Source organism: Balaenoptera ricei, chromosome 1, assembly GCF_028023285.1.
Source record: "Balaenoptera ricei isolate mBalRic1 chromosome 1, mBalRic1.hap2, whole genome shotgun sequence".
Taxonomy (NCBI): Eukaryota; Metazoa; Chordata; class Mammalia; order Artiodactyla; family Balaenopteridae; genus Balaenoptera; species Balaenoptera ricei.
The window spans coordinates 46069611-46139916 of record NC_082639.1 but is presented as its reverse complement, the minus strand read 5'-3'; the positions used below and the strand labels follow the sequence as shown (position 1 = coordinate 46139916).

The 70306-nt window shown below is 49.6% G+C and overlaps 3 protein-coding genes across 5 annotated transcripts in view; 2 read left to right on the top strand and 1 right to left on the bottom strand.

The window, feature by feature from the left end:
• The window catches only part of CIMAP2 (ciliary microtubule associated protein 2), a 21434-nt gene extending 60 nt beyond the window's left edge, over positions 1 to 21374 (bottom strand). The window contains exons 1-4 of the mRNA XM_059912854.1: positions 21325 to 21374; positions 20356 to 20443; positions 19709 to 19900; positions 19436 to 19540 (exon numbers count right to left, since the gene is read on the bottom strand). Of these exons, the coding sequence (XP_059768837.1) occupies positions 19436 to 19540; positions 19709 to 19900; positions 20356 to 20443; positions 21325 to 21374 (435 nt within the window). The remainder of the gene's footprint in view (positions 1 to 19435; positions 19541 to 19708; positions 19901 to 20355; positions 20444 to 21324) is intronic.
• A 4921-nt stretch (positions 21375 to 26295) lies between these two features.
• Positions 26296 to 47913, top strand: TTC22 (tetratricopeptide repeat domain 22). Of its 2 annotated transcripts, XM_059898714.1 has the most exons (7): positions 26296 to 27159; positions 40625 to 40680; positions 40894 to 41009; positions 41639 to 41757; positions 43000 to 43161; positions 46069 to 46221; positions 46764 to 47913. In XM_059898714.1, exons 1-7 carry the CDS (start codon positions 26593 to 26595, stop codon positions 47307 to 47309), a joined length of 1719 nt encoding a protein of 572 aa, XP_059754697.1. In that variant the 5' UTR covers positions 26296 to 26592; the 3' UTR covers positions 47310 to 47913. The 2 variants fall into 2 exon arrangements, with proteins under 2 accessions (XP_059754697.1, XP_059754702.1); XM_059898719.1 differs by lacking the exons at positions 40625 to 40680; positions 40894 to 41009; positions 41639 to 41757.
• Positions 47914 to 61496: 13583 nt separating this feature from the next.
• On the top strand, positions 61497 to 69855 carry PARS2 (prolyl-tRNA synthetase 2, mitochondrial). 2 transcript variants are annotated; one of them, XM_059923328.1, is made up of 3 exons: positions 61513 to 61584; positions 63998 to 64130; positions 64821 to 69855. In XM_059923328.1, exons 2-3 carry the CDS (start codon positions 63998 to 64000, stop codon positions 66275 to 66277), a joined length of 1590 nt encoding a protein of 529 aa, XP_059779311.1. In that variant the 5' UTR covers positions 61513 to 61584; the 3' UTR covers positions 66278 to 69855. The 2 variants fall into 2 exon arrangements, with proteins under 2 accessions (XP_059779319.1, XP_059779311.1); XM_059923336.1 differs by lacking the exon at positions 63998 to 64130 and having other exon boundaries at positions 61497 to 61584.
• The last annotated feature ends 451 nt before the right edge of the window (positions 69856 to 70306 follow it).

Sequence of the window (70306 nt, the reverse complement as noted above, 5' to 3'; positions counted from 1 at the left end):
TTAATATAAGGGTTAAAATGCAAATAACTTCAGAAAGGAAAACATTAAGTTGTTTTTAATCAATTATGCCTCCTTGTTAATAAAATACTTAGGAGTAAGTTTTTAGGAAGACAGGATGAGAGCAAGAAGGAGTGTAGGAAAGAGGCATTGGCAAGTGGGTAAAAAGTTGAACTGAATGTTGAGAAAATGAGTGATTCCACAGGGCTGACTCAAATAAGTTATGAATTATTGTTTTGGATGAGCAAAATTAAGGTAGATTGTTACATAAGAATAGAAAAATAGAGAAGCAAGAAAAACTACAATCCTGCAGCCTGTGGAACAAAAACCACATTCACAGAAAGATAGACAAGATGAAAAGGCAGAGGGCTATATACCAGCTGAAGGAACAAGGAAAAAACCCCAGAAAAACAACTAAATGAAGTGGAGATAGGCAACCTTCCAGAAAAAGAATTCAGAATAATGATAGTGAAGACGATCCAGGACCTCGGAATACGAATGGAGGCAAAGATTGAGAAGATGCAAGAAATGATTAACAAAGACCTAGAAGAATTAAAGAACAAACAAACAGAGATGACCAATACAATAACTGAAATGAAAACTACACTAGAAGGAATCAATAGCAGAATAACTGAGGCAGAAGAACGGATAAGTGACCTGGAAGACAGAATGGTGGAATTCACTGCTGCAGAACAGACTAAAGAAAAAAGAATGAAAAGAAATGAAGACAGCCTAAGAGACCTCTGGGACAAAATTAAACGCAACAACATTCGCATTATAGGGGTTCCAGGAGGAGAAGAGAGAGAGAAAGGACCAGAGAAAATATTTGAAGAGATTATAGTTGAAAACTTCCCTAACATGGGAAAGGAAATAGCCACCCAAGTCCAGGGAGCTCAGAGAGTCCCATACAGGATTAACCCAAGGAGAAACACGCCAAGACACATAGTAATCAAACTGGCAAAAATTAAAGACAAAAAATAAATAAATAAATAAAGACAAAGAAAAATTATTGAAAGCAGCAAGGGAAAAACGACAAATAACATACATGGGAACTCCCATAAGGTTAACAGCTGATTTCTCAGCAGAAACTCTACAAGCCAGAAGGGAGTGGCATGATATTTTTAAAGTGATGAAAGGGAAGAACCTACAACCAAGATTACTCTACCCGGCAAGGATCTCATTTAGATTTGATGGAGAAATCAAAAGCTTTACAGACAAGCAAAAGCTGAGAGAATTCAGCACCACCAAACCAGCTCTACAACAAATGCTGAAGGAACTTCTCTAAATGGGAAACACAAGAGAAGAAAAGGACCTACAAAAACAAACCCAAAACAATTAAGAAAATGGTCATAGGAACATACATATCGATAATTACCTTAAACGTGAATGGATTAAATGTTCCAACCAAAAGACACAGGCTTGCTGAATGGATACAAAAACAAGACCCATATATATGCTGTCTACAAGAGACCCACTTTAGACCTAGGGACACATACAGACTGAAAGTGAGGGGATGGAAAAAGATATTCCATGCAAATGGAAATCAAAAGAAAGCTGGAGTAGCAATACTCATATCAGATAAAATAGATTTTAAAATAAAGAATGTTACAAGAGACAAGGAAGGACACTACATAATGATCAAGGGATCAATCCAAGAAGAAGATATAACAATTATATATGCACCCAACATAGGAGCACCTCAATACATAAGGCAACTGCTAGCAGCTATAAAAGAGGAAATTGACAGTAACACAGTAATAGTGGGGGACTTTAACACCTCACTTACACCAATGGACAGATTATCCAAAATGAAAATAAATAAGGAAACAGAAGCTTTAAATGACACAATAGACCAGATAGATTTACTTGATATTTATAGGACATTCCATCCAAAAACAGCAGATTACACATTCTTCTCAAGTGCGCATGGAACATTCTCCAGGATGGATCACATCTTGGGTCACAAATCAAGCCTCAGTAAATTTAAGAAAATTGAAATCATATCAAGCATCTTTTCTGACCACAACGCTATGAGATTAGAAATGAATTACAGGGAAAAAAACGTAAAAAGGACAAACACATGGAGGCTAAACAATACGTTACTAAATAACCAAGAGATCACTGAAGAAATCAAAGAGGAAATCAAAAAATACCTAGAGACAAATGACAATGAAAACACAACGACCCAAAACCTATGGGATGCAGCAAAAGCAGTTCTAAGAGGGAAGTTTATAGCTATACAAGCCTACCTAAAGAAACAAGAAAAAGCTCAAGTAAACAATCTAACCTTACACTTAAAGAAACTAGAGAAAGAAGAACAAACAAAACCCAAAGTTAGCAGAAGGAAAGAAATCATAAAGATCAGAGCAGAAATAAATGAAATAGAAACAAAGAAAACAATAGCAAAGATCAATAAAACTAAAAGTTGGTTCTTTGAGAAGATAAACAAAATTGATAAGCCATTAGCCAGACTCATCAAGAAAAAGAGGGAGAGGACTCAATAAAATCAGAAATGAAAAAGGAGAAGTTACAACAGACACTGCAGAAATACAAAGCATCCTAAGAGACTACTACAAGCAACTTTATGCCAATAAAATGGACAACCTGGAAGAAATGGACAAATTCTTAGAAAGGTATAACCTTCCAAGACTGAACCAGGAAGAAATAGAAAATATGAACAGACCAATCACAAGTAATGAAATTGAAACTGTGATTAAAAATCTTCCAACAAACAAAAGTCCAGGACCAGACGGCTTCACAGGTGAATTCTATCAAACATTTAGAGAAGAGCTAACACCCATCCTTCTCAAACTCTTCCAAAAAATTGCAGAGGAAGGAACACTCCCAAACTCATTCTATGAGGCCACCATCACCCTGATACCAAAACCAGACAAAGACACTACAAAAAAAGAAAATTACAGACCAATATCACTGATGAATATAGATGCAAAAATCCTCAACAAAATACTAGCAAAGAGAATCCAACAACACATTAAAAGGATCATACACCACGATCAAGTGGGATTTATCCCAGGGATGCAAGGATTCTTCAATATACGCAAATCAATCAATGTGATACACCATATTAACAAATTGAAGAATAAAAACCATATGATCATCTCAATAGATGCAGAAAAAGCTTTTGACAAAATTCAACACCCATTTCTGATAAAAACTCTCCAGAAAGTGGGCATAGAGGGAACCTACCTCAACATAATAAAGGCCATATATGACAAACCCACGGCAAACATCATTCTCAATGGTGAAAAACTGAAAGCATTTCCTCTAAGATCAGGAACGAGACAAGGATGTCCACTCTCACCACTATTATTCAACATAGTTTTGGAAGTCCTAGCCACGGCAATCAGAGAAGAAAAAGAAATAAAAGGAATACAAATTGGAAAAGAAGAAGTAAAACTGTCACTGTTTGCGGATGACATGATACTATACATAGAGAATCCTAAAACTGCCACCAGAAAACTGCTAGAGCTAATTAATGAATATGGTAAAGTTGCAGGATACAAAATTAATGCACAGAAATCTCTTGCATTCCTATACACTAATGATGAAAAATCTGAAAGAGAAATTATGGAAACACTCCCATTTACCATTGCAACAAAAAGAATAAAATACCTAGGAATAAACCTACCTAGGGAGACAAAAGACCTGTATGCAGAAAACTATAAGACACTGATGAAAGAAATTAAAGATGATACCAACAGATGGAGAGATATACCATATTCTTGGATTGGAAGAATCAACATTGTGAAAATGAGTATACTACCCAAAGCAATCTACAGATTCAATGCAATCCCTATCAAATTACCAATGGCATTTTTTACTGAGCTAGAACAAATCATCTTAAAATTTGTATGGAGACACAAAAGACCCCGAATAGGCAAAGCAGTCTTGAGGCAAAAAAATGGAGCTGGAGGAATCAGACTCCCTGACTTCAGACTATACTACAAAGCTACAGTAATCAAGACAATATGGTACTGGCACAAAAACAGAAACATAGATCAATGGAACAAGATAGAAAGCCCAGACATTAACCCACGCACCTATGGTCAACTAATCTATGACAAAGGAGGCAAAGATATACAATGGAGAAAAGACAGTCTCTTCAATAAGTGGTGCTGGGAAAACTGGACAGCTACATGTAAAAGAATGAAATTAGAATACTCCCTAACACCATACACAAAAATAAACTCAAAATGGATTAGAGACCTAAATATAAGACTGGACACTATAAAACTCTTAGAGGAAAACATAGGAAGAACACTCTTTGACATAAATCACAGCAAGATCTTTTTTGATCCACCTCCTAGAGTAATGGAAATAAAAACAAAAATAAACAAGTGGGACCTAATGAAACTTCAAAGCTTTTGCACAGCAAAGGAAACCATAAACAAGACGAAAAGACAACGCTCAGAATGGGAGAAAATATTTGCAAATGAATCAACGGACAAAGGATTAATCTCCAAAATATATAAACAGCTCATTCAGCTCAATATCAAAGAAACAAACACCCCAATCCAAAAATGGGCAGAAGACCTAAATAGACATTTCTCCAAAGAAGACATACAGATGGCCACGAAGCACATGAAAAGATGCTCAACATCACTAATTATTAGAGAAATGCAAATCAAAACTACAATGAGGTATCACCTCACTCCTGTTAGAATGGGCATCATCAGAAAATCTACAAACAACAAATGCTGGAGAGGGTGTGGTGAAAAGGGAACCCTCTTGCACTGTTGGTGGGAATGTAAATTGATACAGCCACTATGGAGAACAATATGGAGGTTCCTTAAAAAACTAAAAATAGAATTACCATATGACCCAGCAATCCCACTACTGGGCATATACCCAGAGAAAACCGTAATTCAAAAAGACACATGCACCCGAATGTTCATTGCAGCACTATTTACAATAGCCAGGTCATGGAAGCAACCTAAATGCCCATCAACAGACGAATGGATAAAGAAGATGTGGTACATATATACAATGGAATATTACTCAGCCATAAAAAGGAACGAAATTGAGTCATTTGTTGAGACGTGGATGGATCTAGAGACTGTCATACAGAGTGAAGTAAGTCAGAAAGAGAAAAACAAATATCGTATATTAATGCATGTATGCGGAACCTAGAAAAATGGTACAGATGAGCCAGTTTGCAGGGCAGAAGTTGAGACACAGATGTAGAGAATGGACATATGGACACCAAGGGGGGAAAACTGCGGTGGGGTGGGGATGGTGGTGTGCTGAATTGGGCGATTGGGATTGACATGTATACACTGATGTGTATAAAACTGATGCCTAATAAGAACCTGCAGTATAAAAAAACAAACAAAACAACTAATACTAAATTTTCATTGGGTTATTTGTATGGAAATATGTTAATATAAATGTTTCAGACATTACATGAAAAAAAAAAAAAAAAAAAGAAAGCCCAGAGATAAACCCACGCACCTATGGTCAACTAATCTATGACAAAGGAGGCAAAGATATACAATGGAGAAGAGACAGTCTCTTAAATAAATGGTGCTGGGAAAACTGGACAGCTACATGTAAAAGAATGAAATTAGAACACTCCCTAACACCATACACAAAAATAAACTCAAAATGGATCAAAGACCTAAATGTAAGACCGGACACTATAAAACTCTTAGAGGAAAACATAGGAAGAACACTCTTTGACATAAATCACAGCAAGATCTTTTTTGATCCACCTCCTAGAGTAATGGAAATAAAAACAAAAATAAACAAATGGGACCTAATGAAACTTCAAAGCTTTTGCACAGCAAAGGAAACCATAAACAAGACGAAAAGACAACCCTCAGAATGGGAGAAAATATCTGCAAATGAATCAATTGACAAAGGATTAATCTGCAAAATATATAAACAGCAAGTGCAGCTCAATGTTAAAGAAACAAACAACCCAATCCAAAAATGGGCAGAAGACGTAAATAGACATTTCTCCAAAGAAGACATACAGATGGCCAAGAAGCACATGAAAAGATGCTCAACATCACTAATTATTAGAGAAATGCAAATCAAAACTACAATGAGGTATCACCTCACACCAGTTAGAATGGGCATCATCAGAAAATCTACAAACAACAAATGCTGGAGAGGGTTTGGAGAAAAGGGAACCCTCCTGCTCTGTTGGTGGGAATGTAAATTGATACAGCCACTATGGAGAACAGTATGGAGGTTCTTTAAAAAACTAAAAATAGAATTACCATATGATCCAGCAATCCCACTACTGGGTATATACCCAGAGAAAACTATAATTCAAAGAGACACATGCACCCCAATGTTCATTGCAGCACTATTTACAATAACCAGGTCATGGAAGCAACCTAAATGCCCATCGACAGATGAATGGATAAAGAAGATGTGGTACATATATACAATGGAATATTACTCAGCCATAAAAAGGAATGAAATTGAGTCATTTGTTGAGACGTGGATGGATCTAGAGACTGTCATACAGAGTGAAGTAAGTCGGAAAGAGAAAAACAAATATCGTATCTTAATGCATGTATGTGGAACCTAGAAAAATGGTACAGATGAACCGGTTTGCAGGGCAGAAGTTGAGACACAGATGTAGAGAACAGATGTATGGACACCAAGGGGGATAACCCCAGGAGGGTGGGGATGGTGGTGTGCTGAATTGGGTGATTGGGATTGACATGTATACAATGATGTGTATAAAATTGATGACTAATAAGAACTTGCTGTATAAAAAAAGTAATAATAAAAAAAAATTACTAGGATTTTGATTGGTGTTGAATCTATAGATGAATTTGAGGGAACTGACATCTCAAAAACATTGAGTCTTTTGATCCATGATTGTGGTATATCTCTCCCTTTATTTAGGTCTTCTTTAATTTCTCTCAGCAGAGAGAAATTTTATAGTTTTCACTGTACAAATCTTATACCTCTTTTGTCAAATTTATACCTAAGTATTTGATAGTTTTGATGCTATTATATATGGCATTTTCAATTTTCAATTTTTGGTTGTTCATTGCTAGTGTATAGCAATAGTTGATTTGGGTATATTGATCTTATTTCCTGAAACCTTGCAGACTTATTAGACCTACTTGCACCTAGTTTGGCTTATCAGCCTTTTTGAGGATTCAGTAGTATTTTTTTTTCAATAGACAACATGCCTGTGAATAAAGTCAGTTTTACTTCTCCCAAAACAGTCATTTTGACATGAGTGAAGAAGTAATTTCTGTAAGGCACTCATGCTCTTAAGATTGTTTGAAGTATTTTTTATCATTATGTGAGTTTTGTGGCTGAGGCTGTGAGTCTGTCTCCTCTTTTCTAAAGACAACACACTCCTGCCATCCCACCCAATCTCTCACTGTCCAAAAACAGTGAGGGCAGAAGCTCAGGACATTGTGACCAACCTGCACAGACCCACCTCTGGGCTAGACTGGCGTGCCCACGAGGTCTGACTTTGGGAGTGGAACTGTTTGTTCCCAATGGCTGCATGATTCATGGAGGTCAGCAGCCTTCTCATGGCATTTGGCCATGCTGAGCTTCCAGGAGCATCCTGGGATGGAGATGGAATATTCCCAGAGAGGGCCTACAGCCACCTTAGGATATATGCTCCACTCTCCCAACTCTCTTTGGGTTTTACTGATCAGGAATCCAAGGACTTTGGCTTTAGAATAAAAGGGGTTCCAAGAGTGTCAACCACATTCCACCCCTTTAGTCCATCTGGTGTCTGGCTCCCATGTTCATATCACTAGCTGATTCTCAGGATAATTGATCTCTCGTATCAAAAGATATCTGGCCCAGCAGACATCATGACCTCCTGGTAGACATCTCCAGCAAAAGTGATCCCACCACACCTCTCCCCTCTCCCAGGCATTCCCATGTGTCCTTTCTCCAAGACCCCCCATTCCCACTCCTACCCTCCCATCCCCAGATTTGTCTTCAGGCCTTTGGGTCCTCCGGTCACTGCAGGCTGTCCTTCATGTGCAGCTTTAAGAAATAGGATCTGAATTGTAATCCACAGTTGGAGGGCACTTCCCCTTAGTAAAAGGTGTGATTCTTTCCCTTTAAAAAGACAGAGAAAGAGAAAATGGAACTGGTCCCTTGGAAGAGAGTGAGCCCCCCATCCCTGGAGGGGCCCCCACAGGGGATGAACAGGGTGCTTCCTAGGGGATCCTACGTTGGTTGAGAGGCCAAAATTGATGACCTCTAGAGCTTTTCCAACAAAACAGCCTGGTTCTAAGGAGGAAATTCCTCTGCTATGCACCTACTTTGGCTCATCAGAGCCCCCAAATCGGTCTGTAAGAACTTCAAATACAAAATCCTAGCACGTAAAAGATCATCCCAAGAGGGAGACTGAGGGTCACAAAAAGGAGGGAACTTGCCTGAGGTCACCCTGATGGCCAGAATTCCAGCCCAGAGCCCCTGACCACAGTCTAGCGTCCCTCCCATTGCTCGGATTCTTTCCTAAGAGTGGAACCCATGAGGACTCTCTCTGGTTTCATCTCAGAAGCCATTTGGAAGGTGGCATTTCATAAGAACCCCTTGCTTTGTGTGTCCAACAGCATATACCAGCCATTATGGTGCACACATGTATGTGTTTGTTCATTGTCTGTCTTTCCCACCAAGACGTAAACTTGATGAAGGCAGGACTTTGATGTCTTTATTGATATTTCCCCTATGCCTAGACTGTTTCAGGTGCTTGAAAGGTGGTGTCCACAAATATCTGTCAAAGGAAGGAAGGCAGGAGGGAGGGCTCACAGGGTCAAAGAGGCCTTTATGATCATCTGGTGGGTCTCCGTGCTTTCTGCTCTTCAGTCCTCCCCAGCCCACTGCCCCTGGCCTGGCTCAGAGCCTCAGCTCTCACCTGACACTAAGTCGGCCTCCTTGTCTCCATCCGGCCCCATCCCACTCCCCCACCCAACAATGCCACAGAGTACGTCTTTAAAACACAAGAGTGGGGCTTCCCTGGTGGCGCAGTGGTTGAGAGTCTGCCTGCCAATGCAGGGGACACGGGTTCGAGCCCTGGTCTGGGAGGATCTCACATGCCGCGGAGCAACTGGGCCCGTGAGCCACAACTACTGAGCCTGCGCGTCTGGAGCTTGTGCTCCGCAACAAGAGAGGCCGCGACACTGAGAGGCCCGCGCACCGCGATGAAGAGTGGCCCCCCACTTGCCACAACTGGAGAAAGCCCTCGCACAGAGACGAAGACCCAATGCAGCCAAAAATAAATAAAATTAATTAATTAAAAAAAAACAAAAAAAACCCACAAGAGTTACTTCCCATTAAAACCCTTTTGAGGGTCTGGAAGAAAATATTTGCACAATACATGTCTGATTAAGGATGTGTGCCTGGAATATATAAAGGACTCTCAACACTTAATAGAAGAAAACAAGTAACCACATTTTAAAATGTGCAAAAGAAGAGATATGGAGGAGATACATGAAAAAATGCCCAACATCTTGTCATTAGAGAAATGCAAATTCAAACCACAAGGAAATACCCCTATTAGGACGGCTAAATTTGGAAGGAAAAAAAGCCTTATAATACCAAATGTTGACAAGGATGTAAAGCAATTAGATCCCACATACATTGTTGGTGGGAATAAAACCTTTTCAGAAAATAGTTTGGCAGTTTCTTATAAAGTTATACATACATTTATCAAGTGACCTAGAAATCCTACTCTAGATATTTACCAAAGAAGAACGAAAGCATATGTCTACATGAAGACCTATATGGGACTGCTTATAGCAGATTTATTCAAAATTTCCCAGACTGGAAACAACCCAAATGTCCCTCTCCTTGAAAGTGGATAAACTGTGGTATATCCATTCAAGAGAACACAAGTCAGCATTAGAAAGGAAGAAACTGCTAATATAAGCAACAGTATGGATGAATCTCAAGAACACCATGCAAAATGAAAGAAACAAAATTCTACATATGGCATGATTCCATTTATATGACATTCTGGAAAAGGCAAAACTATAGGGCTGGTAATCACATCAGTAGTCGCCAGGGGCTGGGGCCTACAAATGGCACAAGGAAACTTTCAAGGGTGATGGTAATATCTTTTATCTTGCTTGTTTGGGTGATTAATTACATGACTATATACATTTGTCAAAACTCACAGAACTGGAAAAAAAATCTCATAGAGCTATATACCTAAGAAGGGTGAATTTTCCTGGCTGTAAGTTTTACTATTATAAATGTAACTTTTACAAAAATCTTTCTGTGGCTTCTCACAGGTCAGATAAAGTCTGAGCAGCTTAGCTTCACAATCAAGGCCTCTAAGGACTGACCTAGCCAATCCCACCTGCCTTATTCTCTGCGATTCCCCTTTACACACTCCATGCATCATCCAAATCGAACCATCTAGGGTTTTCCGGACAGGTCCTGAGCTTTTTTGCTTCCTTTCCTTTGTTCACGTGCTTTCCTTTGTCCTAATTTTTCTCCTCCCTGAAAGAAGTGAACACTTGTGGAAAGAACGCAGCTTGGAACCCTGGGGAAGGGGGACTCTGTGCTGAACTTCCTAAGAGTCCCCCTTTCCTGTTCAAGCTTCCAAATCTCCCACCAAAGCAGCATGCACAGAGGCCCAGGAGGTAAAAGGGGAGTGACCGGGTGTGAGCAGGTGGGGCAAGGACAGGAAGACTGGTCATGGTAAAGGCTATCTGGGTTCAAAGGGCCTTCTCTCCTGGTCTCATCCTCCAGAACGCTGTGGGGAAAAGAGTGGGGAGAGCGTTCTGGACATAGAAAAGTACCAGGCCCCTCCTGCCCTCATCCTTCTCACACTGCCCTGTAACTGTAGAACGGGGATTGAATGCCTTCCCCAGAAAGGTGGGAGCCACTCTGGGACAGAACTGCTGTCTGTCTGGTTCTCTTCTGCAATGTCCCAAGATGTGCCTGCCACATAGCAAGTTCTCAATTAATTTTTGAAGATTACATGCATGAATGCAGTTGCCTAGCAGCAGCTTTAGGAAATCCCTTTCTCTCTCCAAATTTCAGTTGTCTCAACTGAAAAACATTGAGAGTAATTCCTACCTTTTAACGTTATTGTATACAGTAAATACATATAAAATCATTTTGAATATTATAAATATACTCTAGTGATATAAGAATTTATTATTATTGTTATTATAAAAATGGATACTTATGATTTCAATTTCAGATTTCTGGACAAGGAATGTGACTTTAGTTTAAAATGCTAAAAAGTTAGTATGCCTACTGAAGTATTTAGGAGGAAGTATTGATGTCTGCCATTTACTTTGAAATTTATCAGATTGTAAGGTAATTAATAGATGGGTAGAAGGATGGTAATAGATAGGTGATTAATAGATTAACAGACAGAAAGATATGTCATAAAACAAGAAGAATAAAACATTAATGGTAGAATCTAAGTGATGCATATACACTGTAAAATCCTTTCTATTTTGGTGTATGTTTAAATTTTTCATTAAAAAATGTCAAGTGAAAAAACTTAGGAAAAATAAGCTTCTGCCAGATCGAACTGGAAGTTTCCTTGCATGGAGTTATCCAGACTCTGGACCATTTCATCAATTAGTGCACTGACTCATCCTTTAACAAATATGCATTGAGCTCCTTCTACACGTGCCAGCTAGACACTGGAGTTTGAGAATAGAGAAGTTCTGTCTAGTAGCGACCACAGGCATGTGAATAAATAATTGCAATATAAAGGGAAAGTGCTCCAAACTGGGAATGCACAAGAGGCATTATCTGTAAAAATCAGGGAAGGCTTCATATTTAAGCAGAGTTGTGGAGGATAAATAGGAATTTTCCAGACAGAAACTAGGAGAAGAGTGTTTCAAGAATAGATCACAGTGTGGCCAAAGCGTGGCCTGGCTGGAGTGCAAAGTGAGCATGTCCACACGGCCAGAGGGTGGCCAGATGGAGTAAAGAGACCAGGCTGTTAGCGCCAGAAAGGTGACCAGGTGGAAAACTTGCTCCATTGGTCCATCAGCCACATTTATGAAGCACCTCCTATGTGCATAGCTCTAAATAATGGAAAGCAAAAGGCTGCCTTTCCACACAGGAGTCAAATCCCAGGCTGCCTAGCTGGAAGCCCAGAACCAGTGGTTTGGCAGGAAGAAGCAGGTGAGGCTTGAGAGCGACAGGTGAGAAAGATTAGCTGCCACTACACATTGCAGAAGGAGACTTTACAACTCTCCCACACACGCCCTCCCTTGTCTGGACTGACAACAGCAAATTGTTCAAGGCCAAGTTGTGTTCCACACCCATGGCCTCTGCAAACCTGGCCAAGGAGGAGAGGCTGAAGTACAGGATCTGAGTCAGAGCCCTGGTCCCCGCCCTGCCTGTTTGGCTGCGGGCCTCTGAGCCATTTCCATCACCCCTACCTCTGCAGGCACTCTCGTATAAGATGGGAAGACAGCCCTGACAATCGCTCTTTGCCTTTCTACAGCAGCCTCGCAGTCTGTGGACCCTACACTTTTCCATCCACACCCACACTGGGTTGTGGCCCCCCCTCTACAGCCGTAGCAGGGATTGACAATAGCACATCAACATGGAGGAGCTGTGAGGCCCCAGTGAGAGCACCTCCATCCTTCCAGACTCGATTTGTTCTTATTAATTCTTTACTCCTGCCTTAGTTTTAAATTTATTTTGATTTTTTTAAACTTCTAGAATCGAATGATTGCTTCTGTTGGTTTCAATCTTTCATATTTAATATTAAAAGCTATTAAAGCTATGAATTTTCTTCTAATGGGTGCTTTGACAATATTACATAGCTTTTGATATAGAGTTTTTATTGTAATTAATTTCTAAATGGACTGTAATTTCAAACTAGATTTTCTCTTAGACCCAAGAGCTTTTAAGAAGACTACTTACTAGTTTCCAAGTACTTGGTTTTGAGGGTTATCCTTTTATTGTTAATGTCTTGTTTTATTGTACTCTGTTTAGAAAAAGTAACCTAAAATTTTCTATGTAGGGTGTTTTTAATTTAGATATTTTAAATGAAATTTTCTTAGAAGAGTAACTTTTATAAATGTTCCATGAATATCTGAAAATAATGTGGAGTAAAACACACCTATTCAAATCCTCCAAATAATTATTTACATGTCCTTATCTGTCAAATTCTCTCTTATTAAGAATTCCCATTATGATTGTGGGAGTTTGTCACTGTTATTTTGAGTGTGTGAAGGTTCATGGTTTGTATAACTTCTTCATGGATTTCCTTGTTTACCATGATTAAATACTCATCTTTGTCCCATTTAATATTTTTGCCTTGAATTCTATTTTGCTTGGTATTTGTATTACCACTTTTTGCTGTTGTTCACATTTATCTGGTAAATCATAGCTAGATATATTCTTACATTTTATGTCTTCCCCTTTGTTGAGCTCCTATGCTAATTCATTTTTCACTTGGAGTATATCCCCCAGTAATATTTTCAGAAAAGATACATTTGGTATACATCCCAAATTCTTGTGCATCTCTATTTGCACATGAATGATAGTTTGGCTATAGAGAATTCTAGTCTCAAGTCTTTTTCTTGTTGTATAAACAGTGTTTTCTATCATTCATGTTTCAGAAGAGAGGTCCAAAACATGTCTGATTGTCTTTTATCTAGATTGTAGGTTATTTGTCTTCTTAGATCTGACATCTCCAAGATTTTTATTTTACTTTTGAAACTCAGAAATTTCACCACACTTTTAGTGGATTGAATGCATATATTAACCTCCATCCCTCCTGAAATCTAACTAAAACAGGAGTAAAGGGATACAAATTTAAAATCATACACCCACAAGAACAGAAAGAATAGAAGCAGCAGCAGTAAGAGGGAATATTTAGGAAGTTGAAAAGCAGATGGAAGAATGGTAACTATGTTAGCATACCCAAGAAAGCTAAATCCTAAGACAGAAGAAGTTAAAGCTAAGAATTCCCTCACTCCAAAAGACCGAGGAATTGGCAGCACTAGGTACCTCTGGAATTGGGAGTGCACCAAAACAAGGATATGGATTGAATGTCTGTGTAATAACAACTTCCCTCTCCACTCTCTGCAGCCAGATGAATACCCTTCATGAATGAAGATTGCAGAATTTATTCTCTGGAGACAGAGAGGTTCTCTGTACAGGATGATACCAGACAGACTTGATGTCACGAGTATCCTATTTAAAACAGGGAATCAAATGGGAGTTTGATCACTAAATATTGAGACCTCTAAGTTCTTCTCCCCCATGTAAAGTTCTGGCAGCCAGGTTTACATCTCTCAGAAGAGCTTTCTCCAGCCAAGGCCAAGAGAAAAAGATCTAACAGCACTGACACTGAAATTCCCCCAGTGAAAACACTCAGCTTGGTCATGCTATGGTGAACCAATGATCAACAAGTGCCCCAGAGTCTCTAGTAGGATTTTCAATTGGACATGAGTGCACTGTCAAGGATCACCAGATATTTGAGGAAAATCTCTGATATGGAAGATTGAGACCAAAACAAACACATGAAAAAAAAAATTGAAACAGAAGGAGACTACGTCAGGCAAACTTGTCTTAATAATATCTTCAAAGGATAAGAAAGCATTGTATCCATGAAATATGAGCATGTTGTTACTAAAAGGAACATTCAGAAAACAAAAATAACTCTTAGAAATTAAAATATGAACTCAGAAATACAAAACTCAGTGAACAAATGAGAGAACATTTCTCGTCACCTGAAAATGGTCAGCAGCGCAGCAATACTCAGGGTAGAACCAAGCACAGAACAGGTCTTTCAAATGAATCAATCAATGAAAGAGCATATAAGGAAATCCTTCTTCCCAACTTATGACCTACCTTCTGTGCCTCGTGGCAAAGTCCTCCTGACCCAAGAGCCCAATTGAGTTGGGCCTTCATGATCAATGAACCTGAGCCCCAGCGAGAATCATGCACCAGCCTGACCATCAGACACCCCCAGGCACCTGATGGTTGGCTTCCATTCAGTAGCATTCATAAGCCTTAATTATGCCCGGCCATGTCCTGTAGGGTATAAAGTATTTCCCTTTTACAGATGGGAAAACTGAGGTCTGGAATACAAAGGGTGACTCTTGGCTAGAGATGGGTCCACTCGGCCTCTCTGAGCAGCACATAGTAGGTGATTCTGAAATGATTTTAAATAACTTAACTCCGTCTTAGCCTCATGGTCCACATTTCAAGCACAGGGATAGTAGAACTTTCTTCCAAGGTAATGAGGATGATATGAAATAACGTCTATAAAGCCTCCTGCACACGCCCAGCCCATAGTGGGTGCCAACACCTAATAAGTCAGGGTGGGGTGGCTGCCTTGGTGGGGCGGGGTAGGAGAGGTTGAGAACTGTGGCTGGAATGAGCATCTGGAGCCTCGACTGCCAGGGTCGGAAATATGGCCTCTGTAGGTGGAATGAGAAGAGCCACCCGGCAGTATAGGTGGGTGGGTGGGTAGCCATCGTTGGGTCAAGACCTGGCAGGATGTTTTCTGCTGCTTTGCACCTTTTAGCCACACGGGATCGCTGCCACTCCACAGATGGCTCAGCCCTGCCTACCTCCAGTCCCTGGAACCTCCCTGGAAGCAGCCCAGAACCAGGCCTGGCAGAGAGGGTGGGTAGTCAGGCCGTGGCAGGCATCAGATTCGTTCGCCCTCAGAGGAACCAGAATGCACATTGCCTCCTTCCAGGGCCCAAGGTTTCCAGGTACGTTCAGGAGAAAAGCCCCAAAGTAGGAAGGTGGGTCTCAACATCATGTGCTGGCTGCTTTACTAGCCTTAATATCTTGGTCCTAGAGACATCCTGATGAGATCAAATCAGTGCCACCTGCAATCAATAGATGGGGAAACTGAGTCTCAGAGAGGCGAACCTTGTGTCCAAGGTCCCACCTCCAGAAAGGGGCAGCACAAGGGTTCTAACTTCAAAATCCATGCATGATCTTTCTGAGCTTCTACTGTTTCCCAGGCACTGTGCAGGCACCAGAGGCGGGAGAGAAATAAGCCCCACGGTGTCTAGGGAGACCTCAGAAGTGAGGGTTATAACAAAGGGGTGGGAGCTGCTCATCCCGGAGCTCACAGACCAGGAGGAGCCCAGTGCTGGCACTCTGTCGGCAAAGCCTCATCTCTCCCTTCAAACCTTCAGGTTCAGAGGTGCAGTAACACACCTGGGCTGATGTGAACACCCCTGACTTTAGCTAGAATGTTATGTTTCAGGGCTTCTGGTACCCAGGCAGGAGTGATTAATTCTGGGGGAAGTGGGAATTGTCACTTACAAGATTTTTTTTTAGGTGGACCTTGAAGAAAGAGTCATCTTCCCAGAAGATGAAGGGGAGGGACAGGTGTCCCAGGTAGAGGGAGCCGTAAGAGCACCTTTGAGACCGTTGGGAAAGGTATACTGGGAAGAGAATGGGAAGGCCCTGAAGGCCAAGAGGGGCATCCAGACTTGATTCTGAGGCATGAGGACACTTAGGAAGGCGACTGGTGCAATAGTAGGTGACCAGGAAATCAGTCATGGGGGCGCCCCTGGGCAGGGGGAGTGTGGCTTGGGCTTGGGCGGAGGTCAAGGGGATGGAAGGAGGAGGATGGGAGACAGAAGCACAGACCCCCGTGACTACAGGGGAACAAGGTGCCCATGGGTTTCTGGCTCTGGCCGCTGGGCGGTGCCATTGCCCAGGAAGAGCAGGCCTGGGGGAGATGCTGACATGGCAGGAGGGGGGCATGCAGAGTTTGAGGGGCCTGGAGGACCCCGGGGTGGGGATCTGAAGCCACGTGCATGGAGCCTGGCTGCGCAAGAGAGAACACCCCACAGAGGGTGGTGGGGAGGGCAGGGCCTGGGAAAGAGAAGCCATGGAGGGAGGCTGGCGGAGGAGCTCCAAGGACACAGAGCCCAGTGTCCCCAAAGCCAAGGGAGGGCAGAGTGTACTAGGAGGAGGATGGAGGCAGAGCCCAGTGCCAGCAGAGAAGGCACTGGCTTTGCAGGGGTGTGCTTCAACAGCCCATCCGCTCTGGGGAAGGATTCACAGGACCCAAAGCAGGCACCCACAGCTTTGGCACTGGCACTGGGGAGGCCCCCATGGAGAAGTCAGCACCCTGCACAGGTGGCATTTGTAGGCCTGTCCCACCCGCACTGGGGGGACAACTGGAGGGACCAGAGGCCAGAGGAGGCCATCAGGTCCCCAGCCCAGAGCAAGATGACAGCTGAGAAAGTCAGGCCTTGGATGTGAGCTCTCCCGGGGCTGCCTTCTGCCCACTGGGGCAGTGCCACCTCCTTGAACTTTCTGTCCAGGCCCTGAGCCCAGGAGAGTGGCTCGGGGAAATCCCACAGGGCCCAGCGAGGTTACTGCAGGAGCAGATGTGGGGACCAGAGAGGAGAAGAGACAGCTGGAACAGAGGGACAGGCCGTGGGACCTTCACCCTGCTCAGCCAACCCTCGCAGATGCTCCAGCGCTGGGGACCGGGCACAGGAGGAAACAGGCAGCATCTGATTTGTTCCCCCAACTCCTCTGCCTTCAGCGGGGCTGGGCTCTGCCATTAGATCCTGTCCTCCACAGATGGTCAAGGAACAATCCAAGTGAGCCCAGCCTACGGGTCAAGTGCAGTGGTTACGTGTGGACACCTTGGACTCAATCCTGCCTCTGCCGCTTAGTAGCTCTGTGACCTTGGGCAGTCACTTGACCTCTCTGTGCTCGTTTTCTGTCTGTAAAGTGGCGATGATAGTGCCTGCTTCACAGGGTTGTGGTGAGGATTACATTAATTAGTACACTCAAGTGCTTAGAACAGTGCCTGGCACATGGCAAGTGCTGCATTAAGTGTCGGCTATTATTACTTTAGACTTGAAGGTAATCACTCATTTTTCAGTGCCTCCAGGCAGCCCCTCTCCCCACAGTGCAGTGACAGCTTCTGCACCTGAGGATGCCTGTGCACGTCCCCTGAACGTGGCAAGGAGTAATTCCCAGGCTCCATAGAAAGTTTCACAGTGGTGAGGTGTGGAGGAAAGGCCCTGGCTTGGGGTTTGCCCATTTGGCCCACTGGGGCAAGATGTTTATCCTCTCTGAGCCTCCAGGGCCTTGTCTGGAGTGGTTATAAAAAATTAGAGTGTTTTGGAGAACCAGTACTTAGTAGGCAGGCATGGGCTTAGTCCACAAAGACTTATCACGTGCCTACTATGTGCCAGGCACTGCTAGGACCTGGGGATTCTGCAGCGAACCAACCGGGCAGATGTGGTCCACCCTCGGGGGCTGCTGTGCACTGGGGGAGAGACACTGAACCCACAGCCACAATCGGGGCTCCTGGGAAAGGGAGATGGCACCTCATGGGGTCAGGTCAGACCTCGGAGCTGAGAGCTGAGGGATGAGCAGGGGGTCCTTAGGTGAAGGGGCCGCTGGGGGCAGAATGGCACTTCTGGTAGAGGGAAGAGAAGGAGCAAAGCACAGGGCGAGTGCTTTGCCTCACTCTGAGGAGTGAGGAGGGCAAGGGTGTCCAGCCCAGAGAGCGTGGGGGGCAGGGGAGGAGGGGCAGCACTGGCAGTGCGGGCATGACTCCTGCCTTTGCCCACACGACCCTATGCAGCCTGAACCCCACTCATCCAGACCCACGCCGATGCCACGGCAGCCCTCCTGCCACCCCCACCTCTCACCACAGTCACCTCCCATCTGGATGCCTCCGACCCCCTCCCCCACAAGCATGTCACTCAGTACCCCTCCCCCCATCAAAACCCTCCTCCGCTGTCCTCCCACAGCACCTGGAATCAAACCCGAGGAATCAAATCAAGTCCCTCTCACCTTGCCAGAAGGGCCTCATGTCCTGGTCCTCACCCCTCTGCTCTTGCCTCCTCCACCCTCACTCACAGATTCCGTGAGTCTCCATTGCTCACCTACCACAGGTTTTGCTCGAATGCCACCTCCTCCCAGAGGTCTTCCCTGACTACCCTATAAATGGCACCTCATCATTCGCCATCTCTCCCTGTCTCATTTTTCCTCATGGCCCTCATTATATGTGATTTGCTTCTTTGTACCGTTGTTTCTACCACTAGGACCACAGCTCCACGAGGGCAGGGACCTTGTCTTCATCACTGCGGGATCCCCAGGGCCTGGAACAGTACGTGGCACTAGAGGGCGCTCAACCATTATTTGCTGGCTGGCTGGACGGCTATAGATATGGAGGAGTTTGTTGAGCACCTAATGTATGCCTGGCTCTGTGCCAGGGACTCAAAGATGAACCAGACCCATCCCTGCCGACAGGGAGCTCCTGGTCTGGTGGGGGATACACAGAAGCCTACGACAGCCAGTGGGCTGAAAGCTGTGGCACTGGAAAGCAGAGGGGCTGTGGGGTCCCAGAGGAGAGCTTGGCCAAGCCTGGGAAGAAGAACGGTAGGAGAAAGAGCGCTTCCAGCCCCACCCAGGCTGCATGCTCTTCGGACAGAGCAGAGGGTAGGAGGGATCCCACTCCGTGTATGAGAACACCTACCCCAATGAGTCCTCGGAAGCGAACCTCCCCAGAGCTTCCCGGTTTCTCCTGCAACTCTTCTAAGAAGTCTTTGGAGTTGTAGGAGCCAGGCCCCAGCTCTTCCTTCTGCCCCAAGAGAAGAGAGCAGAGGCGAAAACTTTACACTTGGGAGTGTCCACGTGGGCAGGAGCCCAGGCGAGGATGTGTTCCTTAAAGGATGAGCTCTACCTGGGCCTGGGAGGACACTGCAGGCCACCCTGAGGGCAGGCAGGACCGGGCAGGAGGACGTGGCACCAGCGGTAGGGCAGGGTGGGGCCCCAGGGGCTGCCGCTTCTCTTTCATGATGGCCCAGTACTGGAAGTAGGGCAGCTGTGTCAGCCGGGGGGCTTCCTGGGCCTTGGCCCAGCCTGTGCCCACCTCCTTCTTCAACTTCTTGATGCTGAAGCAGGTCTCCTTGCAGCCATAGGTCCCAGGTCCTGTGTGGGACTGAGTCAGAGCGCAGTCAGAGCAAGGCCAGCTGCACCACCAGTCCACCCACAGAGCAAGTCCTCACCAAGCTGTCACCCTGACCTGGGAGTGGACAGGCAATACCCCTCTGGGGGCCCCTCCCCCAGCCCCGAGCCTGGCCCTCAAGGTGCAACCATGACATCCTCTGTCACTGGCCCCCTTACACTTCAGAGAGGGCCCGCAGCCAGTCTGTGCAAGAGCTGCAAGTGGAACCCAGGTCTCTGTGGATCCGACCCATGCTGTTTTCACTACAGTCCTGCGTTTATCAAACACATTGAGGCCCCAGCTCTGAGTCAAGCTCTGAGCTGTGGGCTGAGGGCACGGAGGGGTGTGAGGCATGCCCCTTACACAGATCAGCTCATCTGTCACGGTGGGGGACTCGGAGGGGCAGTGGCCAGACCACGTGGGAGACTCAGGAAGCTATGCAAACTCACCACGTCCACAGAGTAAACCCTGGAGTACGTGGCCTCCGTGAAGGTGCTGAACTTCTTCTGGTTGGGATAGACAGCGGAGACGTCAAACCTGGGAGGGACAGATGCCCAGTGAGAGGCACCCAGCCCTGCGGAGGGCAGTTCTGGGCGGTGGGAGAGTTGGCATCTCACGGGAGGTGACTTTGGAGCTGGCCCATGAAGGATGAGCAGGGCTGCTGCCTCCTCAGGGTCTTCGTCCTTCCAGGTTCCCTCTCCCTGGATTCCACCCTTGTCTGGTTCCCTAACCCCCTGCTGGGAACCTTTACTCAAAATCACCTTCTCAGTGCAACCACCAGCCGCCCCACCCCCTGCACTCACCAGCTCCTCCTCCCCACATCCTTTTTCTCCATAGCCCTTATCACTAGCCAACATTTTATATCTTTTTCTTTTTTTATTTATTATCCACTCCCACCACCCCTCCCATATGAAGGCAAGCTCATGAGCAAGGGCTTTGCTGTTTTGTTCACTATTTTATCCCCAGATGCTAGAACTGTGCCTGGCACATAGTAGGTGATATATATATCACCTATCACATATATATATATACACCACCTATGATATGATACATATATCACAGGTGGTATATATATATGATATACACATGATATATGCCATACGTATGAATGAAGAAAGACACCTGGGCTGAAATCCTACCCATGACTTTTGGGCTGAGTGACCTACTATGGGCCAGGCCACTCGGCCTCTCTGAGCAGCACATAGTAGGTGATTCTGAAATGATTTTAAATAACTTAATAACGGTGGTAAAAGACTCTGGGCAGGGAAGTGCGGCAGGCAGGAGGGTTATCGAAAGTCCCGCCCCCACCCCTCACTGCCAGCCCTACCCCCGCCCCGCACATAATCCCCCTCTCGCTCCCCCTCCACCAGGCTCCAGCCTCCCGTCGGTGGGCCCTCTCTCCCACCGCCCCGCCCCACCTGTGGCTCTGCACCCCGAAGGGAGCGCCCGCGAACCAGTTGGTGGCCATGGCGCTGGCCCGCCCGCCGCGGCGAGGTCCTCGCGGGACTCGGACTGCGGGACTGTTTCGCGCCCGCCGGCAGGCCAGACCGGCTTCTGCCACCGCCGCCACCGCTGCCACGGCAACCCAGGCCTTGCGATTTGTGATCCGCCACAGACCTGTGCGCTGCGTCTTTGCCCGCGCTGCGCCCCTGCAGGTGCGCCCGCAGGGTCCCCGACTTTTCCATTCGGCTATGCACATTTTCACTGCTGCCTTGCCAGACATCCTTCCCTGAGACCGGCAGATTTAATGGCCCCTCACGGTAGTTAATATGGATGCCATTTGGTCGGGTTTTAGAGTCACCTGTTGAGGAAACGTTTCCGATTTCTTGATTTATGGCAGAGCCCCGCGCAGGGCCTGGTGGAGCGCAAAGGCTTCTTGATGTTCACCTTATGCTGGTGGGACCAGAGAGACACACAGAAAGGGCTCGACTTAGGCAAAGGGCATCCCATTCCTTCTCCACTCTGGGGAGGGGAGGAGGAGAAAGAGGGAACAGGCAAGGGGAGCCAGAGAGTGGAGGGCAGGAATAAGGTGGTCAGGAGAGAGGTAGGGTTGCAGGGATGGTGTCAGGACTCATTCCTCCCCCAGTTACCTGGACACCCACTCTGGGCAGACATTGTGCAGGGTGCCTGGGACCCAGATATGGTCCCTTCCCGGAGAGTCTAGTGGGGGAAACAATGACTACACAGTGTGACCAGGTCAGTGTGGTAGGGAGGCCTCTGACCCAGACTGTGGGTAAGTCAGGGAAGGCTTCCTGGAGGAGGAGAATTCCAAACTCAACATTGAAGAGTGTGTGTGGCTTGCTAGGTAAAGAAACGGGTTAAGGGTATGTGCCCCCAACAGGGCATGGTCAGCTCTCTCCTCTCATCCTCCCTTATCTCCCACCAATGCCCCACAGTCATGCTACAGACTGTCTAATATCATCTCCCACGATTGCCTTTGATCACTCCAAGTGTTTTAGGCTAAGGTAGGGTAAAGGGCCATACGCCATTTGATGATGACAAGACTGAAACCAGAGAGAAACAGGACCTTCCCGGGGGGTCCTGCATCCAGCCTGTGGTGGAAATGGATTACCAGGACAGTGGGTCTCCTTCCAGGCCCCACCCAATATCCTTTTGACATCCCAATATAGCATTTAAGCCATGAGCTGGACTCACGGGCCCCAGGCTGGCAGGCACATGGTCACGGTCGGCAGAGCATCCACCCTGCACTGCTGAGCTGAAGTTCAGAGGCATCAGGCCTCGGGAACACACACAGAACAGCCACCCCAGGTCATCCAAGCATGGACTTTGCCCCTTCCCAACCATGCGACCTTGGGCAAGTCACTTCCTTCTCTGATTCTCAACTTTCTTACCTATAAAATAAACCAGTAATCTCTGTGTATCTCCAGACTGCTGTGAAGATTAAATGAGCTAATTTAGGTATGCTCCTGGAACATAGCAGAAGCACAACAAGAGGTCATTCCCAGCCCTTGGAAAGGGACCTTACAGAAGGTCCAGGGGCAGAGATTGTGTGTCATTCACTCCTGGTGCAGTACGTGGCACATAGTATATGCTCAGCAAATATTTGTTGAATGGCAAGTGAACGAATAAATGAATCTAACCCAACTTCCCAGTAATGCATAAATCTTCAAAGAGAATCATGTTCGAATCCTAGCCCTGCTGCTTCCTAGCTGGTGGCCTTGGGCAAGTTAGCCTCACTAAGCTTCAATTTCCTTGTCTGTGACATATGACTGCAGTCTCCTGGAGGAGCTGTTTTGAGGAGTGAGTGACATGTGACTGTGTCCACTACCACATCCTATGTGCTGGGGAGGCCCTGCAACCAGCCCCAGGGCTGCTCAGGTGTTCTCAGGCCCAGCTCTGCCTGGGGCTGCTTTGCTTCTCTCCCAGCATGAGAGCCTTGGCTCTGGGACTTATGGAGGAATAACCACAGGATATAGGCCAAGGTTCATTGGGCTGGGAGTTCTGGCTGCCAGGCAGCTCAGAGCAGGCCAGAGTGAGTCAGCTCTGCAGCAAGGCAGCCTGCTTTAATCAGCCGAAAGCCTTCCCATCACAGCAACTTACTGATCACAGCAATTAACTCTCTCTTGTAGGAACTATTGCAATCCTCTCCAACCCGTATTATACAGAAGAGGAAACTAAGGATCAGATAGGGAGAGTAACTTGCCCTGGTCACATCTAGTAAGCATCACACAGCAGATACGAAGCTCATAACTAAGTTTGCAAGAGTTTCTAACCCATCCTCTAGAGCCATCTATTACGTCAATAAAGTCAAGTCAAGTTTCTTAGCCAGGATTCAGGCCTCTGTGATGGGGCTATGGCTGCTGCCTTACGTCCTCATCTGCTGCCATCTCTTCCCCATGCTCTGTAAGTTTCAGCCATATGGGGCTACTCTGTCCCTAGGCACACCCTGCCCTGGCAAAGCTCTAGCCTTTTCACGTGCCTTTCCTGCTGCTGAAATGCACCAGCAACCTAACCTCCCCATTCAACTCCTACTCATCTTCTCAGAGTCAGATCAAAAGCCAAAGCCACCCATTAGGATGGCCATTATAAAAACAAACAAACAAACAAACAAACAAAAACAGAAACAAATTACAAGTGTTGGTAAGGATATAGAGAAATTGGAACACTTGTGTATTGTTGGTGGGAATATAAAATGGTGCAGCTCCTGTGGAAAAAAAAGTATAGCAGTTTTTCAAAAAAATAAACATAGAATTACCATATGACCCAGCAATTCCACCTCTGGGCATATAGCTAAAAGAAGTGAAAGCAGGGACTCAAACAGATATTTGTACACCCATGTTCATAGCAGCATTGTTCCCAACAGCTAAAATGTGGAAACAACCCAAATGTCCACTGATGAATGAATGGATAAACAAAATGTGGTATATACATACAACGGAATATTACCTAACCTTAAAAAGGAAGGAAATTTTGACACAAGTTACTACATGGATGAACCTTGACATTATGCTAAGTGAAATAAGCCAGACACAAAAGAACAAATATTGTATTATTATTCCACTCATATGAGGTACATAAAGTAGTCAAATTCACAGAGACAGAAACCAGAACGATGGTTGCCAGGGCTAGGGGAAGGAGGGCATGGAGAGTTGTTTAATGGGTACAAAGTTTCAGTTTGGGAAGATGAAAAAGTTCTGGAGATGGATGGTGGTGATGGTTGCACAATGTGAATATACTTAATGCTACTGAACTGTAAAGTTAAAATGGTAAATTTTATGTAAATATATGTTATGACAATAAAAAGGGGGGAAAAAAGCCGAACTCCCTGGGAATCTGTCTCTCATCCTCCCAAGCAAGTCAAGAGCCCAAGTTTCATCTCATGATCACCAGCAATTTATAGTAACAATTTTTAATTAAAAGTTATTAAATTTTACATTTAAAATTACAGGTGAGGGATTTCCCTGGTGGCACAGTGGTTAAGAATCCGCCTGCCAATGCAGGGGACACGGGTTCAATTCCTGGTCCAGGAAGATCCCACATGCCCTGGAGCAACTAAGCCTGTGCACCACAACTCCTGAGCCTGCACTCTAGAGCCCACAAGCCACAACTACTGAAGCCCGCGCACCTAGAGCCCGTGCTCCGCAACAAGAGAAGCCCGCGCACTGCAACGAAGAGTAACCCCTGCTCCCCGCAACTAGAGAAAGCCCGCGCACAGCAACGAAGACCCAATGCAGCCATAAATAAATAAATAAATAAATAAATAAATAAATAAAATAAAATTACAAGTGAAAAATATCTCCAGAATGTTGTTTTAATTTACCTTTTTATTGCTCAAGTCAAATATTTTTTCCAAATTTACAAATTGGCTCTATTTCCTCTTCTGAAAATGCTGGTCTGTTTTTCAAGAAGATAAAGCACAGGGTCTCAGGAGCCCAGCCCCAGATGGAATGCGGGGTGGGAGGGACTCAGAAGTTCAGACCTGGGACTTCCTTGGTGGTCCAATGGGTAAGACTCTGTGCTTCCAATTCAGGGGGCCAGGGTTCCATCCCTGGTGGGGGAACTAGATCCCGCCTGCATGCTGCAACTAAGAAGTCCACATGCCACAACTAAAAAAAAAAAAAAAAAAAAAATCCCACATGCTGCAACTAACACCGGCACAGCCTAAATAAATAAATAAATAAATAAAGTAAATAAATATTTTAAAAAAGAAGAAGTTCAGACCTGCTACAAAATCCAAGTCCTGGAGGACTAGGAGCTTTGCGTCAGGGAGCACAGCCCAATCTTCTGGAGGATAGGGGACTGATGCCAGGCCTGGGGGAAGGCTGGCAAGAGCAAGACAACTGGGCCAGAGGTGGAACGCAGACTGAGTGGGAGCTGATAGTTATCCAGAGTGACGTTTACAAGGTTTACCCACCACACCTACTCTAGCCCTGGGGAGGGAATATCACCCTCATGTCACAGATGAGGAAAGAATAAAGTGTGAAATGATGCAGCGACTCATTCAAGGTCACAGATTATTAGTGATTAGAGCCAGCACCTGGAGCCCCGTCTTTCCACTGGGGCCGACTGCAGGGCAGAGAGGAGGCAGAGAAATCCCAAGTGGGGAAGCCTGATAAATAATGGCCAAAGGAAGAGCTGCAGGAGGGGGCAGGCCCCATTCAGAGGAAGGAGAACACTGAGGGACTGTGGCGGGGATGGGACAGCAGCAGGAGTGAGGGTGGCTTGGGTGCCGGGTTGGAAGGGCCGGGCCCGAGTCTCCTGTTCAGTGAGCTCACGCAGGGTGGAGCAGTGCTCAAGGAGGAAGGGCCTGGCTTTTTGGGGTTCAGCAAACTGGGTTCCAGGCCTGCTGGGGCACACCCAGTTCTGTGACCTGGGCAAGTCCTTTCCCTCGTCTGAGCTTCAGTTTCCTCATCTCCTGAGCGGAGAGAGTAAAAGCACGCCTTTTGCCATGCACCGGGGGTTACACGCCCCGCGTTTGGCACTGCACCTAACAGGCACACCTGGTTGTGCAATGCGGGCGTCTAAAAGCCGCTGAGCAGCGAAACCGTAAACACCCACAGGGCGCTCCCGAGCCGACGCTCTGACCCACCCACCGGCGGGCGGCGCCCCGGGATGGGAGGTGGCTGCGCCCCGGGCCTCTGCGCGCTGACCCTTGCCTCCCGCGCGACACTCGCTTGAGGGGCGCCCCCATCCACGGCAAGGCTCAGGGGAGCCGCGGGGCAGCCATGGCGGAGCCCGAGGCCGCGGCCGAGGAGCTGGACGCCCTCATCGACCACCTGGGCTACCTACCCGGCCACTTCCACCTGGAGATGCAGCTGAACTTCGAGCCGCGCTCGCCGGCCTCGCTCCACGCCCGGGACCTGAAGCTGCAGCGGGACGGCCTGCGGCAGGAGCTGGTGCTGGCGGCTGCCACGCAGCGCCCCGCCGTGCGCCACCTCCTGGGCGCCTTCGCCTTCTACCTGGAGGAGCTGGACGAGGCCCGCGAGAGCTTCCTCCAGGTGGCCCGCGAGGACCCGGGCAACCTCAACGCCTGGGCCAATCTGGCGCACGTGTACGGGCGGCTGGGGCAGGAGGAAGAGGCGGAGGCGTGCGTCGGGCGGCTGGCCGGCCTCATGGGCCTGGCGGGGGACCGCGGGGCCGCCGGGGACACCCCGCTCCGCGCCGCGCGCTGCCTGGCCGAGCAGGGCTACGCGCACGGCTTCGACGTGGGCTGCGCCAGCCCAGAGGAGCGGGCTCGGGTGCTGGAGGCCGGCATCGAGCTCTACGACAAGGCGCTGGGCCACGGGCAGCAGGTGGGTGACCCCTCCCCAGGCTGGGAGGGCTGGGGTCGCGGCCCCTAATGTCTGCAGGGATGCCCCCGGCCTCCAGATTCTCACCGAACCCTGGCTCTTTGGCTTCCGGAATACCGTTCCAGCGTGCCCCTCCCACCTTGAGTCCTAGACCAGGCTTGTAGCTTTTCTCTGCTGGACTAGGGCGTGGACCCACCTCCCAGCGGGTTAGCTTGTGTAAGTTTCTTTGCTGGCAGTACTGCAAACTCAACACACCAACTCATCCCTCTCATCTTGCTCCTCCCAGCAAGTACCTGTCCCTGCACCTGTCCACACCCACCTAAGTATAAGGCACAACTCCACATCCCGCCAGAAACAGGCAGCATTCTTGCCTCCTCTCTCCCCCTCACACACCATAGCCATCCACTCAGACCCCAGATCCTGTCCGCTCCGCCTCCTCATATCTCCAGGGTCTATCCACTCCTCTCCTGCCTCCCCCTGCCAGCCCAGCCTCCATCATTCCCTGCCTGGGTTCCTGCCCTCTGGCCTGACCCTTCTGCCTCCTCCTCCACCCTTGTTGCCACTGTCATGTTACTCAATCTTGCTGGCCATATCCGTCAGCTGTTTACAACCCCCAGTGACTCCCCACTGCCTGGCAGATAAGTCCCAGGCTCTCCGGTGGGCACTGGAGACCCTCCATGACCTTGCTCTCTGCCGTGTTCCCCCTTCCAGCCAGGCTTTTGCCACCGTCTACTTCCCCTTGTTCCCCGTGGGCCAGGTCTCCTTACAGCCCACCTTGCCTCTCTTTCAGCCTCTTTCGGAGGTGCCCTTTGCTCTACCCTTGCCTGGAGGTTCTCCTCGCTCTCAGGCATCCGCTCCACTGACTTTTCCAGGCTGGGTCAGGCATCTCCCCTGGGCTTCCACAGCACTGCTCACACTGTCCATTTACAAGTCTGTCTCCCCACCTCAACCTTGAGATCTTCAAGAGTGGGGACAACACCTGTCTGGTTTACCACTGTAAAGCCAACACCTGGCCAGCGCCTGGACACAGTGGCACTCAGTAAATGCATCTTGAGTGAATGTATGTGTAGCATAGGGTCCGGAGCTAAATAGACAAATGCTAGGTATATTAGTTACCCATTGTTGTATGACAAATATCTTCTGAGACTTAGCAGCTTGAAACAATAAGCACTGATTGTCTCAGAGTTTGTGTGCTCAAGAACCCAGGCATGGTTTAGCTGGGTGCCTCTAGGCTGTGGTCTCATCTGAAGGCTTGCTCAGCTGGGGGCGGTGGGGTGGGAGTCTGCTTCCAAGCTCACACTCATGGCTATTGGGAGAATCAGTTCCTCACTGGCTGTTGGCCAGAGGCCTCCCTCAGGTCCTTGCCACAAGGACATCCTATGACTTTTGCTATATTCTCTTCATTAGAAGCAAGTCACTAGGTCTAGCCTACAGGCAGAGAGAGGGGGTTACACAAGAGCACGATTACCAGGCAGTGGGGATCACTGGGGGCTATCCCAAAGGTTGCCTGCATTGGATGACAGACAAATGATGTAGAGTCATTATCCTCTTGTTACAGAAGAGGAAATCACAGTTCAGAGAGGTACCATGACTTTTCCTTGAAGGCACAGCATAGGCAGGGTTGAGCTGATAATGATGACTATTTGTGATAGTTAAATGACAACAAGCCTTCACACATGGGTAGGATGGCTCCATTCACAAAGCCTCTGCACACCCCCTTGGAGCCTTTTCCACCAAAGCTTATGGCTCCCCCATAAGAGGAAATGTGGAGTCAAGACCTCAGGGAGTGCTGGGTGGGAGGCACAGACTTGACTTAAGGGGAGCAGGGCCGGGTGGAGGTTAAGACGGTAGACTCTGTGTCAGACAGTCCAAGTCCAAATCCCAATTCCCCATGCTCTCACCTCCGACTAGTCTGTAGCATGACTGAGCCTCCCTTTCTATGAAATGGGGATAATAATGGTGCTTGTATCCTAGGATTCCTCATCCGTAAAATGAGGAACAGAGCCTGCACAGAAACAGCAAGATCACAGACGACCCCTGCCTCTCCTGACCTGGGAGAGCCTCCTCCCCGCAAGACTGTGTGCAGCTGTGGCTATCCCCTGGGGCCGAAAGGAACCCAGGTCTCCTGTTTTAGAGCCTGAGCACAAGGCCCTGAATGCCAGCCACCCTCAGTGGAAGGCGTGGCCAGCTTGGTGTATGTTGAGTGTGGTCACAGTCTCAGAGCAGGGCCTGAAAAGCCCTGGGCTGGGAGCCAGGAGTCCTGGGTTCTCATCTCAGCTGCAACCACCCACGGTGGGGCCTTCTCCTGTCTGGGTGGTGGTTTCCCCATCTGTGAAAGGGAGGGAGGGGGGACTGGATGGTCTCTGAGGTCCCTTCCTGCTCTCAGGAGAAGCCTTCCTGGAGGAGGTGAGCAGGGAGGCAAAGTTTTGGGCGTAGGGAAGGAATGGGGGCCGATTCCTCCCTCCCTGCTGCTGGTCTGCCCAGCCACAGTGGGGACCGCACCGTCCCCTTCAGTGACCGCCCAGAGGAGAGAGTGTCAAGCAGGACACTGCCCTGTGCTCCAGGGTGGGAGCTGACTGTCTCAGGTGGGAGGTGGCCTGTGCTGAGTCCTTGGGCCTGGCCCAGCGGCTGCTCCCCAGGTCTGCACAGAGTGTCTGTGGTCAGAACCTCCCCCCAAGTCCCAGGAGAAAGTGGGGGTTTGGAGTTCCCCCATTTCATCATCTGAGGATTAGGAGAGATCATGCTTATAAAGTACCTGGCACAGAGTAGATGCTCAAGAAATAGTCGCAATCAGGATGACAATGATGATTTTGTATAGTTAGAGCAAGAGGCTTGTGTTCAAGCACCCAGGTCGCTTATTATTTTGCTGTGTGACTTTGTACAAGTCACTTTTCATCTCTGGCCTCAGTGTCTGCTTTATAAACATTAAACAGTGATTTCTGCCTCAGTTTACTATGATTATCCAATCAAATCATGGGGTAAAAGTGCCCATAAACTGGTAAATTCTGGGCATGTCTGAGACACACATGCTCAGCATCTTAACATTTATTGAGCACCTACTGTGTGCCAGGCCCTATCGTTAAGAAGTCCTGCCTTTTAGAAGCTCATGGACAAAGGGAAGAGCAAACATTAGTTCCTTCAGTAACTAGTCTTCCCTGAGCCCCCTCTCTGGGAGTGGGGACTAAAGGGGCGTGTCAGAGGTGTGCCTATGACTGGCTGAGGTCACAGGCGTTCATTACATGGCCTGTGCCAGGTGACAATCATCTCTGAGTGCTGTACACCAGAGACCATAGTTTCTGAACCAAAAACAGCACTCCCCCAGAGGCTGACAAGGGAAGTGCACTTCGAGGACATCAGGACCCGTGTTGGAGTCAGCAGGGACCTGGCAAGTCCAGGTCCTGGGGATAGAGTGACAGTAACTGAACTTCAGAGAGGACACACTTCCTTTCAGCACAAGTGACTGAGGGAGGCTTCTGGAAGAGGCAGTAGTGTACTGGCAGGAATGAGAGGAGGGCAATCCCGGCTGGGGCGTGGTATGTGCAAAGGTCCTGTGGTGGGGACTTTAGTGACAACTGAACTGGAGCAGGGGATGAGACCTGGAAAGAGGGCAGCCAGAAGCTTCATGGGGAAAAGCACGTGGTGGCCCTGAGGAACTGCTGATGTGATCTCTGAGGTCTGGTTCCTGCCCTCCTCTCAGCTGCATTTCCTCTAACTTCCCTTGAACCTTACTTCCCAGGGACTCTAAACTTCTCATACTTCTCCAGACATGCTGTGCTGTTTCACAGATGCCTGTGCAGGAACTGTTCCCTCTGCCTAGAAAGCAAACTCCATCCATCAAAACCCAGCTCAAATGTCACCTCCCCCTTGAAAACCTTCCTTCATACAATGCCCACCTTCACACAGTAATACTCATGAACGCTCTTCTCCGGGTGCCTTGCGGACTTCATCTTAGTCCTCACAAGAACCCCCTGATCCCATTTTACAGATGTGGGAACTGAGGCAGAGCAAGGCTAAGTAACCTGTCCAAGACCACAGAGCTAGTAAGTGGCAGTTGAGTTTATGCCACTCTGACTCCAAAGCCTTTGCTCTTTCTGGAGAGGTGGGAGAATTGGGGTGCAATAAGTGTGATACAGATGGCTGGCAGGATGGGGAGGGGAGCCCCCCACACTGGCCATCTCCTGGAAATCTAGGGTGGAAGTGTGGAGAAGTAGAGAGAGGGTTGCCGTGTATCGGGGGTGGTGGGGGGATAGGAAGGATGAGGGCAGAGGTGAAGTCAGCATGGGGTCAGAGAAGGAGGAGTGGGGAGAGTGGAGCAGCCGCTGAGGGACCTCGCGTTGAGAGGGTCACCACCCACAGGAGCACAGCTGGGGGCGGGCGGCCAGGAGTCTGACCCACCCGGTGCTGCAGCTCCAGGAGATTTTCCATCCTGAGGGGGCTGGGACTGTCCCAGGCAGGGAGGAGCCCCCGGAGCTCAAAGAATGAAGAGCAGCCAAAGAACCAATGACGGCTGCTCCTCTGCTAACTAAAATTACAAGAGAAAACATTACAAAAGTTAGTAATTCAGCCCATAATCCAAAAATAAGCAGCGTGTCTGTGTCCGAGTGGATGAGTGTCTGTGCCTTCCCTCTCAGCCCTTCGTTCCCTCCCTTTCCTCATCCTCAAGTTGCAAAAATATGATGAGGCAGATTGCTTTATCCGTCATTCCTCCCCACCCCCATCACCTCTCCACACACGCTCACAGATGGATTCTTGGTGGAGTCTCCAGGCTGAGTGGGTATTAGGAGCAAACACTTTGCAGTTGGACACACTCGGTTAGAATTGTGCCTCCATCACCAGGTGGCTACGGACAAGTCACTTCACATCTCTCTGAGCCTCAGTTTCCTCATCTGCAAGGTGAGATTCTAACATCACCTCGCAGGGTTGCTGTGAGGATTAAGCGAGAGACCGTGAAGGGCTCCAGGCAGAGTGTAGATCATGTTGGGGCCCAGCCCCTCACCTTGCGCACCCTCTGGCCGCCACAGCCCTCAGCTTTGCTCTATAACAGTGGTTTCTGTCTTGCCCCCTAGAGGGTGAGCCCTCTGTCTTGGGCGACCCTCTATCTCTACCTACCACCCCGTGTCTGGAACGGGGTTGGACACCCAAGAGGGGTTTGTGACTGTTGCTAAATTTAATTTGGTTTTTTAGTCTTAAAATCCCCATTATTTTTCTAAAATAAAGTAACTCGAACTTATATTTCTCTAAAAAAGTAATATCTCTGTCCCAAGCTAACTCAATCATTTGAGTTTCTTCCCCTTTTCCTGGAATATTGTGTGGCTTCACACACACACACACACGTACCTTCACACACAGGCACAGGTACACACACATGCAGATCCTTCACCCCTGCTCCTGGCCCAGAGCAGGCTCAGGGTGGTAACAGGTAACAACGGGTGCCATTGATCCAGCCTGTACGCCAGGCACGGAGCTCAGAATGTTACGTTCATTAGCACATTTGATTTTTATTCAAACCTAACAGACACACTGCCACTGGTATTGTGATTTCCTGTTGCACAGAGGACAGAACAGGCCCAGGGAGGGGACTCACCCCAGGTGACTGGGTGCACACGGGCCATCCAGGTTTCACCTGGCCTGCTGGGGTGGGTGGGGATGGACCCAGTGCTGGTAGGCCCAGCAGCCAGCCTCACAGACAAACAAAGGTGCAGGCATTCCACACAGTCGCCTGGCAGGAAGGGCCGACACACACACACACACACACACACACACACACACACACACACACCTGTGCCACCAGCGGGGAGGCCAGCCCCAGGACCTGGGAATTCCTCAAGGAGCTGCCCTCCCAACAGCTCGCCGCCTCCCACATGCCCCCCTCTCTCCTTCAGCCTCCGTTTCTCCCTCTCCCCTTCGTCCCCCAACACCAGACCCTGACAACTCGGGCGCATGGTGCAGGCAGATGCGCTGCTGGGACCGAGGTCAGAGCGTTGGTGTGGGAATCTGCAGGCTGCAGGGACGCCCTGGGTGACCTGGGCTGGCTGTGTAACCTCTCTGAGGGTCCATGTCTCCCTCTGTGAAATGCGGACAGTGGTACCAGCCTGGCAGGGGTGTGGGAGGAGGAACTGGGGTCACGGAGGGAAGACCCAGCCCCAGCGAGGTTTGATGGACGCGTCCTTCTCATCCTCATCCCCTGATGGGGCTGCCAGGACTCCTAAGTGAGCCCCCGCCCTCCTTCTGCTTCCTCCCGCTTCCGCCTGCCCCTTCCTGAGCTCGCCCTCAGCCCAGCTCAGCCCAGAACCAACTTTGGGAAAAGAACAATGACATCGGGGAAGACCCCACTCGGAGCCAGGGGTCAGGATTTGGGTTCCTGCCTCAGCCCTGCCCCGACTGGCTGTGGGACAGTGGGCAAGTCCTCTGTGGACGGTGGTCATTTCCTCCTCTGTCACTGGACTAAGGTGGTGGCCAGGGTGATTTCAGGGACAAGAAGGACTTTGATAGTAGAGAAGTGGGGGAAGGAATGAACCTCCTGGCAGAAGAAAACACATAAACACACAGAGGGAGGTAGGAAACCACAGCTTGGGGAATGTCAGGCATGGTGTTTTGAGGACTTTAGAGTTGATCTCCAACTTTTGAGATCATGGGCAGGGTTTCTCCTCCCATGGTGCTTGCAAACACACACACACACACACAACTCCACAAATCTGAGTGGTTTGATTTGGATGACGCTGGACGATGAGTCAGGGACTGTGCACTTGTGTGCTTTTCACAGATTATCTCACTTGCTCCTCCTAGAAATGCTGGTGAATCAGAACTGTTATTAACCCCATTCTACAGATGAGCAAACTGAGGCTCAGAGAGCTGTAGCAACTTGCTCAAGGGCACACAGCCATGAGTGGCTGGCTGGAACTGAACTCGGTTCTCTCCGACATAAAGCCCAGGCTGAGGGACAGCTTTCCTGATACTCTAGCCCCAGCCTTCTGATGGCCTCGGTGCTGCTCACATTTGCATAACAGCACCTTCTGAATTTGCTGCTGGCTTCTTTCCCTCCACACCTGGCAATTTTGGGAACTGGGTCTCCCCTCCTTATTGATACAGGACCCCAGAGCCAAAGTTGCCTGTAGCATCATCTGACCCAACTGCCTTCTTTACAGGAGGAAAGATAGAGTGTGTTAAGGGTGCACACAGCCCGGACCCACGGGAGGGGCTGAAAAAATGCAGGACTTCTTCAGACCTACCCGGTGCCAGAGCTGGATTTGTACCCAGGACTGGACAGGGTCCCTTTTCTCTAGGGACCATGGAATAGAGAAGTGGCTCTACTCAGTCCTGCGAGTCTGTGGAACCAGTGCAAAGCAAAGCAGGCTCACAGAGTCTGCGTCTGCGTGACAGATCTAGGACCAGAAAGGGGGCGACAATGGGGAGCTGCAGTCGATCTGCTCCACTCTTAAAATCCACAAAGACCATGCAGGGAACCCAGCCAGGGCTGAATAGGTGACTCACCTCCATGGCACAGCACCCATCCCCCCAATCCCCTCTGCGCAGTCGCACTGATCACTCCCACCCATGTGCCTGTGACACAGGCAAACCCAGTGGATCATCCCTGCTTATAGATGCGGAAGCTGAGGCCCAGGCTGGGCCAGCGGACTTTCACGGAATCCTGGGGGAGGTAGAGGCAGGGGTGGGACTCCAATCTCAACCCTCTGTTTACTCCCCACCCCCACCGAGGCAGGAGCTGGATGAGGAGAAGCCCCTGCCCAGCCTCTCTGGGGCAGACCCCCAGGGGTGCCAGGCCAGCCAGGTGGGCTGGGGCTGGGTCTCCGCGTGCAGAGCCCGAGGCTGCTCTGTGTCATCACAGAGGACATTCCAGTTGAGCAGGAAGAGCATAGTCCTGAGGCCTGCCACCTGGTGACTTTTATTTCTGCAGCGTCAGCCTTCACAGACAGGGTCAGCCTGATGAGGTGGAAAGAACAGGGGCCCTGGAGGGAGGCAGATCTGAACTTGAATCCTGGCACCTCCCCCTGGGCTGTGGGGCTGGCCGGGTGGCTTTTCTCTTAGCCTCTGTTTCCTCGCCTGTAAAAGAAGGAGGATGCATTACACCTTCTCGGGCTGCTGTGTGGGTGGATTCAGTGCCACGATGCACGAAAGTGCCCAGTGGGCAGTTGATGGTTGAGAAATGTTCATTCTCTTTCCTCCTTCTCATCCCCCCTCCCCTGAAAGGGAATCAGTCAGCTCTCAGGAACTGACTCAAACACAGAATACAACGTCCACAGGGGCAATGTTTAAACTGCAAGGCAAACATTTTCCTTAAGAACCAATAAGGTCTCTGTATAGCCTATGCAGACACATATAGATTCATAAACCATTAGCATATTGAGATCTTCCGTTGAAATCCTCTAAAATAGCTAAGCCCTGCAACATTTCCTTCTGTGGGGACCACCTATTGAAGTAAATGGAGTAGCCAGCTGAGACCCATCCTTACATCTGCCAAGTTAACACAAACCTGCTCTGTAATGTCTAATCCTAATCCTCATATTCTCTGCAGGTACTGCCAGATCACCCACCTTTGTCAATTACCCACCCAGCTGTAGCAGCTTGGATCTTCAGGCTTCCAGAGGATCACAGCTGCTGATCCTTTTGCTCATTTAAAAAGAGATGCACTGGCCTGCCATTTTCACCTGGTTCTCTGCAGTGCTAGACTCTAGTGCAGTGGTTCCATCAAATTCCCAGGTGCTGCTGATGCTGCTGGTCGGGGGACCCCACTTCGAGGACCACTCGTCTGGGGTAGTCAGGTGCAGGAACTCTGGAGCTAAGCTGCTGGGTTGCCAGCTCTGCTACCTTCTAGCTATGCCACTCTGGGCCACAGGTGCCTCTTCTGTAAAACTGGGATAATCGTAGTCCCTACCTCCTAGGTAACCCCGGAGTTAACACATGTAAATTATGTGCCTGGTGCATAGTAAGTGCTCAATAAAATGCACTATTATTAGTATAGCTAAAAAAGCAGCATTTCCAGGTTTCAGTCCAGGCTTTCACAGTGGCTGTGTGTCTTTGAGGATGTCTTCTCACCTCAGTGTTCCCATCTGTACTAGGGGGGTGATGATAACCCACTCTACATTCCACAAAGGGCTTTCTGAGGATCATGTGGCATCGGTGTGAGTGCACTTTGTAAATGGTAAGCACTGTACAAACACTTGCAGCAAGGTGTTGTGGGAGTAACATGCACTTGAAGTCAGAGACCTGGCCTGAAATACCAGGTGAAGTAGGCACATCTCTGCCTCTTTGAGCCTCGGTTTCCCCATCTCTATAATGAGGGAAATACCGGTGAGGGCCTCGGAGGAGCTGGGAGATGTCCTGAGAACCCCTTGCCTGAAGTCTATGCCTCACTCCCACACTCAGCTAGTATCAGGATCTCTGGGGCTAAGCTGCTGGGTTCCCAGCTACTTAAGGGCAGTGCTGGTGCCTGGGCCTTGCCAGCTTGAAGCCTCGGCGGGCTCACGCTCTGGCCAGTGCCCCCTCATAGACCCCAGAACCCCCAGCTCATGGGGTCCTGATGAGGATGAACAAGAGAAAAGGTGGGGTGTCCTGCCAAAGCCCACACAGGGAGGCCCTCAGTCAATATTCCTCTCCTGGCAGAGGTCCTGTCAGCCCCTCCCAGGCTGCCTCCAAATATATTGCCTCTGGGAGCCATCAACTCTGGAAGTGAATTCCTTGCAGCCATAAAAGGTTTCACAGCAACTTCATTCTCCAGGAGAGAGGAGGGGAGGGGGCAGTCAGAGGCCTGTTTAATTTAATTTAACATACCGTGGCTTGCCAGGTTGCCCCTGGTAACAGCTTCAGCTGCTGCTTCAGTTACAACTAGAAGGATTTTTAAAGAGACAGCCCATTTTAGGACCAGAATTGCACAGCAAAATGAATGGTCTCTCTCTACTAGCTCCATCACAGGGATGGAGGATTGGAACACAAGCACAGTGAGGCTTCAAACTAGGTCTGTTTATACCATTAACTCCATTCCTGATTTGCAACCCCATAAGCCCTCCTGCAAATGTTACTCTTAAGTGGGATCTGAGGAGGGGCTACATTTGGGATTTGTCATAGAGATGTCACTCAGCTAGCTACTTCTCTGAAAATCAGTTTTAGTCTTCAAGTAGAAGGGAAGGAGGAGAGTTAACCTTTAGGAGTTGCCCCTGCAATTTAGGCACTCTGCCACCAGGTGGTAGTATTGCTTACTTAGTGCAAACCATAACCAGACTTGACTTACTCAATACTATCAGAATGGTGGTGAAACCACTGGGTTTTAAGTCCTGATACTAACCAGTGTGTGACCCTGAGCAAGCTGCTTCACCTCTGTGGTCTCTGTTCTCAGAGACATAATAAGGGGATTGATTGATCAAGATAACTGAGTGCTGTGGACAAGGCTTCGGGCTAGGACTAGGAAGGCATGAGTTTATGTCCCAGCTCTGTCATGTACTAACTGTGTGATTTGGACACATAACTTAATTTCTTGCATCTTGAGTACCAAACAAGAAAGTGGCTACGAACCAGGGAGAGCCCTGAGGACAACACACTGCTCTTCAACACTGGGGACCTGTGGACCTCACAGGGCATGTGAGGCCCTAGGAGCACAGTGGGGGGTGGAGAGGTGGAGAGTGGGGTGAGGCAGGATAGCCCCGGACTCCAGAGCCTGAGACCTCGATGCCCCACCTAAAACTGAAATAGGGCAAAGCAGCCTCCCAGACACACCTAACCCTGCACGTTTCTAACCCAAACCAGGAGAAAGGGGGCAAACGTTTATGGAGATTTATGGGCACGGTCTCCAGGCTGGTCACTGCCTCACAGTGCCCCTTTGCAGATAAGGACACAGCCTCTGAGGGGTAACACATCCACCCAGGGTCACCCCCCTCTTGTGGCCAGACCTGTTGGCCACCCGAGCCTCTGCTCTCCGCACTGCAGCCCTCCCCTAGTCTAGGATACCTGCTGTCACTTGTGGTCACATCTCCTTGTCAGGAGCCTGAAAGGGGGAGCAAGTTCTGTGTCTCCGCACCATGACTCAGTCTGGCCAACCTCAAAGCAGGCATGGGGACAGAGGTCACGAGATCACAGCCACAGGCAACCAGGGAGACTGAGGCAACCAGGGAGACGTGCCTTTGGTCCTTCACACAGACAGGTGCTGACATTATGTCAAGGTCCTGGACCAGCTTGGCCCACAGTAGGTGCCCCATGAATCTGAGTCCCCTTCCCATGTCCCAGGTCCCGTGCAGGTGCAGCAGGTAAGGTCATCTGGCAGCCCATCCAGCTTTTTGCTTTGGCCAATGTTCTCCATTGTGCTCTCAAGGATGCCCTTTAATCCTTGGGTCCCGCCACTGTCCCCTCCAGACAGCCCTGTTCCCAGCCAAGCCCCCATACACGTATTTCAACCTAAGTAACAGGATAATTCTTCAAGGTGATATGGATGCAAAAACACACCGGATCCTGGCACTCCCCACCTCTAACCCCTTCTGTGCCTCCCCATTGCCTTGCAGATGACTTCCAGGTCCTGAGCCTGACACTCAAGGGCCCCTCCTGATGTCCCCCTGCTGGCTCATCCCCTCGCCCCTTACAACTGGGGTTCTAGCTGCTCCGGGCTGCATGCAGCCCCCAACACACCTGCTCGCTCATCACTGAGGTTTTGCACGTGATGTGCCCTCCATCTGATGCCCTCTCTCACCGTATCCACCTGGTTGGTTCCTACTTGTCCCTGAGAACCCTGCTCCAGCACGTCCTCCTCTAGGAGTCTTGGGGGTCCCCCTGGATCATGTAGGAAACCTCTGCCCATAGCCCCTGGTGTTCCTTTTGCTCTAATTTTGTCTTTGGTCTGGCTTTCCTGCCAGACCTGGCTTGGGTCAGGGTTCAAGACACTCCCCTACAGGCAATCACACTGCTCACTGAGATCTACTCACAGGTCCCCCTTCCTCTCTTCCTCCGAACCATCCAAGGCCACCCCAGAGCAGCCGCAGCCTAACTTGGCAACGTTAGCTCCCGCCACACCCCAGTCATACTCACCGTGCCCCATGCTCCCCAGCTGCCCACTCGTGTCTGTGCTGAGCCTCCCATCTGGAATGCCCTTGTCCCCCACCTCACCCTCTCAAATACCACTGCTATTCAAGGCCCACCTTACAGCCCATCCTCTATGAGACCTTCTCAGAGTCTTCTGGCTGGAAGTGGCCTCTTCATCCTGCTGCATTTGTCTGCATCCCCCTCTCAGCCTTGATCAAACCCTGCTTCATATTATAGTTATTGGTAAGCCAGTGTAATGAGGGGAGCAAGGGCTTTGGAGACTAACGAATGGGGTTCAAATCCCAGCTCTGACACTTGCATGCTGTGTGACCTTGGGCAAGTCATTTTGCCTCTCTGAACTTCAATATGTGCCTCTGTAAAATGGGGATGACGCCTACCTCATAGGTTGTTGTGAGATTGAGATGATGAGTGTCAGGATCCTGGCACATGGCAGGCGCTCCTTCAAACCCCATTATTTATGGTCTCCCCAACCGGGTTGTGAGCCCATTTGGGCCAGGGTGCAGGTCCCATTCAGTGCCACAGCTCCATAGCACCCAACACATCATAGCTGGGCCTCACACCATAGATGCCTCACACCATAGAAATGCTGGCTGGACTGAATGCTTCATCCTAGCTGCTGAGGGTGGGGTGGAGGGATAATAGGGGCCCGGAGCTGAGACGGCCCCTGCGGATGGCGGGTGGTGAGTGCAGAATGGAGCCTGGAGATCAACCACAGGAGATGAATGTGGAGGGAGGGGCTGGAGCCTGAGGCAGAGCTGCTGATATGCACTGGGGGTTTTATTGGTTTTCATTAAAATTCCTTCCCAAGGCAGGAGCAGCTACTCCCATAAATAACGTCATAAATATTTTATCTGGTGCCCAAGTCAGTCTAAATGCACAGCAAAGTTGGCAAGAAAAACAATGGGAAAACAGTTCAGGGTGGGGTCCTGGGCTTGAGCTGAACTCACTCACATGCCCAAAGGGGCTTTCTCAGGAAGGTGGAAGCTGAGGGATGGCGCCAAAGGGGAGAAGCGGGGTGGGGGGGGGGGGAAGGTGACTGGTGGAGTATGGGCCCTGCGGCAAGGGTGGATCCAGGGCACAGGTCGGGGAGCCAAGGGGGAGGGGAGCTTAGCCTGGAAGGCAAGACGCCAAGGGGGAGGGGAGCTTAGCCTGGAAGGCAAGATGGGAGGGAAGGAAATGGATGCCACACCTGCTCTGTGATGGACACCTTGCTCGGGGCATTCACACAGGTCATCTTGTCAAATCCTCTGTGGTCACAGAAGTGAAGTGACTCACCCAAGGTCACCCAGCCAGCCAGTGGCAGAGCCAGGACTATGACCAAGAGTGTACTTGCTGCTTCTCAGGGTTCAGGGAAAGCATGGGAGTCTATGAACAATGTCCCAAATGCTTCAACAGCAGCAGCACAAGCCATTCTCTGCTTCCCTAGATCCCGAAGGAGGAAAAAAGGGGCTGGTACTTCACCATGGCAACGCTCTTCATCAGGTCAGGCTATGGATTGGGGATGGGATGGTGGGGAGGGACGGGGAGACATGGGGCCTGGAAGCCAGGGGAGAAATGGCTGAGCCCATCTGCATGGCAAGGGCTCCCCGAGTTCCCCTCCCTGCCCACCATCCCATCCCCGCGAGGGGAGGACTCGCGGCACCCTGGGGACGGCTGGGAGGGTGCTGACCAGCCGCGTCCCCTTCTCTGCCACAGGTTAGATGGCATCTTCCTGGAGCTGGGCAGCGAGGAGCAGAAGAGGTTGCCGGCCTTCAACCGCACGCTGGCCCTGCTCCGGCAAGTCCTCAAGTCCTCGGAGCCCCACCACCAAGGCAGGACCCGTGGGCACGGGTGGGAGAGGAGCCTCTGCCCCATCCTCCCTGCACCCGCCACCAGCCCTGCCGGTCTTGTCACTGTCCCCACCTCTAGCACTGTTTCACTGTCCCTCACCCTCTGTCTCATCCACTCCCTTATTCACCTCAGGGAGCTCGCACACCTCGCACAGGTGAACGGGCGCCTGCAGATCACTCCAGGTGCACGTGTCCAGGCCTGTCTGTGACCGAAAGTGTAAGAGACAGAGTTCTCGCCATTGCAGCCTCTTATCCCCATTTTGTGGTGGGGGGAAGGAAGGCTGTTCTGCAGGGGAGTTGAGTCATTTTTCCACAGGGACCAGAACTCCAGAGCTGGGGAGAGCTGGAGTCAGAGAGCGGGGTGTCCCGCGTGACACAGTAAACACAGAACAAGCACTGAAACTGTTCTTCCCTCCACTCACACGTCCCTCTCCCCACCGTTGTTTCTCTCGGTCCCTGGGTGGCCCACAGTGATTTCATGCCACTTCCCCTCCCTTTGTCTTCCTGGGGGCTAACACCTGGGGTGGCACTGGCCCCCTGCCTCCTTGTGGCTCCCCTCCCTCTCTCCACCCCGCTGCTGCCTGAGACCCCTCTCCCGGCCTCACCCCCAGCTCTGGCCTGGTGCTACCTCGGGATGCTGCTGGAGAGGAAGGACACCTTCTCCATCACCCCCATGGGCGTCCATGACTGCGGGTTTTCAGGGACCGACCCCCTGGACTGCTTTGGCAAGGTATGTGCCCCCGGCCACAGAAGCTCTCCGAACCCGGACTGAGCCTGACACCTCAGCCTCCTCTCCCGGAACCCACTGCTTCTCTGGGTGTCATCCCTACCTCCCTGCCTTACTCAGGAAGTGCCCTTACTCCAGACCTTTCTCTCCATCCCAAACAAAGCCAAAGTGCTCCCTTGTCCTCTTGGCCTATGAGTCAGACCCTCTCCATTTCTCCAGGCCTGTCTTCTAAGCTAGTCATGATTTCCCAGATATACCCTCAGGCTTTTCCCCTTCACACCCCCGGGGAAAAGTGGAAAGAAGATGAGGTTAGCTGGGGTCTGGATGCCAGCTCTGCCCATAGGCCCTGTGACCCCAAAACAAGTCACTTCCATCTCCGAACCTCCTTATCTGTTAATTATGTGATCTGTCCACCATCTAGGATATTGAGAGACTGAAAGGAGGTAGTGGATGAAACTTCACTGTAAACTGTAAAGTGCTGTTCAAGCCTTATTCTTGGCACCTCGTTTCTGTGGCAGTTTCCACACTTAGCTCAGTTTTTGAAGACATTCCTGGAGGCCAGGCACCCTGTGATTTTCGTTCCCCTTGCGGTCAGCACGACGCTCTGCCCGGGGCACGTTCCTAGCATTTGCTGGTCAGTAATGAGCAATTTCTTGGTGAGAGATCTTAGTGAGAGCAGAGCATAAACACTGGTTCACGTATGTTCCGAGAGTTGTGTCCAATTTAACGCATTGCCTTTGCCCCTCCTTGGGAACCTACTCTGTGCCGGGCACAGAGGTGGACAGATGGGGCCCCTGCCCTGTAGGAGTTCACCGTCTCAGGGGCAGCAACAAACACAAGGCAGGCAGCTGTCAGTAACAATATTGGGGTGGTGGTGGGAGAAGTGCTGTGCCCAGCTAGAAACACTGTGTGAGTCTGGGGCAGGTAGAGGCTGATTCTGGCCCCTCCCCCTACCTGCCCCAGGAAAATGGGGGAGCACACAGCGACGTGTCTGAGGAAGAGGGGTTTGCCTGGGGTCTGGAGGGATTCACTGGACATGTCTCGTGAACATGGCAGAGAGCATGGCAGCGAGTCAGGCTCTCAGGAGTTGAGTGCCAGTGAGCTGTGCCCAAAGTGTTGGGTCCCACGATGTGGTGGCTATGAGGAATAAGATCTTTGGGGTGATATGGCTCTACTGAGAGAAGGGGTTCCAGTTCTGGCAAACAGCCAGACAAATGGTTTGTTCTTACCTCCTCCCTTACCCAGGCCATTGAGATTGCCAAGGACAAACCCCCCATCCTGAATCACCTGGCCAAAATCTTCCACTTCCTCGGAAAGCAGGATATGGCCATTGGTACCTGCAACATGGCCCTGGACATCCTACGAGATCCGGAGCTCAACTGGCAGGCGTATTGCACAAGGGCCAAGGTGAGTCTACCTGCAGCTCCACCCCATCCTGCCATCCAGAATCAGAGAACAAGGGCCAAGACCCTGTGGCCAGAGCCCAGGGGTCAGGGAGCCTTCATGGTGGAAGGGAGCTTAGGTGTCACCAAGGCTCACAGTTTGTGTTCTCTAAGATTGTTGAGTGAGAGAATGAAGGAGCTTCCCACCCACTGCTCATCCCTTCTGCAATGACCTGGCCAACAACCTGCCAGCCTCCTCTTTGATTAGAACCTTAGGCAGTCATACTGACCTGGGTGGAATTCTGGCCTCTCCACTCATCACTGTGGGACTTGGGGCAAGCCACTTACCCCTCCAAACCTCCATTCCCAAATCTGGAAGATACGGATAATAACATCTATCTTAAAAAAGGTTGTCAGAAGACTAAGTGAAGTAACATCTAAAGCAGGTGCCTGGAGCATGGGAGGTGCTTGTGAAAGGCAGAGGGTATATTGGAGGAAGTCTGATGTCATAGATCAGAGCTCTGGCTCTCAACACCGCTGGCCTTGGTTCAAATCCCACAGCACCGCTTACACGCTACAGGACTGTAGACAGAATACTCTTGCCCAAAGTCCGAGCCCCAGTTTCTTCTTCTATAGACTGGAGGTGATTGTACCTGCCTCACAGAGTTGTTATGAGAATTAAATTAGACTCTTGTGTAAAACTCAGTACTGACCACATAGTAAGAGTTCATAAGTGGTTGAGCAGTATTATTAGGTATATTTTTAACTGGCTCACTGTCGCTTGAGGCAGTCCACTATGGTCACTGAGCTCTGCAGATTACTCATTTAACTGAGAGCTGCCTGCCTCTGGCTTCCCCCTACTGGTCCCAGATCTGCCCTTTGGAGCCCCTACAGAACCCATCTGCTTGGGGGCAAAGAGCTGGAGCTCTGAGTTCACTTTGCTCCAGGCTGGACAGCCTTCTCCACTACCTTTCATGGGACATGATGGCGAATCTGCTCCCTTGGTCTTGGTCTGTATGACATAATCATTTTGCCAGCAGGTACTAGACAGTCAGTTCCTTCATGGCAGTTGATGTGGTCATTATCAATAGTAGTGATATTACTCATGATTGATAGTAAATAATAACACCTTTCTATAACACTCTGCATTTCACCCAGCACTTTCATATTCATGGCCTGATTGAATTCTCGCACGATCCTGTGAGAGGCCAAACGTGTGTCATTTTACTAATGAGGCAACAGAGAGGCAGTGACCTTCCCAGGGTCCTGCATTCCATTAGTGGGAATCCAAACCTCACTCTCCTCACTCCATCACAGGTTGGCCTGTAGCGTATGCTCGCTGTCTCCCTGTAGCTCCAAAGATCACACTTACTACTCAGGTGACCAGACTGGCACCAGGATGGAGGCAGGGGACAGTGAGGAGGAAGGAACAGAAGGGACGGGAACTCATCTGTGTAAAAGCCTTAGTCCCTGCTGTGACCCTAAGGCCCTACCTGGCCCATGACCTTGACCCACCCTGGCTCAGCTCCCTCCCTCCCTCCCAGCCACCCTGGGGTCCTTGCAGTTCCTGAGGCACGATCTTGCCTCAGGGCCTCTGCCTAGAATGCTCTTCTCCCAAATATCCAGTTGGCTTCCTCCCTCACTTCCTGGAGGGCTTGAAGAAAAGGCAGCTGCTAGCGGCTATCTTCTTGAAAATGTCAGCTTCTCACCAACACTTTGTGTCCTCCTGTCTTGGTTTGTTTTTCTTTTTTAGCATTTATCACTCCCTAACATACTATTTGCTGATTTATCATGTTTATTGTCTCTCCCCCCAGTTGAAATACATTCTCCACGAGGGCAGGGAATTTTGTCATTTTGCTCTCTGCTATATATCCTCAGTGCCCGGAACGTAGCAGGCTCTTGATGAATATTTGTTGAAGGAATGAATGAATGAACTGAGCACCTACCATGTGCTAGGTCCTGGCTAGAACATATTCTCTCTATTGTCATGGTAACTCTCCAAGGAAGATCTTAGTGTACTGATTTTTCAGATGTGGAAAATGAGGCTCACAGAGGTCAAGCTAATAAAGAGGGGGAGGGGCTGGAATTCAGCCAAGTTCAACTGGCTTGAAAGCCAGAGCTTCCCACTCCCACCCCACCCCCACCTCATGAAGCTGTCTTAGAACCAGAGCCCGCCAATGGCTATAAAGCATTAATACCTTCAACGACAATGACCCCCTTTTTCCTACTTCCTCCTTCTCCACCCCTTCCATACCCCTCCTGAACCTCTAGATTTTCTAAATGCTCCAAATAGATGTGGGGAAAAAGGGAGGAAGTGATGATGAAAGCAAGGGTCTGGAATCATTTGTAATTTGATGCTTGTAAGCTGGGGCCACCTGCCATTCTTCCCACACTACTTGCTTACACAGTCTCTCACAAAATCGGTGCTGCCATCCCATCTCAAATAACCCCCTCCCCTAGTCACCTCTATCCCATCACCCTGTTTATTTTTCATAGCACTTGTCACCACTTGAAGTGGTACCATGTACTTGTTTATGATCATCTCCCCTACTAGAACGTTCTGCCAGGGCAGGGACCTCCTCTGTCTTATCACCACTGTACCCCAGTACCTAGCACAGTGCCTGGCATATGGTGGGCACTCAATACATATTTGTTGAATGAATGAGTGAATGAATGAATGGCTCTTACTTCATCCAACGCCCTTCATTGTACAGAGAGGGGTCAGTGTACTAAGGCCCAGAAAGAGGAGTGGCTAGCCCAAGCTGGCACAGGACTAGGACCTCGGACTCCCGAGTTCCAGTCACAGGGGCTTTCCACTGCACCACAGAATCTGCCTGAGTTGCTGTTAAGAAAAAAAACTTTATTTAGGCTAGAAAAGAGGGCAAGGGTCCTTGCTTGGAGCATCTTCCCTGAGCTGACTCTCTGTGGGCAGATCCACGTCAGAGCCTACCTGCATGACCTGGAGCGAAGCAAGATGGGGCTTGGGGGCATGCCTGACAGGAACCACCTGGCCTGCGCCAAGGCCGACCTCGAGGAAGTGGTCAAGGTGTGCCCAGGCCTCAAGACCTACCTGGACATCGGCCAGGTAAGGTAGCCTCTTGGCTAAGGTAGCCAATAGCTGACTAAAAACCTATTAACTCTCTGCCAGGCCAGGCCTGGGCACTGAGAACACAGGGAGGAACACAGGGCATCCCCAGGCCTGATAACAGTACCTGCCTCCTACTGCATTGGTGAGGATTATAGGAGATGATGCACCTACAGCGTTCAGAACAGGGCCCAGTTCTTTCTAAGCACTCAGAAAGTGTGGGCCATTATTCTGTATCCTTCTGTGCCTTCCGTGCGCACGGAATGACTACCAGAGGTCACAGTATCTTATGTATGAGAACACTGAGGCCCAGAGATTGCCCCGCTCAAGGTTATATGGCCAAGAGCGCTGGGGCTGGAACTGGAATCAGAGTACTGTCTCCTTTGCCAGGAGAGGGGCACCAAAATTTGCGATGAATAATTGTCGAGGGAGGGAGGGTGGGAATGAATGCGTGGAATTTTTAAAACAGCAAGTGTGGGAATGGAATGAACGGGGAGCAGCGACGGCAGGGGAGAAAGGCTCACCCGAAGCCCCCACCCCAGGTCTACTACTACATGGGCGTGGACGCTGTGCAGGAGCTGCTGGCGGTGGACGAGGCGGCGCTGAACCAGGCGCTGGTCTTCCTGGCCAAGGCCGGCGAGTCGGAGCTGGGCGCCACGCTGCCCGAGCTGCAGCTGTTGCGCGGCAAGTGCCTGCGCATCAAAGGCGAGGAGGCCAACGCGGTGGCCTGCTTCAAGCGCGCCGTGGAGCTGGACGACGCGGGCTCCAGCCACACCGAGGCCTTCGGCTGCCTGCTCGAGGCCCTGATGGCGCAGTGGAGCCAGGCGCAGCTCAGCGACGGCGAGCTGGGCAGCGAGGTGGACGCGTGGCTGCGCTGCGCCCAGGACAAGTACCCGGCGGCGCGCCTGCGCCAGGAGCTGCAGCGCGTGTGGCGCGGCCACACGGGCGAGGTGCTGGGGCTGGCCCGGGCCTTAGTGGCGCAGGGACGGCCGGCGCTGGTGCGGCTGCTCTTCGAGACCATGGCGCGCGAGGGCGAGGGCACTGGCCCATGGCGGGGCCGCCGCGCGTTCTCCTTCGGAGGTCCCTGAGGCCCCGCCCCGTTGAGGCCCCGCCCACAAGTGATTGGACCTGGTCGGGGCGCTGCCCACCGGCTTTCACTGCCGTAAGCTGGCGGGTCCTGGGACCCCGTCAGATTCTCTTTCGGGAATTGGAATGGAAACGTTGGGACCCTAGGACGGTTTGACGTGCCCACGGAGGCAAAAAGGCCTGATTCAGCTGGGGCAGACGCGAGGGGCTGCTGGGAAACTGTCAACTGAAAGACCAAATTGTACAAATATGCAGAAAAAATAATATGGAGCCTCCCAAGAGATACAGAAGATAATTGCCTTCATTTTGGTGGCTTTCTGGTACCCAAGAGCCTGTCTTTGGATTCCGTGAGCCACGCTCTATCCTTATAATAAAGCCCCCTTTACTTAGGTTGACTGGAGTAGGTCTCAGGTCCTGCCTCCAGAGAAGCCGTGGCTAGAGAAGAGGGCACAGCTGCCAAGGAGCAGGTAAGGGAAGGGCGGTAGTCTACATCTGGCTGCTCAGGGCTCTTTCCTGCCTCTCTAGCAGCCTTCCAGCAGGCCTCATCCTTGGCCAGCTTGGTCTGAAAGGCCCTCAAACTCCCTGAAATAAAGCCCATCAGTAGTACCTTTGCTTGACTTCTCTGTTCTTGGGGGGAAAGTAGGGGCCCCACCCACGGAAGTGCCAACTGCCCCCAACCTCAAACCTTCTACAAAAGAGTGAAGAAAATCTTGGAGTTTTACACTCTTGGAATCATAGTCATAGAATCTTAGACGTGGAATTTTATTGTCAAAGACTTAGGCTCTGATTGCCAGCAAATCTTAGAACGGCCAAGCTGGATTCTTGTGGTCCTACTTACTTACAAGAGCTAATTTAACCTAAAATTCCAGATCAAGTTCTTTCCAGACTGCAAGAATGCTGGTTGTACGTAACTGCAATGGCAAGACCCCCCCTTAATGGTTTGTGATTTATTTTACACTTTTCCCCTTTTTTAAAAAAATGTTATACTCACTGCTTTGTTCATTTTCCTGATGCTCAGACTGTACCAAGGATAGGCCAGCACCCCTGCATCGCTTCTCATGTCCCCAGTGACAGATGGAGAACAGACCGAAAAGTGCAATCCCTAGAGATCACGCACCCCGATCTCTCTTTGTGCACATAGGAAGACTGAGAGCCCTGGAAGGGAAGTAGCTTGCTCAAAGTCACACTTCCTAGCCTCCCCACCCCTCCAACTTACTCTCAGCATTTTTCAGGTTTGGAAAAATACTAATAAACCGATAACACTAAAGTATTAAGTGTTTATGTGTTAAGGGTTTATGTGTCACCTGTCACCTGGGGCACTCTGATATCCATTGGGATAATGCTGTCGTTCCAGGCACCTGTGAAATCCAGACAGTGAGGCCACCCTAAGGCCCCTGAATTCCACCTCAGGGCTCATCATGGCTCACCACTTCAGGTGGTGACTTTCTTTCCCTCCTTCCTTCCTCTCATCTCCATTGCAGGAGAGTGCAGGAGGTGACTGGACAGCAGGCCGCACACACAGCCCTGTCCACTTCTCCCCCATCCCTTCTCCACCCACGGCTGTGACCTGCGACCTTCCCTAGGACAGGAACCCATCTCTCTCTTCTCCTGCTTCCCCAGGCAGACAAACTGAATTCAAGGTGGTTTACTGGCAAAGTTGGGAAGTTGGTGAGGTTTGTCCCTTCCCCAGGCTTCCCAGTTTGTTTCCTTCCTCGCTTTTCCTGTCCTCAAGGTCATGCATTTCTCCCTCCATTGCCTCCTCCTCCTGCCAAACCTTTTCAATAAAGCTTCTTTCTGATAATCTCATTCACAGAATCGTATAAATGACTAACAAACGCCCACTAGAGCTTCTGTCAGGGGTACTGACAGAAGCCAACAAGAGAAAAGAAACCCCATTTCTGGGACTGCCTCTTGTGTGCAATACACTTCATACATGTAAACTCATGCAGTTTTCTCACCAGCCTTGAAGGGTAGGCATCATGATCCTTATTACAGATGAGGACATTGAGACACTGAACAAGGTCACATATAAGCATGGGAAGAACCAGACTTTGAACCAGACCTGCCCCATGTGTGCTGTCTCCTGGGACACAGCCCTTCCTGGGAGATGTGTCATGCGTAGTCTAGAGTTGGGCCTGTGATCCCCAACACAACCTGTCACTACCCTGCTCCCTCCCCACAGTGTACTAGTCTCCCTGCTCGAAAACTGCCTTACCTCTGTGCCTTTGTACATCCTGTTCCCCCACTGGCTTTTTTTCCTGTAATTTCTATCCCAAGTGCTAGGCTCAAAGGTGCCTCCTCCAGGAAGTCTTGCCAAATCCTCCAGCTCTCATTAATCACTCTGTTTTGTGCACACTCTCAGGGCATTGTGTCCCTCTGCACTGCTTATATTCCCTTGTCCTTGCACCATAATGATGTCACCGTGTCTGTTGTCCCCATTCAACTCTGGCTCTTTACAGCAAGGACCACATCTGATTCAGCCCCATGGCCCAGCACTGAGCTTGGCACATAAGACAGGCTCAGTTTTGGTTGTTGAACTGAGTAAACTCACAGCAGGGACGTGGCTACGTCAGTCCAAAACCGGTGATTCCATGACCAGGTCCACAAGGGCTGAGGTTGGGGCCAGGTCTGCCACCTAGGGAACTTTGCAGGCTAGAGCTCAGCCGGAGAGCATGGGCTGTCTTTCCACCTCCTCTCCAGCTTTTTTTTTTTTTAATTTATTTACTTATTTTTTTTTATATTTATTTTTGGCTGTGTTGGGTCTTCGTTGCTGCATGCAGGCTTTCTCTAGTTGCGGTGAGCGGGCTTCTCATTGCAGTGGCTCCTCGTTGTGGAGCACAGGCTCTAGGCACGCGGGCTTCAGTGGTTGTGGCACACGGGCTTCAGTAGTTGTGGCAGGTGGGCTCAGTGGTTGTGTGGCACATGGGCTTAGTTGCTCCGCAGCATGTGGGATCTTCCCAGACCAGGGCTCGAACCCGTGTCCCCTGCATTGGCAGGCGGATTCTTAACCACTGCACCACCAGGGAAGCCCTCCTCTCCAGCTTTAGACCAAATCCCCAAATCTGCGGCTAGGAAACTGAGGCCCAGGTAGGGAAACTGAGGCAAGAGAGCAGGGACTTGCCCAAGGTCAAGCAATGAATCAATGACAGATAGAAACTCGAACCCCACCTCCAGCCCCTTGGGCCAGTGTTCTCTGCCCTTGGGGCTGCCTCCTTTGCCAAGTTCACTTCTCTTAAGTCCAGGAAGACCACAGGCCTACCAGTCATTAACTCAGCATTTATCAAGCACCGGCCAAGTGCCAAGCATAGTGTCAAGCTCTGGGGCTACTGTGCAGAACAGAATAGACCCTGCCCGGGCCTTCAGGGAGCTCACAGTCTAGAGCATGCAGAGCAGGTCATGCAGGACCTCGTGGGCCACAGTGGGGACTTTGGAAGACCAATGGGAAGCTCTTGGAGGTTTAAGCTGGCAGAGCTGGTTACTCCACCCTCCACACTGTTCACACTCATTCTGTGTTAGTGGCCTTTCCCCAGCCCAGTGGGGAGGAGAGGATGGCTGTCCCTGGGGCTCAGGACGTGTCCTTGGCCACGCCTCTTCAGCAAGCCACTGCTGAGGCCAGGCCTGGCAGTCCCCCAGGATCGTGGCTGTGGCTGGTTTGATCTTTATTCAATTACAGCTTTGAGTCCCATGGAACACCCCTGCCTACTGGGCAGCTGGGAGGACAACTCTCTGTCACACAGCTGAAGCAGCAGGAGCTCCTTAGGGGAGCACTGCAGAGTAAAAGCCTTAATGACCCCATAATCGGAGTAATGAAGATGAATCGCACCTTGTGCTGCCTGCCCATTCCTCCCTCTGAGTCTAGCAGCCAACATCAGATGCTAGAAACTCCTGTTAAGCCAGCAAGAGCTAGGCATGTTAAAGATCATGAAAACAGGTAAGATTTTTCAGTTATAGGTTTTTAGAATCTCAGTATTGAAAAGAACCTTAATCATCACCTCTTCCAGCCTCTCCATCTAAATCAGAACTCCTCTCAACAGTGAGTGTTCTGAAAGGAGTATCTAAACCACTTGCATGCCTCTGGCAGACAGGCAGCTCACTACCTATTGATGGAATCAATCCATTTCTTAACAGTCTAAGTTTTCTGAGTTTGTCCTTTTATTGAGCTGAAACCTTCTTTTATGTAATTTCTGTGTCTTGACTCAAGTTCACCTTTGTCACATAGAACACAGACCCTAATAAGCAAGGTGACCTTGATCAAGTCACTTTGCTCTGGCTCCCATTCTCACTTTCTGTTTTGGCACCTATTACAGTGTTTGAATTGTTCGGAAGGTGGCTGAACACCCGCAGCCTGGCTGAGCCCTGGCCTGGCCTCTAGCTGCCAGTGCCCGCCCTGGAGCCTGCACAGAGCGGGTGCCAGCAGCTGAAAGCAGAACAGAACAGGTCTTCTCCCGTCTCTAATCAGGCCCCGAGGGAGCACCCTGTGTAGATGGTGGTGGCTGGATGCCAAATGAAGTGAAATATCTCCTTTTCTCAGGCCGTTAACTTTTTTTCTTGTTTAAGGAAGGGGAGGATAATGACATTTAGCACTTTACAACTCAGCAGTAAAATGAGCAGATGGAAACAGATCCCCAGCATCATGGGCATGCTGCCAGCAAGAAACCCTCCCCGGCTCTGGCTCTGGCGCCGCGGGGCTGAAGTTACTGGCAAGGTTTGCTGAGGGGGTGAGGGGCACCACCTGCTCGCTCCTGCCCCGGCTCCTCCCCCAGGCAGCCTCTCCAGGCTGCACATCGGTAGTACCGGCCCCCACGTCCCGCTTCCCGCCTGTGCTCACCCTGTTCCACTTACCTGAAGTACCTTTCCTACCCCCCCAGGTCTGTTTGGACTATGACCTCTCTAGTTTGGAGATGAGGAGGAGGAGCAGAGGGGGGTATTCTTGGAGAGAGTGGTGAGCAAAAACTCCTGTGGAGCTGTGGAAAAGCTCCAGCTGGCCTCTAGATGGCCACAGAAGAACAATTTGAGCAGTGAATATTCCCACAGGGAGGTTAAAAAAAAAAAAAAATCATCATTATCATCATCAAAACTATTTACTGAGAACTTGCCGTGGACCAGTCCCTGTGGCCCATGTTTCACACGCCTCACCTCGTTTAACCTTCACAAGCCCAGGAGCTGTGTATCAGCATTGTCTCCATTTTACAGATGAGGAAACTGAGGCTCAGAGAGGTTCAATAACTTTCCTGAGTTCCTCCCACACTGCCTTGATTTTTAAAAAATATTTATTTTATTTATTTATTTTTGGCTGCGTCGGGTCTTAGTTGCGCAGGCTCTTCGTCGTGGCGCGCAGGCTTCTCTCTAGTTGTGGCGTGCGGGCTCTCTAGTTGTGGCTCGCGTGCTCAGTAGTTGCGGCACGCAGTCTTAGTTGCCCCGCGGCATGTGGGATCTTAGTTCCCTGACCACGGATCGAACCCACGTCCCCTGCATTGGAAGGTGGATTCTTAACCACTGGACCACCAGGGAAGTCCCCCCCCCCCCCAACACACTGCCTTGAATGGCAGACAGGCTAAAGAGTATCAACGAATGGCTTTTTAACTATTTGGGGTTTAGATTACTTTCTCTTCTATCACATATGTTGCTCTATAAACTGCACACTTAACAAATCTGAATGCACTTTTCATATTTATGTTCCCAAACCAGTCAATAGCTCTATGCTGGGGCTTGTTCTATTTTGGCATATAAATTGTTTCATTAAATTGCAGCTCCTCTGTGAGTTTTATTTTTCATCCACAAAGTAAAAGAAACAAGCCGAAGAACCCCTACTGTGGTGGAGAGCTACTGCTTCCATCTGCCCAGTGCCCCTCCTTGCTGGGAATAGAACCTCTCCTTCCTGGGCTACTAAGCACTCCTTCCCCACTCTGAGTGGTGGCAGAGGGCTGCCAATCATAATACCCCATCCCCTGACTGCAAATGCAGACATGGGATCCAGGTTGGGCCAATCAGAGTCCTTCCCAGAAAGTTTTCCCACTGGGTGCAAGGGACAGAAGATGCTCTCTGGGGATTTCCCTGGTGGCACAGGTTAAGAATCCGGCTGCCAAAGCAGGGGACATGGGTTCAAGCTCTGGTCTGGGAAGATCCCACGTGCCGCGGAGCAACTAAGCCCGTGCACCACAACTACTGAGTCTGAGCTCTAGAGCCTGCGAGCCACAACTACTGAGCCCGAGCACCACAACTACTGAAGCCCGTGCACCTACAGCCGGTGCTCCACAACAAGAAAAGCCACTGCAATGAGAAGCCCACGCACCTCAACCAAGAGTAGCACCCGCTCGCTGCAACTAGAGAAAGTCCACGTGCAGCAACGAAGACCCAACGCAGCCAAAGAAAGAAAGAAAGAAAGGAAGGAAGAAAGAAGATGCTCTCTGTCTGTCTGTCTACTGGAACAGCTATTAGTGACTGTCCCTGTTAGGATTAGGCTTAGCTGTGGGCATCAAAGACCTGAAAACAGTATCTTAAACAAGATGGTGTGTGTTTATCTTGCAAGGCCAGCTCAAGTATCACCTCGGTGCCCGCCACACCCCCTCTCTGCTCACCTACCTGGTACCCACTAATGTCATCCTACTGCAAGCTCCTGACACTCTCCACCTGGCCGGAAGCACTGGGTAGCTGACACCCCTGGGAACAGCCTTCAACCAATGGGGAATGGAAACTGGATAAATACCTGAACCTCATAAACAGGGGTGGGTGGGGGGATAAGATAATTTGGAGGAATGTGGGATTGAGACCCAGGGGCCCATAGCAGTAAACTGCCCGTTCATTATCACACACTGTATTCATTTCTGGCCCTTCTTTCTCTCACTTCCCTACTCTCCTACCAGTGTTTCCTGATATCACCTCCCAAAGAAACTGCTTGCCCTCGAATCCTTGACTAGGGGCCTGCTTCTAGGGGAGCCCAGCTTTAGACACCCTTGATGTCCTCTCTCATCCCAAGAGAAGGACTCTTCCACCTCCCAGTACTTGCATGGCACCTTGTTTGTACCTCTAATACAGTACACCATGGCCTACCTTGTTGTATTTATTAAGTATAAAATAGGAAGGAATAAGTATTTATTGAGGACCAGTCCCTGCACCAGTTGTCTTGTGCTCATTCATTCATTTATTCACTAATTAATTCATTCACCAAATCTTTATTGAGCATTTATAATGTGCCAGACAATGATTTAGGCCAGGGGTTGGCAAACTGTGGCCCACAAGCCAAATTAGGCCCACTGCCTGTTTTTGTAAATAAAGTTTTCTTGAAACACAGCTGCGCTCATTGTTTACATATTTTTATGGCTCCTTTCATGTTATAACAACAGAGTTGAGTAGTTGTGACAGAGATGACATGGCCTGCAAAGCATAAAATATTTACTGTCTGGCCATTTGCAGAAAAAGTTTGGTGCCCCTTGGAATAGGCACTGGGGCTCCTGCAATGAACAAAACAAACAAAAATCCCTGCCCTCCTGGATGGAGCTTACATTCTAATTGGGGTGGAGTCAGGTGGTAGAGGGGGAATGTAATACAATAAACCAAAACCTAGATATTTAGTATGTTAAATGATAAGAAATGCTACGGAGAAAACAAGTAGGGAGAGAGAGAGTATCAGGAGTGCTGGGGAGCAGGGATGGGGATTGTGGTGAAAATCAGGGTGTCAGGAAGTCCTGGCTGCGAACGTGACATTGGAGCAAAAACCTGAAGGAGGTGAAGGAGTGAGCCATGTGGACATGGTGAGGAAGAGCCGTCAGGTAGTGGAACAGCAGACAGGAGGGCCGTACTGGAGTATTAACAATAGTTCATCCAATATTGAGCGCTATGTACCAGGTGCCCTTCAAGTGCTTTACATACATAATCTCATTTAATTACTTAAAAGTCATCATCTCATTACACATTTAATCTTACAAAAGAATGATCTGAATATATTTCTATTATTAATATTAATACAGAGCTTTCAGTTTACAAAGTTTTGTAATGTTTTTCATTTGCTCTTCATAGTATTTCAAGGAGGTTACTGACCCCATTGTAGTGCAGCCAAAGACCAGAAAGGTCAAGTCCTTTGCCCCAGGTCACACAGCCAGTAAATGCTGGCTCTGGAAAGCAAACCCAGCTCTGTTTGGATCCAGATGCTGCCTTCTTGTCTCTAAGCCACCAGCCTTGGAGGGCGTCAACTCTACCTGGTCCACTCACACCTAACTCAACTCTGCACCAAAGAGAAAAGGCAAAGCCTTGTTGGAAAGAACTCAATTCCCATCATCCTTCCAGATGAGGGTGACCAGGTAAACTGCTGGAGTCACACTCAGAACTCACAGACGTGATTATTCCCTCTGTCCTGGGGCATCTACATTGTGCCCCAGACTTCTTCTGGCTATGCCAGTGCTCTGCAGCACTAACCCAAAGCAGGGGCTCAAAAGGGAGCTGTTGGTTGACAGATTAACTGTTGCTGAGAGTTTTGTTTCATTGCATTTTTAGCAAGCCTTTCTTATGAATTGAGGGAATTATTTAGAAAGACATTAATTCAGCAAACATGTACTGAGATTTACTATGTACAAAACCTTTCTACATAGTAAACAGATTTACTATGGCAGGGCTAGAGATGAACAGGACATGGGCCCTCCCCTCTGGGAGCTCGCAGTCTATGGGGGTGAGAAGATAAATGTTTTGCATGTGCTACATGCCCAGCTGTGTGCCTGGCATTGTGCCAGCCAGGGCACTTTCACCATTAAAAATAATTGTAATAAGGACTTCCCTAGTGGCACAGTGGTTAAGAATCCGCCTGCCAATGCAGGGGACACGGGTTTGAGCCCTGGTCCAGGAAGATCCCACATGCCGCCGAGGAGCTAAGCCCGTGCACCACAACTACTGAGCCCGCGTGCCACAACTACTGAAGCCCGTGCGCCTAGAGCCCGTGCTCCACAACAAGAGAAGCCACCACAATGAGAAGCCCGCGCACCGCAACTAAAGAGTAGCCCCCGCTCGCCGCAACTAGAGAAAGCCCGCGCACAGCAACGAAGACCCAACACAGCCAAAAATAAAATAAATAAATTTATTTTTAAAATAATAATAATAATAATCATTGTAATAACAGCAAACATTATTGAACCCTGACTATGTGCCAGGTACTGTGCTAAGCCCTGTACCTGGGCTAACTCCTTGTATCTTCACCACAACTCCATGGGGCAGATGTCACTACTATCTTCAGGATGAGGCATCTGAGCCTCAGGGAAGCTGAGTATCTCACCCACAGGCACACGGTAAGTGGGTGACAAAGTGAGGATTTGCACTCAGGTCTGTTTGCCCCACCGCATGTACACACTCATGTGACACACCTGAGAGAGAGAATGGGCCAGAGGAGAGACTCAGACAAAATGTTGAGGGGTCTCAAGAGAGGGGGAGGTCCTGCCAGAGGGGACTTCAAGGGAGGGTTCCTCAAGAGGATGCCATTGTGGTGGTCGCCAAAGAGTGGGCCTCCAGCAGAGGGGACCCAGCCAGACAGAAAGAGTCTGTTTGGGTGACTGCTCCCACAACTTTGGATGTATGTTTGATACAAATAACATTGGAGGCTCTGAGTGGGGAGATCAGGCTGTGCATCAAACAGACCTGGAGATGAATCCTTTCTCTCCCAGTTACTAGTTGTCTTGACCATGCACAAGCTAACCAACCTTTCCAAGCCTTGGTTGCCTTATCTGTAAAAGGGACATAACAGTGATATTTGTACTGCATGGGGTTTTATTGTAAGGACTTAATCAGACATGGGTGTAAGGTGTTTAATACAGTCCATGGCATATAGCAAGGACTCTACAAATGTGAACAATGATGATGATGATGACGTTTGGTGCCACACTCTTCAATTCTGAGGAATCTTGATTTAAAAAAAGAGGCCCCCCTCCCCAGCCCCCTTCTGGCCTCTAATCATCTTAGACTAGGACAGTGAATAAATGAACGAGGGGAATCCTGGGCCCAGGGGGAAGAGGCCCCCTGGAGAGAGAAGGGCATTGGCATCCCGCACTGTAGCCAGAGAGGGGAGTCCGAAGGAAACAGAGGCGGCAGCAGAAGGATGGCTGTCTCCTTATGGTGGCCGAGGACAGCCATAGGGTCCCCGGAGTTGGAATGGGCTGGAAGAATGAGCCAGTTGCTTTCAGTTACATCTCTCATGAGCCCTTCACAACAGCCTTACGTGGTGTTCTGTGTTACTGATGAAGAAACAAGGAAGCAAGTGGCCCAAGGTTGTACAGCTGGGAACTGGCTGGGCAGGATTCCCAGGCAAGGCCACCCTCCCACCTCCAGTCCAGTCTGTCTGGGCCAGGCTGGGCTAAAAGGTTACGGGGTGGGCTCAGGAGTCCAACAGGTGGACTGTCCCAATGCTTCTCTGGAGTCTGTCCCCTCCTCTCCCTCACTGCCCCAGTCTGGGCTGTTACGGGAGTTTCCCATCCAGCCTCTCTCCCCATCCTCTTCCTCCAGTCTCAGTTCACGCCTCACTCAGGCAAAGAAACACAACTGACCACGCCCTTCCCTGGTGTAAAACCCTTCCATTGCCCACAGAACTGCCTCTCACACTGGCCAGCGCCCTCGTCAGAGGAGGCAACCGTCTTCCTGGAGTGACAATTACACTTGTTTTCCAAATATAACAAATATATGCTGTAGAGTGGAATGCAAAATGCCCAGGGATTTTTCTCAGAAGAGGAGGTGATTTGGGTTAAACCTCAAAACAGATGTGTGTATGTTGGCGGGGGTGGGGCAGGAGAAGTATCATTCTTCACAGAAAAATTTCACTGGCCTCAAAGATGAGAAACTGGCAGTCTGGTCCAGCAGGCCCTGGCACAGTGGTGCCCACTGCCTTTCCAGTTGTGCTTCCCTGATGCCTGGGTGTGCTCTGTGCTCCAGCCAGAACTATCTTGAAGCCTTTTTCCTTACTTACTGTCCCTCTGACTAGAATGTCTTCCTATTCTTTGTAGCCTGGAAAGTTCCTAGTTATCATTTAAGGTCCAATTTCACGCCCCCTCCTCTGAGAAGCCCTCCCTGATCCACCCCACCCCCTCCTTGCAACGCTGCTCCCTCAGCATCTTGCTCTCCCCTCTTCATAACGTCTTACCACAGGCTGCTGTGACCACCACTTTGAGAGACAGCCTCTTCGGGAGGTTATGAGCAAGCTGAGGTCAGGGAGTTCACTGTGAACTCAGCCTTTGTTGTTCATTCAGCACACACTTGGAGCCTCTCTGCGACAGGCCATGGGTTTGGTATGCAGGGACGACTCAACCTGTCCTTGGAGGAGCTCCGATCTGAGAGAGAGACAAACCATCCATTCATTTATTGATTGATATATTTTTTTTTTTTTTTTTTTTTTTTTCATGGAAGGTTAGGGCAAGGCAGGATTTTATTTATTTATTTATTTTTGGCTGTGCTGGGTCTTCGGTTCATGCGAGGGCTTTCTCTAGTTGCGGCAAGTGGGGGCCACTCTTCATCGCGGTGCGGGGACCGCTCTTCATCGCGGTGCGCGGGCCTTTCACTATCGCGGCCCCTCCCGTTGCGGGGCACAGGCTCCAGACGCGCAGGCTCAGTAGTTGTGGCTCCTGGGCCCAGCCGCTCCGTGGCATGTGGGATCTTCCCAGACCAGGGCTCGAACCCGTGTCCCCTGCATTAGCAGGCAGATTCTCAACCACTGCGCCACCAGGGAAGCCCTGATTGATATATTAAAACAAGAAAAAAGCAAAACCTTTTGCTGAGCCCTGACTGGGCCAGGCCCTGTGCTCAGGGCTGTGTCTGCCCCCAGGGGACTCCCAGTCTGGCCAGCAGCCGGTGGAAACCACTAACAGCATGGTGAGTCCCCAGGGCTGTGGGGCACCAAGGCAAGTGTGCGGTCCTTTGCTTTTGCTTTGTTGTAGATGACAATGAATGAATGAATGAATTTTTCTTTTTCTTTTTTTCTGTTTTAGGGAACTTGTGAGGTTTTAACCATGAATGGACTCTTTAAATCAAGGCACCCAGTTAATGACTGATCAATTAATTGATTGAAACGTCACCCAGGAAGTTGCTAGCAGAGAAAGGGCTATATTCTGGTCTCCACCACCCTGGACTTTCTCAATGGGGAGCAAATCTACTCTGACCAGGGCTGGCTGGAGTGGACCCTGCAGCTCCCGGCTGCAGAGCCTCCTGTAAACTCCCGGTGAAAGGCAGCAGTTCTGGCCTGCCTCCCAAGAGGGTCATGAGCATTAATTAGTTACCATTGGTAAAGTGCTCTGAAGATGTGGGGATGTTTAAACACGGTGAGTCATTAGGCCTCTCCACACCACTATGCTCTACAGCCGGTAACTGCTAATTGAGAAATAATTAACACCTCAGGGTGCAGAGGATGGATGCCTGGCTTTTCCAGGATTGGAAAGGATGTAATAAAGTACACGAGCAGCAGGAAGAAATATAAGGCTACTTTGGATCCTGAAATATACTGGAGATTATTCAACTTCTGCCCCCAGAGAAGCATGGGGACTGTTGCCCCAGTAAAACCTTTGGGACTGCATTCCTTGGGAAAGCCCCGAGCACAGTGCTGGGCTGCAGAGGCTGTGATGCTCTTAGAGCAAAAGAGCTCAGGTCCAGCCCAGGTCTGCCTGGCCTTCTAGCTGGTAAGCAGATGCCAGTTGTGGAACTCACCAAGCTGTATTTTCCTCAGCTGTAAGACTGGGATGATGACATATGTCTACCATCCCCCCACCTGGCACCGGGTTGTCTGATGCCCTTCCTCTAGGTCAGCAGATGTAGCCCAGGCTTCATGTTAGGATCACTGGGGACTATAAAGTACCAGCATCGTGGGGCTGGGACTGGGGGCACAGGGTGATTACCAGTTCAGTCAAAGTTGAGAACCACTGGTTTGGTTTGTGTATCAGGCACTGTGTTGGGAGCTGTGGGAAATAAAGTTGTAAACCCTACCACACCCCATGTTTCCCTCACACCAGCTCATTATTTCCTGATTCTGTGCCTGTGAGTTGTCCTGGACATTTCACTCCACTCCCACTGCCATTCTTGTGCTGCTAAACCCCACTCATCCTTCAGGCTCAGCTTGAAGCTCACCTCCTCAGGGAAGCCCTCCTTCCCCGTGCTCCCACAAGACTGTTCTCAGCCCCCATTACACCACTGATGACACAGTGTTTTTCCTGGCAGATCCTGACAGGCTGAGAGCTTCTTGGGGCCAATAGCAGAATCACCAGTGTCTTGCACTGGGTCTGGTAGATTTTAGGTGCTGCATAAACTATAGCTGTTATCAGTTAGGTAGAGTTATATGATATGCAGCTCTCACTCAGGACATTTGCATTTCTTCCCTGTGTCTGAAACATACTTCCCCCAGATATCTGCAAGGTTCTCTCAGCTCCTTCAGGTCTTTGCTAAAATGTCACCTTCTCCACCAGGCTTTCCCTGATCCTTCTATTTTAAATGGCAACCACTCGACCTCCAACCCTTTCCCTTCCCTAATTAATTTTTCTCCATAGCATTTAACACCATCTGACTAACGGATCCTGTCGTTATATAAAATTTTGATAACTTGTTCATGATGTCAGTTTTTGTATTTTTTAAAAAATTTAATTGCATTAAAATACCACTTATCCTGAGTTCTTTGGCCTTCCCTTAAATTTCATTGTATTGGATTATTGACTAGAATGTAAGGTATACTGAATGCCGGGAACTTTGTCTATTTTGTTCACTATTCCCAGCTTCTACAAGCGGTTGGTACGTGGTAGCTGCTCAAAAAATATTTTGTGAAAGTTTGATTTAATGTCTTAAAGATTAAATAAAGGTGTCTTATTCCAATTGTTTAAAAAATTTTAATTTATTTAAATTGATAGCCTGTAAAATCATAGGGTAGATTCGAAACCGCATGGTCTACTGTTGTCATGGTTACACTATAGCCGGCAGTTCTCCTATTCAGAGAGTGGGGCGGGCCCTGGCAGTGGGCGGGAACACCAGACTCAAAACCTAGGCCCGCGGCCTTGATCATAGAGTTACACCTCCCTCAATCCTAGAGGTCACTTCCGGGACGGTGATTTACTTATTGCTGCGTAGGCCAACCTATGAGGCCATTCTCTCTCCTTGCCTAAGTTTCCGGCAAGCAATTCACTGGCGTCTAGAGTGGGGTGGGGCCAGTCCCCGTGAGCGCGGCTTTGTGATTGGTGGGAAGGACAGGAGGCGGGGCTTGGTGCAGACACGCCCCTGGCGCAGGCGCGGGGGCTCGGCGCGGCGGCCCCTGAGGGGCCGGAGTTCGCTTGGACTACGGTTGGTGATCGTGGGTGACAGTGAGGGCTGGGGGCTGAGGGCTGAGGGACGGGCTGAGGGAGGGGCTGCGGAATGAAGAGAGGGCTCGGTTCTGCGCGCGGAGACCGAGGACCGTGGTGTCCGTTTTCCCACGTGCATCTCGTCCTTGGATTGGGGCGGGGTCACCATCACAAACTTTTGAATAATACTCGTCTCCTAGTCTGTTTCCTCCGTTGTGAAATTGCAGGACTTCCTTCCTTGTCTGCCTCGGGTCGTTGTGACTGGGAAGTTGTTAGAAATACAGGTTCTCTGCCCACACCCCAGACTTAACTGAATCAGAAACTCAGGGGATGAGGCCCCACCATCAGTGTTTTAACAAGCCCTCCAGGTGATTCTGATGCTTGCTTAAATTTAAGAACCACTGGGCTACCGTAATGTAGCAAGCTGTACTGAGGGCCTTCTCAACCCAAGCTGAGAAAGTAAGGGAAAGAAAGGAGGGGGTGGACTTGAGAGAAATCTTGGAGACAGAGTCAGTTGCTTGAGGAGGAGTCAGGGGTGAAGGAGTTTCTGGCTTGGGCCACGGGCCTGAGGTGGGACCTTAAGTGATGGCTCCAGGTGTCAACCACGTGTGCCCTGCCTCCAGGCCTGCACTTTTCCACGCAGTCACTAGGGCTCTGTGGCCGTGCCTCCCAGCCGTTTTCAGGTCATAGGCCACATAGGAAATGATAACATTTGTACAGTGCCCAGGGGAAATGGATGAAGCTGCTTGAGGTTGGAGGAGACCAGCTGGAGGATTGAGGCTGCTGAAAGCTGGAGGGAACCACCTGGGGGGATTTGAGCTTCCCAGAGCTGAGGGGAATTAGTAACCTGTTCTCAGCATACTGCAGAAGAGCTTTGTCCCATGGGATTTGCTGAAGATCAGGGGTGCTCACTAAATTTGGCAACATAAATCAAGAACCTTGAAAGAGTTTATACCCTTTGACTCAGTAATTCCATTCCTGAAGATCTCTCCCAAATATATAACAAAAGAAAAGAAAGCCTTCTGTTGTAGATTACATACAACAGAGAAAATTAACAACTCTCTGGAGAATCGTTTTTGATCTAGTCAATGAAATGTTGTACTGCCCTTAGGAATGTGTGAATATTTTGTAAAATCATACAGAAACCTCCGTGCTCATTCATTAGACACTTGTCTAGTAAGCCCCTGCTCTGTGCTGAGTGGTGAGCGAGTCAGATCTGGTCCTTTCCTCCACAGAGCTGACTGCCTGGGGGAAGACCGGCAGCGGAAGGAGCAGTAACTCCAAAGAGTGATTGGTGTTTGGTAGGGGATCAGGGGCTGCTGCAGGAGAATCTGGCCTTTGGGGTATGGGGAGTGGGTCAAGGAAGGCATCCTAGAAGACAGGGTGGCACTCCTAAGGCCTGGAGGATGAGTAGAAGTTGGTATGCAAAGGGGGGAGGAGCATTCTACACAAAATGAACTGTGTTTTAATAATGAGTCTGCTGAAGCTGGAGCACAGAGAGGGCACTGGTGAGAGGAGGCCAGAGGGGACCAGCAGCTAGCTCACATGGGGCCATGTGCACTGTGAAGGTCAGAAGCTTAGACCTGATTCTAAGGGTAGCAGGAAGCTGTTGGAGGATTTTAAGCAAGAAAAGCTGTTGCTGTATGTGTTTTGGAAGTATCCCCTGTGGCTACAGAGTGGAGAATGGATTGGAGGAGGGTGGGCCTGGAAGCTGGGAGCCCAAGTGAAGAGTCTGTTGCAGTAGCCCAGGTGAGAGATGATGGTGGCCTGGAGCTGGGTGGAGGCTGTGGAGGTGGAGAGAAGGCACAGAATCAAAAGCAAGTGAAGCAGTAGGAATCACAGGGCCAGAGGGGTTGGTGAAGGTGGGGCACAGAGGGAGCTCAGAGTGGATGAACCTGCGTTTCTGTTTTGGACAACGGGTGGCTTGCACTACCATTCAGAGTGACAGGCAGCGCTGGACGGGGAGCAGGCTTAGGGGGAAGATGCTGAGCTCCCTGTGGGGTGCTGAGTGTGAAGTACTCATGCAGTGTGTTCTCTAGGAGGCAGTGGGATGGGTAGATGTGAAGCTTAAGAGGCACAATGTACAGAATGGAGATGTTGACTTGGAGCCATGACCATGTGGCCTGACCAGGGACTGTGTGCTGTGAGGGGGGAAGAGACATTAAGGACGTTGAAGGCATGGGTGGGGCGGGGGCTTGTGGGCAAAGACAGGGCTCGCAAAAGAGACAAGGGATCGTCAGTAGCGGTTGTCTCTGGGCTGATTATAGTTGATTTCCTTTCTTTTTTGTTTCTGTTTTTCTTAGCAAACTTACATTCAGTTCATAGACTATACCAGATACTGTTTTAATAACTTCTTATAACTCTTCTCTAAATTCCCACAATAAACCTATATGGTGGGTCCCTTCATTTTACAGATGAAGAAACTGAGCACAGAGGAGTTGAGTCATGTCCCAAGCTACACAGTGTGCAGTTATTGGGAAGCCGGACTGGGATCCAAGCTGCCTGATTCCAGAGCCAATGCTGTCACCACGCATTGGTGTCTCCACAGTATGCTGTTGTATTTTTATAAATGGGAAAATATATATATATATTTTTTTAATTTAATTTTTTTTTTTAATTTTTGGCTGCATTGGATCTTCGTTGCTGCATGTGGGCTTTCTCTAGTTGTGGCGAGCGGGGGCTAGTATTCATTGTGGTGCACTGGCTTCTCATTGCGGTGGCTTCTCTTGTTGTGGAGGATGGGCTCTAGGCGCACGGGCTTCAGTAGTTGCAACACGTGGGCTCAGTAGTTGCGGCACACAGGCCCTAGAGCGCATGGGCTTCAGTAGTTGTGGCTCGTGGGCTCTAGAGCGCAGGCTCAGTAGTTGTGGCGCACAGGCTCTAGAGCGCAGGCTCAGTAGTTGTGGCGCACAGGCTTAGTTGCTCTGCGGCATGTGGGATCTCCCCAGACCAGGGCTCGAACCTGTGTCCCCTGTATTGGCAGGCAGATTCTTAACCACTGCGCCACCAGGGAAGTCCCATAAATGGGAAAATATTGATTTTTTTTTTTAAAACAGCAGTAAATGGTGAGAGAAGTACAGTAGTACTTTGATCTGCTAGGATATTAGAAAAGAAAGGACTTGCATCCGCAAGATCGGTGGTGGTTGTAGAAGTTTGTTGGAGACCAGCCTGCGCTGACTAGTGCAGGGTGCTGGATCACAGTTAACACCTATTTCCGCTCGGCTCGTTTTTCTTCAGGCGCAAGTGCCTCCTTACGCCGGGGTGTGATGGAAGGGCTGCTGACAAGATGCAGAGCGCTGCCTGCCTGGGCCACCTGCAGTCCCCAGCTCTCGGGGTACGTTCCTCACAGGTTTCACCACCATGCCCCAGGGAGAGGGAAGCGCTTGGTGCTGTCCCGCATGTTCCAGCCCCAGAACCTTCGGGAAGACCAGGTGCTCTCTCTAGAGGGCAGATCTGGCGAGCTGACCTGTAAGAGCCAGCGGCTGATGCTGCAGGTGGGCCTGATTCACCCGGCAAGCTCTGGCTGTTACCACCTCCTGCCTTATACTGTCCGTGCCATGGAGAAGCTTGTGCGGGTGATAGACCAGGAGATGCAGGCCATCGGGGGACAGAAGGTCAACATGCCCAGCCTCAGCCCAGCAGAGCTCTGGCGAGCCACCAGCCGGTGGGACTCGATGGGCAAGGAGCTGCTAAAACTTAGAGACAGACACGGCAAGGAGTACTGCTTAGGACCAACTCACGAGGAAGCCATTACAGCCCTGATTGCCTCCCAGCAGACACTGTCCTACAAGCAGCTCCCGCTCCTGCTGTACCAGGTGACGAGGAAGTTTCGGGATGAGCCCAGGCCCCGCTTTGGTCTTCTCCGAGGCCGAGAGTTCTACATGAAGGACATGTACACCTTCGACTCCTCCCCTGAGGCCGCCCGGCAGACCTACAGCCTGGTGTGTGATGCCTACAGCAGCCTGTTTGACAGGCTGGGGCTGCAGTGCGTCAAGGTCCAGGCAGACGTGGGCAGCATCGGGGGCACGATGTCTCACGAGTTCCAGCTGCCGGTGGACGTCGGAGAGGACCGGCTTGCAGTCTGTCCCAGCTGCGGCTTTTCGGCCAACATGGAGACTCTGGACTTGTCACAGACAAACTGCCCTGCTTGCCAGGGGCCACTGACCAAAACCAAAGGCATCGAGGTCGGGCACACGTTTTACCTGGGCACCAAGTACTCCTCCATTTTCAGTGCCCAGTTCACCAATGTCCACGGCAAGCCATCCCTGGCTGAAATGGGGTGCTATGGCTTGGGTGTGACACGGATCTTGGCCGCTGTCATTGAAGCTCTCGCTACAGAAGACTGCATCCGCTGGCCCAGCCTCCTGGCCCCTTACCAAGTCTGCCTCATTTCCCCCAAGAAGGGCAGTAAGGAGGAGGCGGCCGCAGAGCTCACAGGGCACCTGTATGACCACATCACAGAGGCGGTGCCGCAGCTCCAAGGGGAGGTCCTGCTGGATGACAGGACCCATCTGACCATTGGAAACAGACTGAAAGACGCCAACAAGTTCGGCTACCCCTTTGTGATCATCGCGGGCAAGAGGGCCCTGGACGACCCTGCACAGTTTGAGGTTTGGTGCCAGAACACCAGAGAGGTGGTCTTCCTCACCAGAGAGGGAGTCCTGGAATTACTGAGCCAAGTGCAGGTTGTCTAAATGCCCCCGGACCCCTCTCACTGCATCTCACAGTCTCGGTGTTCATTCTAACTCTGCCTTTCTTATACTGCTTTCCAGAGCTGGTCTCCCCAGAAAGAGGGCAGCTCATGGAAGGTGAGACCATGTTAGGAAAACCAATTGTTATCCAGTCATCTGTTCGGACTATTTGTATTTAAAGTCATTATCTTGATCCCTTTGTCTGGCTGGCCCTGCTGCCACATATCATTCCTTTCATATTCTATTCGGAGGTAGTGGCTAGAAGGAGCCAAGTTGTCATCTTGGCCCTCAGGAGAGTCACTTCCCTCCTCTCAGAGGAGTTTCCCATGTGTAGGATGGGGCCTCCCCAGTGGCCGAGGCCCTTCCAGCTCCAGCAGTCCAACCACGGCCCTCTTGCTGCATTCGGTCCAGAGAGGCCGCCCGCCTGTCTTCCTCCACTGAGAAGTTGGCCTGATGGTCTGGGGAGAAGAATCAGGACACCTGACTGCCACTGACTCATTGGTGACTTGGACACGACCCCTCCCCTGCTGGGGCCTCAGTTTCCCCATCTGTGATGTGAGAAAATGGAACTAGATCTGTAAGGTCCTTACAGCTGTGACTGGCTGGTTCCCCGAGAGGTTCATGACAGGCAGATCAGATCTGATCTGTTCCTCTGATCCTCCATCGTCTAAGCTACCCAGAAGGTTAATACAGTTAGCTAAGGGCCCCCAAACCACCTCCAGAGACCTGGCCCTTCCTCTTGAGGTGGCTTAGCACTGAGATCATGTTATATTGATTGAATAAAGTCAAACTATTGGGATGAGCCTTGCATGTTAATTGGAAATAGTGCTAACACCTGCCATGTTAACAGTGCAGTGGCTTCCTGCCTGGAAACTTTCCTTTTTCTACTCTTTCTCCACTCAAAAAAGAAAATTGGGTGGCTGGGAAAATGTGTGTTAAACCATTTCTTTCCACAAGTGTGAGGGGCAGCAGGCTTCAAGTGCCATGGTGACTTCGTTCTGCGTGCAGAGTTGCATCCTAGCGCCACTCACGACAGCGGTGAATATTAAGAGAAGGTCTCTGCCTGAGCCCTGGGGAGAACCGGCAGCGGTCTTGAGCTTTCATTGCTCCTGCTTCCAGGAGCAGAATCAGGTTCTCCATCCTCGGCCCCCAGGGTCATGGCTTGTCCAAACCTAACAAGAATCTCTCAGGGCCAGGCTCAAAGCCACCCCCTCCTGAAACATGCTCGGCAGCTCCTGGCAGTGGTTCTGTCTTTGGCTCCCCCTATGCTCGCCTGCTCAGCACCGACGCCCTTCTTTTTCGCTTTGCGGGCACAGCTCACTGTATGGGGGCCAGCCTCTTGTTGATGGTCAGCTCCCTGAGGCTGGGGTCCTAGGTTGATTCCTAGTGCACTGAAGTTCTTGTCTCGGCCTGTTGTTCTACCTGCCAAACAGCTTCCCAGCAGCTTGTGACCACTGTTCCTGCCAGAGTAACCTCACCCCCAGCACACACCATCAGGTTTCCTAATGACTCCCAGGCCTGCCGCTGGGCTCTGGGCCAGCATTCAGGCCAGGAGACAGGGATTCTGAGAGCAAACCCAGAAAGACTGGATTGTAAGGCAGGAATCTTACCCTTGGCTGCACAGTGGAATCCCCTGCGTCCCACCCCGAGGTTCTGTTCTGGGGTGTGGCCTAGGCATCGGCAGTTTTAAAACTCCCCAGATGATTCTAATTCGTAAAGTCGATGGAGTGCCTTCTGAGGCTACATTGCAAGGTTGAGTATTTGAGTCATTTTGGTTGTGCGTTGTCAGATTGATGTGAGCTCTCTGCTTTCAGTGGTCTGGTCATTCATTTGTTGAGGGCCTGCATGTGCCACTGTGCTGTGAGACCCTTTTATGTGCTGTGTTCAGACCTTAAAACTGTGCAAGGTAGGTGCTGTAAAATCCTCATTTTACAGATGAGGAAACCTGAAACTCCATTTAAGCAACTTAATCAAGGATGCACATCTATTACGTATCAGAGCTAGAATCTGAGTACTGACCAAAACCTGTGCCTGTCCCACTATACCGCATGGCCTCTGCCTGGGCAAAATGATTCTGATAAGTAAAAGATTATTTATGTCTGTCTGATCAAGTTAGCCTGAAGTAGAGAAATTAGAATTCATGCAAATGAGTGCTTTAAATATATATTTTTAATTTTAAATTTGTGCTCCATAAGCCTACTTATTTATGGAAGGGTAGCCTAATGTAAGAATAAGCACTTTTAAAAATCAGATGCAGACTTCCCTGGTGGTCCAGTGGTTTAAGACTCCACCCTTCCACTGCAGGGGGGCACGGGTTCAATCCCCCGGGGACCTAAGATCCCACATGCTGCAGGGTGCGACCAAAAATAAATAAATAAATATGCATTTGCCTCATTAAAAAAAATCAGACTCAGGGAATAGAGAACCAATTAATTTAAAACGCTCATAAATGTGTATGACACAGAACGATTTGAGGGTGATGTAGAATCATGGACCTTTAGAATGGGAGAACTTGGAGCGTGCCTGTCCAGCCCTCGTTTCACAGATGGGAGACAGGCCTGCAGTGGGAATTAACCTGCCACAACCCATCTTACTGGCAAACCGCCTGATTGCAGGCCAGGTGCTACGTCCCCTAAGTTAGGCTACCTTGGGTCCATCTTGTTGCAGGGAGTGATGTCTGGCTGAGTCAGCCTTTGAGCTACATAAGTGCTGTAGGTTTGAAACAGGGACCCATGCTCTATTTTCCAAGGGAGACACATACAAGGAGCACAGTGATTTGCTCAAGGTCAAGCTGAACTGAAACCCAGGTCTCCTGATTACTTAGCCAGTGTCCTGTAGCCAGGGGCAGTATAATTTGGTGGAAAGATCAGAACCTTGAATAGACAGTCCTAAATCCACCACTTAGCAGGGATGTGATCTTAGACAAATAACTTGTCTTTTGTGCATCTGTGTATCTCAGATTCTTCATCTGTAAGATGAGCTCATGATAATGGTACCTACCTCCCTGGGTTGTCTAAGGGTTGGCTGAGCTGACTTATATGAAAAGCTTAACCCTTAGTGTGCTCTCAGGAAATGCTTCCCTTACATGGGATGACTTAGGAAATACCCCCATTGGGAGCTCATGTTCTGCTGTTAACATTATCCCGAGACCTGGGTTTTGTTTTTTTGATATGTTGCTTCACAACCTTCCTGGGGAGTGCCACGAGCAAGAATTAAGTAACGCCTGCAGAATGGTTCCATCTCCTTAGAGGAAAGACAGACATTTTCAAACCGTGTACCTTCCTCTCTCCTTTCTGAACTTGCCAATGTTACCTCTTGCCATAAATTGATGAAATGGGGTTGCTGGCAAAATAACAGGTACAGGCTGTATTATCATTGCTCATTCCTTGGGGAGATGGAGAAGCAACTGGCTGAGAAATGTTTAGCAGAAATAATACTTGAGGACAAAGGCTGGTGCATAACAAAACCGTCGTGTAAATCAAGTCTAGAATGTAAATCAAGGGCTCCATTAATATTTGGTGTTTTAATGGAAGAAACACCTGCTGGGCTATCAATAAAGGAGCTTTGCGGAAATCTCGAAATTGTCATTTCCTTAACTACTTGAGCGCCAGGCCTCTTCACAGAGTTCCCACTGTCCATTTCTACACCGAGACGCCAGAATGCATTTTAGAATTGTTACGCATCAAGGGCACACACGGCTTTGTTTTAGGGTTAGGAAGAGGATTTTTTAAAGTTTTCTATAATGTGGAAAATGGGAAAATAAAGATTTTTATGATGTTACTGTGAACTTTGGGGAAAAAAGTCAAGGTACTTCACTTAATTTAAAATAATGACTTACATCATAGTGACCCAGACTAGAGACTCTGGTGTCAGACTGCCTGGGCCATTTAGTAGGTATGTGACCTTGTGCAAGATACTTCTCATACCCCTGTGCTTCCTCATCGGTAGAACGGGGACAGCAGTGCCTGCTCACAGCAGGTGCTTGGGAAGTGGCAGGTGCCCTTATGGAAGGTCAGTTAGTCCTCTGCGCTC

Excerpts from the sequence above, each read along its gene's own strand:
- PARS2 (XM_059923328.1), top strand. The coding sequence starts at position 63,998 with ATGAAGAAACTGAGCACAGAGGAGTTGAGTCATGTCCCAAGCTACACA. Across the intron at positions 64,131-64,820 it reads CACGCATTGGTGTCTCCACA|GCGCAAGTGCCTCCTTACGC; the intron begins GTATGCTGTTGT and ends GTTTTTCTTCAG.
- TTC22 (XM_059898714.1), top strand. The coding sequence starts at position 26,593 with ATGGCGGAGCCCGAGGCCGCGGCCGAGGAGCTGGACGCCCTCATCGAC. Across the intron at positions 27,160-40,624 it reads CGCTGGGCCACGGGCAGCAG|ATCCCGAAGGAGGAAAAAAG; the intron begins GTGGGTGACCCC and ends CTGCTTCCCTAG. Across the intron at positions 41,010-41,638 it reads CTCGGAGCCCCACCACCAAG|CTCTGGCCTGGTGCTACCTC; the intron begins GCAGGACCCGTG and ends CCTCACCCCCAG.